The sequence below is a fragment of the Thalia democratica genome, chromosome 5, assembly GCF_965202585.1.
Source record: "Thalia democratica chromosome 5, ktThaDemo2.hap1.1, whole genome shotgun sequence".
Classification (NCBI taxonomy): domain Eukaryota; kingdom Metazoa; phylum Chordata; class Thaliacea; order Salpida; family Salpidae; genus Thalia; species Thalia democratica.
Window position 1 is genome coordinate 69,436,564 of NC_139169.1, and position 72,089 is coordinate 69,508,652.

At 24.6% G+C, this 72,089-nt stretch overlaps 2 protein-coding genes across 5 annotated transcripts; both read left to right on the forward strand.

Annotated features, from left to right (window-relative positions):
* Nucleotides 1–14,128: 14,128 nt before the first annotated feature.
* On the forward strand, nucleotides 14,129–16,863 carry LOC145836806 (protein anon-37Cs-like). Its single transcript, XM_082944578.1, has 6 exons — nucleotides 14,129–14,282; nucleotides 14,590–14,671; nucleotides 14,736–15,305; nucleotides 15,518–15,686; nucleotides 15,764–15,851; nucleotides 16,622–16,863. Exons 1-6 carry the CDS (start codon nucleotides 14,129–14,131, stop codon nucleotides 16,861–16,863), a joined length of 1,305 nt encoding a protein of 434 aa, XP_082800704.1.
* An 8,078-nt stretch (nucleotides 16,864–24,941) lies between these two features.
* LOC145835352 (1-phosphatidylinositol 4,5-bisphosphate phosphodiesterase beta-4-like) lies at nucleotides 24,942–60,710 on the forward strand. 4 transcript variants are annotated; one of them, XM_082942908.1, is made up of 30 exons: nucleotides 24,942–25,022; nucleotides 25,228–25,305; nucleotides 25,398–25,457; nucleotides 25,676–25,795; nucleotides 27,063–27,142; nucleotides 28,272–28,325; nucleotides 28,545–28,626; nucleotides 28,899–28,999; nucleotides 32,030–32,196; nucleotides 35,420–35,566; nucleotides 38,752–38,815; nucleotides 39,292–39,468; nucleotides 40,749–40,833; nucleotides 43,712–43,799; nucleotides 44,105–44,167; nucleotides 45,445–45,530; nucleotides 45,952–46,354; nucleotides 46,798–46,888; nucleotides 54,187–54,311; nucleotides 54,950–55,104; nucleotides 55,540–55,704; nucleotides 56,060–56,267; nucleotides 56,449–56,540; nucleotides 56,976–57,234; nucleotides 57,599–57,708; nucleotides 57,766–57,836; nucleotides 57,989–58,052; nucleotides 58,308–58,417; nucleotides 59,459–59,624; nucleotides 60,247–60,710. In XM_082942908.1, exons 1-30 carry the CDS (start codon nucleotides 24,966–24,968, stop codon nucleotides 60,349–60,351), a joined length of 3,633 nt encoding a protein of 1,210 aa, XP_082799034.1. In that variant the 5' UTR covers nucleotides 24,942–24,965; the 3' UTR covers nucleotides 60,352–60,710. The 4 variants fall into 4 exon arrangements, with proteins under 4 accessions (XP_082799034.1, XP_082799036.1, XP_082799037.1 ...); XM_082942910.1 differs by having other exon boundaries at nucleotides 57,992–58,052; XM_082942911.1 differs by having other exon boundaries at nucleotides 57,775–57,836.
* The last annotated feature ends 11,379 nt before the right edge of the window (nucleotides 60,711–72,089 follow it).

Below are 72,089 nucleotides of genomic sequence, written 5' to 3' on the forward strand. Positions count from 1 at the left end.
TCAATTTTAGTTGAAAATTTTGACAAAAGTTTGTTACCTAATGCTTTAAAATTATGTTATCAAAAAAAAAAGAATAATATTAAAAAGTAAGCTAGGATTACAAAAAAAATCAGTAATAAAAACTTTTAAAATTTAAATTTGTAAGGTACAACTTTATTGCTCCACTTTTTTTCAATAACTTCCCAAATTAGTATGTCGTATTCATTCGGTAAAATTTTTTGCAATTTGATTTTATTTGAAACTCTCCCAGGCAGATATATTAGTAAAATATAAATTACTTAACTTTTAGAAATTTCTTAATTCCGAAAAAAGTTTTAAAATATCAAAGAACACCATCGTTTATAAACAACTAAACTTAGAGTGCATTTTTAATATTTTTCTGTAAGAAGCTCAACTTTACTTGTTTTGCCTAAACTTTTTTTAAAATATATCTACGAAATTAATTCGGGCACAAACCTTGCATTTTAAACAACTTTTTGTTTAAAGTTTGATAGAAAATGAGAATGATTTGTTTAATGTTTTATGAATGTCAGTTAAAGTTTGTAAATATCTGTAAACTTTGAAGTTAATTCATTTAATAATGTAGTTCCTAAAAATATTTCTTGAAACAGAAACAAGCAAGCTTTAAAATTTATATCTTGAGCTCACAAATATCCTGAGTCGTTATATTACATAAAATTTTAGAAAATAAACTTTAAATTGTGTAAATAATTACTACTATAAACCAAAATAACTTTAAAAAAACCATTGTATAAGTTTACAAATTATTGAACTGACATCGTTTACAAATAGTTAGTTTGTATAAGAATAAGTATAAAAATTTTATATTCATAATTCTTTTATAAACAAGTAAAGTTTTATAACTTTTTTGTCAATCAATATCCTCGAAAAATTACATTTCTTTAAATATATTTAGTGATTTTAGGACATAATGTTTATAGTTCTGAAAAAGATAAACTTTGTTAAAAATTAAAATTCAAAACATTTATCAAAATAAAATTGTCCAAGTCATCTGTTAAGTACATGTATGTTTAATCTAGCACAAAAGTCTTACCTTGCAAAGTAAAATAAAAACAAAATATATAAGTAAAAGCAGAATTTCTATTATTTTTAAACTTGCATGTTTATATACCTGCATGTTAACCAAAAAGGAATTTTTGGTGATTTAAACCTAATATGGATACTAGTCTTTAAATTATAAAAAAGATAAAGTTATTACAAATTAAAGTTTTCTTTATTCTTTCAATAATTTAATTTACAAATTAAGCTTCTTTCAAAGACCTTTCAGTGCTTAAATAAATCTTATTCAAATCGAATATATTTGAATACTCTAATATTCCAATATTAAATAGTTTGTAAAATGATTTTTTGAAAGAATCAATTCATTATTTCTCTTCTAATAGTTGAAATCTCTCCATTTGTTTTCTTAAAATCAAAACATGTAATAAAAGTTTTTTTTTTTTAATTTGAATAAGTATGAAGCAGGCACGTAGCTTGGTACTCGTTTCTGAAAAATTCGTTTTTGTTTGAATTATTATTTGAATTTTAGGATATATTTATACTTAGTTTTACTCTCCTGAGAGACAATTTTTACATAAGTATATACTTTTTATCCTTTTTAATTTCGTATAAATTAAACAAATTGAATACATCCAAGTTATATACAATTTAGTCACACCAGACATCCTATATCAAAAAGATTATCAAATATATATTTTTTTCAATCTAAAGCTTCTTCTTTAAATATGAGAGAACTAAAAAAAGTAAAAGTGAGTGAGGTTTTTGTACTATTTAAGTGTTTGTTTTGAAAACTCAATCAGAAATTGATCTTTTTTGAAAATTATAATTTTTTTGTGTCACAAAATAGCAAAAAAAAATGTTTTAGGAATATATGCAAAATGTTGATTTATAAAATAGATCAGATTCAAAATAAACTAAAAAATATTAACTTTTGATTTGTGTCAAGTAGACTCTCTGAGTTGAATGTTGCAAGATTGAATTCCTCTTATTGACAAATATGCAAAAATGACAAACGTTTCAAACAGTGATGATATAAATTTCTAAATTTTTATGAAGAAAATTTGAGTATATAAAATCAAAAAAGAAAAGACACAATAAGACAAATGGCTTGCAAAATAAAAAAATATAATGATAAATTTAATAATATAAAAGTTTTTTTTGAACAAAAAAACAATTAGAGTTTTTTATATGGTATTTGAGAATTCTATAGTTTAGTTTGTAACTTGATTTTAACATTTTATAACTATTTAGATAAAGTGTTTAGTACAGTTTTTAGCTTAGTTAAAAGATTTATATTGTAAATGGTTGCCACAGACTCAAAGTACTCTGGGTAGCTCAAGGATATTTTGAACTTTATTTTTGTACTCAGGTTGGCTCAAAATAGTTTTGTTTTTACTATGAAAATACATCAGGATAGATTTAGGTTAAAAATGATAATCTCAGGGCAATTTTTTTATAGACTTTTTTATAGACCATTTGTGCAACTAACTAACAACAGTTTTTATGAAGATTGAAGACGATTGTACTATACATCACTTAATTTGAAAAGAAAGTTATTTTTCCCATTATATATTGCTATGAAAAACATACTTTTTTATGGCTATTTCTATTTCAAAAAAATTCAAAAACTACATTGTTTGTTTTCATACTAATAAAGTTATACTATAGCGATAAGTAGTAAATATATTGGGTTAGTTAATCTTTTAAAGTAAACATATAAATAGTTAGGCTAGAACTAATACTAAACTAAAACTTAGCGGCCAAAAAGCATATGCAAAACTTTTTTATTAAATAAAGTTTAAAACAAAAATTAAATCACAACATCTGTTTTCTTTTTTAATCTAATACTTAAACTAAAAAAAATTATACAACTGTTTTATAAAATAATTAATAATTTAAAAACAAACAAGCAGTCAATTAAGTTTAAAGTAATGTAAAAACGGTGTCCAGATGTAAATTTATAAATATTTATTAATGTGCTTTAACAAACTATAATGTAAAAAGTTATTTACTTTCAGTTGTTTGTTAGGATTAAACAAATAATATGACAAATTATTTGCGTGTCTTAAACGATAGTTGATTTAACCCAAAAGTATTTGATTAATTCAAAAGTTTGTAAATGTAATTTGTTTGTTAAAAAAATAATTAGCATAGGTTGTTGTTAAAACTTAACTGGTAAAATTTGCCAGTACCAGAAATAATTTTGATAATTTATTTTTTATACTTAAGTAACTAACAAAACTACTTTTCAATTTTTTTCCAGAAACTATAAGTTTTGTAAACTATAAAATATTAAACGATTATGTTTTAAGCGAAACAAACTTATGATAAAGAGTTTGAGTAGTCTGTTTTGGTGCATACATCTAAAACTTGACTAAATTATTATTATAATTTTTTTGTTTTTATCTTAAATAAAGTTAAAGTTTGTTTTGTTTTTAAGAAGTAACAAAACTAATTAAATTCTACTAAGAAAATTCAAAACGACTTGCTCTTTTATAACTTAGAAACTTTAATTTAAAGAAAACGGGGTAGTTTTACTTTAACACGAACAAGTTTACCTTTTCATTAAATAAAATCGTTTTAAAAAAGTCAAACGATCGTTCTGAAAATCTACATAATTTATTGCACAACATACAAGTGTTCATTAAATTAAAGTAAGAACTATGTAAAGACCACCCAAAATCATAACAGAACAAACGTGCAGCTTAAACAAATATAATTAATTGAAGCAACCATGGCTTGTATTTGTTTAAAAAATTTATAAGAGAAAGACTTATATTGCATTAAATTTTCTACCAGTTTGAAATAAAAATGTTTGCTACTAATTAAAGTCGTAAACCAAAAAAGCATGAGCTTTTATGAAAATTCGACCAAAAAATATGTTAAGCTAGGAAAGGTTTCACTATCTCTAGTGATAAAAAAAACCTATTTAAAAATAAGAATTTTGAATTAACAATTTTATTTATTAGTTTCAACTTAAATATCACATGGAAAGAATAATTTCAACGAAACATATTCGTTTTCAAAGCTGGTATAAGCTTTACAATAAAAACTTTTTATCATCATTTTATAATCAAGTTAAACTAGAACATATGTTTTTTAAACATCTTATGAAAAAAAAAATTTTTTTTCTTTATTGAAATAGAAAAAATAGTTGTTTGTTTTTTTAATTAATTTTTTCAACCCTTATAAGTTCAATTTTGTATCAACCTTGAAGTACTGTAACAACTGTATTACAAAAATTATAAGCTGTTTGCATAAAATTAGATTAAAAATTTGTATTTAACAACACTTTTGTGTATAAAAGTAATTTATTATAAGGTTTACAAAAACGTTCATTTAAAACTATGATTTTAATTAATTTACTAGTTCTTTAGTTGTAATTTTTTGATAGACATTGCTTATTATAAAGTCCTTGAAACTTAATCTTGGACATGCCATGGATTACTAGCAAATAGTGTTTATAATTTGCGCTATGTTTTTAGTTAATTCTATAAAATTATGAAAATACAGATTAGATTTCTTCAGTTTTCTAGTCATACAATTACCTACATATGGGTCAACAAATTTTGAACTCACGGGACATTTTACAAACCTTGCTGATAAACTGACATCAAACTTTTCCCGAAAGTTTAAAAAGTGCTTGTAAATATTTTTAAGCTCTAATAAATTAAATAATTTACAATTAGTTTGTTGTTTCATTAAAACAAATCGTGTTGTTTTTACAAAAACTTTTTTTGACAATATAAATAAAACTAAAACAGTAAATTAAGTTAAGAGATGATTTTTGTTAAACTTAAAAACGTTTTTTTAAACAAGGAAAAGAAAAATTTAACTTACAGGAAGCTACCAACACGTAAAATACTGTTAAAAGTTAAAACGGATACCACGGTTTCATGATTCATACTTTTTTTGTTTGATTGCAATGTAGGTTTAGCTTAAAATTAAATTATCACTGCAGTTTTAGTGAAACAAAAAGCATGCTTTCTTTTAACTGAACATCAATAAGTAGTTTTAATGTGCTGTAGCTGTTATAACTTATTCTTTATTACTTATATAACTTATATATTGCACTAGTTATGTCAAATAAAAGGTGTCAATTTTTTTTTATTCTTTACTTTTTTATAATGATCCTATATGCATTAAAAATCGTTTTAAGCACTCGTAAGACTTATAAATATTTTTTTGTATACTTTTTGACATAGTTTTATATCTTTTAGTTTTTTCCGTAAAACTATACATTACATACAAACTAATCGCTGTTTTAAAAAACAAAATGCACAAAAAAAAGGCTAGATTTCATAAATTTAAATGTATTTTCATATGTCCTGTGTATTTTTAAATCTTTTTGTTATTTTTTTAAGTATTAAAGCTTGTAAATAATAAGCTTGTATAAAATTTTTTTTGTTAAGTTTTTAGCTGAAACTACTTTAAAAAAAAAATTAACACAGGATAGTTTATTGTAAGTAAAGCTAGAATTTATTATTCTGGCTTGAATTTTTTTTTAATGGCAACCTTTTAACTGATTGTATGCACAATTTCGTAAAATTTTCTACACGATAGAAAACTCTGATAATATGAAATTTACGAATATTAGATATAAAAAGAAATCACTCTAGTCTCAGGAAAAATTTTGATTTCACGTTACACGAAAAGTAAAAACAATTAGGAAGTACTAAAAGTACAGTTATTTTTTTAATTTAAAATATATAGAAACTTAAACTAAAAGAATAAAGTACAATAAATCATAAAAAACATAAAGTCTTAATTAAAAAAATATTATAAGATAATATTTCAAAATACTTCAAGAGAACACACCTCAATCCCTTAACTTAAGTAGTCAGAACTCAGAACCATTTTTGAAGCATATAAATAAGTTTTCATAGCTCATAAAATGTTGAAATATTTTTAAGAGCGTAGGTATGACATCAATATTATTAATTTTTTACCATTAGTAGTAAAAGATTTAGAAAAAGTTAAGTTTCTTTAAATTTGAGGGGAGTTTATCAAACTATACTGTCTCCTAATTTACTTAAATTAAGTTTCTTTTAAATTAAGAATTAAGTTTAATTTTAAAAATTCAACCCTCTTGCGTGAAAACTGAAAATAATGTGGTAACTTTTTCCATAAAGTTCTTTTTAAAAAATAATTTTGCTATTGGCAAATTTTAAAAATGTGTTTGCATTTTATTTGGTGTTGAGTGTCTAAAACTTTTGAAAATTCAGCAAGTATTTGAAAAAAAAAGTCTGATAATGTTTGTTTAAAATATTTTTCAATGATAAAAGTATAATCAGAGTCTAGTATATTGATTCAAAGTTTTGAATTTTATAACTTGAATACTACTTTTTGTTTTACAACCCTGAAATACTTTTAATATTTATAAAAGCATGATACAAACTTTAAATTTACATTACAAATTTTAACGTCTAATCTTTATGCGTTAATTTGTTTGGAAATTAAATAAATAAATTTACTTGTTATAAGATAGAAACTATAAATTCATTTAATCTTTAAATTAACACAAGAAAATTTTTTAACAAGGGTTTTGTATTTTTACTTTAGTATGCACAAAAATTTGTTATTAAAAAAAACTTAAACAACTGCTTTCATTTTAAAAGTGTGAAAAAGTTTAAGTTTTGTACATACTTAATAGATTTGTATAAACCAGAAGTAAAAACCAGAATTACTTTCATCAGTATAGGGAAACGTTGATATTAAAAATATTAAGTTATAAAACATTGTTTTAACTATAATCAATTTTTTAGTTATATTTTAAGTCGACTAAATTACATCAAAATATAGAAAACATCATAAAAAATAAGCTTCCGACAATTTTTATACACAAAATATCCTTTACTGAACGTTTTGATTAATTTATTAATTCATTTTCAAATACAAATCGGTACGTTTTTTATAAATTCCTATAACTAAAAAGTCTTAACTTGTTTAATTCTTATGTTATCTGGGTCATTCAAGCCATCTAGTTGTTGTTTTAACTTTATTATAAAACTTTAAAGATGCAAGATTTGTTAGTTTATATAGATTTTATTAGAAATCCTTAACAAAAGCATACTAAGTGTAACGTTTATAGGTATAAAAAATAGTACTAAAAGTTTCTAAGTTTTAAAAATCTTAAACTTATATAAAGGTCATTTAAAAAGTTAAAATTCTTTATTTATTTAATTTATGAAGACTTTTTTTTACTTTTATCTTTTTTTTTTATTAACAGTATTAAAAAGATTTGTCAAAATGATATAAATTTAATTAGTGAGACATTAAAACTAACAAAATAGAATATTACCGTATTTATGAAAGACTTAGAACAACATGTTACTTCTTGTCAGTTATCTAGGTTGAATGTTTAAATTTAAAACGGCCTAATTTTATAAATAGTAAATTATTTTTAAATGGAATTCAGTAACAACATACTGCAATTTAGATGTTGATATGAGTTGAATTATTGTTTCTATATGTAAAAAAAATGTTTGTAGTTAATTTTTTTTTGTTTAATTTTTTAAGTTTTACTTGTTTAGATTAAAAAACCAAGTATATATGTTTATTGATCAGAAAAACGAAACAAAAATAATAATTTAAATATTACCGTTAAAAACGTTAAGCTGAGAGTTTGTAAAGTTTTAAGTAGTTTATTTTTTGCTTACTAAACTTATATTATTTGTACGTTAATTCTAAAGTTTTACATATACATTTATTTACAATCTTTTTTTCGGATTAGGTTATTTGATGGATTAAATTTTTATTAAGTAGTTCAAAAAATAACTAGTTTTTCTACATATTTTAATTATTCAATATTTTGTAGGCAGTAACACCTTTCATTTCTTTTTAGCCTAATATAAGTATAAATCTAAAGATTTAATTTACCTGAAAACATAAAACTATTTTTTTTACATATTATGTTATATGAACTAAAGTAAGGTACTATTGCCTTAAAAATTTATAACCAGTGGCGACGCGTAATATCTTTGTTAATTGATGCGGGAAACTTAAAAGTGTTTGTATAATACGTTAACTTTTTTCATTATTTGTAATGATAAAAATACTACAGTAACAAAAAATTGTTTATAATATAGTTTAATTAAAACAGTAGTAGTTTTAGCATTTGTATGATATTATTTTTTTTTTGAAAGAGCACTTTCTCTAATGCTCCACCCATCGTAATACCCCTTATTTTAACCAAGCGATTTAGAGTATAAAAAAAAATTCAATTAGAAATATATTTACAATAGTATATATAAAAAGACCTTTAAGAAACGCAACTTTCTTTAGACTTAGAACAACATGTTACTTCTTGGAAATGCGCCATAAATGATAACTTATTGTAGTTGCTATGACGTACATGCAAATAATTACCTAATTATCTTAAATACTTGCCAAATATTTTCAATAAACATTTTTGCTGCTATGATTATAATGTTTTAAATTCCGAACAATGTCAGTTAATTTGAACTTAATATTTTATTTATGATTTTTTTTTGCACAAATGTATTACAACTAAGTAATTGTTTTTAAACTGCATTGTGCTCTAGAACTTTTAAAGTGTTTCTCAAATTTTAACTTGTGAGAATATATTTAAATTAATGACCAGCAAAGTAAAAAATAAACTTAGTTATAAAGCTATTTACGCTTGTCTTCAAATAATTTTTAAGTTGGTTGCTTTAGGATTACATATATTTTTTCACTTACTTTTTAGCTTCCAGCTTATACTCATATACTTTACCAAGCAGCATTTTTTAATAGTTTTAATTAAATTAACAGATAAGAATCATCTTAATATAATTTAAGTCAATTTTTTTTTTGTATGTATTTTTAAATGGATTAAAAATGTTGTTAAATTTTCAATATATCAACCTGAAAGATAATTATGAAAGCACATTACAAAAGTATAACTTGTTAATTTTACTTTGACATCATAGTAACCTGAAATACGCTTAAAAACACTTATTTTAATTATTTGAAAAATAGTTTTGGGAGCAAAATTTTAAAAACCATCAACAATTTAAAAAAAAAAATTATGTAAGTACTTACAAGTTATCAATGTAAAATGATTTAAAACATTATATTACCGGATTAAAACACTTAGAATTGTTTTATTTTTATAGCAAAGTAATATAAAATTAAAAGTAATAAAATTTGAGCTGGAGTAAACAAAATGATATCTTCAAAAAACTGTAACAAGTTTGAAAATGAATTGATTACAGAAATAATCGTCAAAATAGTTCATTTGAATTATTTAAGAAAAAGTTGTTTATTATGAGTAAAAAAGCTTTGAAAATCATTTTTATGACAATATGCGTTTAAATGCTAACGACTGTGAAAAAACTTTACTTACTTTTGAAAAAAAAATAAATATCGTGAAGTAAGAAAACTTACTGAGCAAAGTATTTTTGGTATTTTGTTTTTTTGGTTTTTGTATACTTGCAAGTTGCAAGTATCGAATATACATTTGCCAACTGATTGCAGTAAATAATTTGCACTGGTTTTAAAATTATTCATCCGATAATTTTCCTGTTCAAATATGTACCAAAAAAAAAGGTAAAATTTGAAAACCATAACTGGTTAGATCAAACTTGGTTTCCAAAAACAAAGGCTTTTGAAAACCATAAATTTCAACATATATTTTTTTTGCATTTAAAATATTTTTAATTTTCACCTCACAGCTAAACACATTTTGCACTCAAATAAAAGAAAAAATGAAGCGAATATAAAAGTACATAAAGTTGTCACCTGAGCTTACAATGCTCCTATCATTCAATTTCAAATTGTTGAGTTGTAAAAACAACTTGCAAGCTTTTCTTTTTTGATTTTTTCAGTATAAACTCATCCGAGAGACGAACATTTTAAGATAAAACTTTCCGAGTTTATTAAACCGACCGATTTTAATCAGGTATGACTTTATATACTTAATAATTAAAGTTAAATGATAATTCTTAATACTACTAAATAATAATTTTAAATTTTACTTACTATATATCTACAGCTATAAAGTCTTTTAGTTCGTAGTTAGTCAATAATAGCCAATTTTTATAATAAATTAGCTTAAATTAAAGAAAAGAAAGAATTTTTGTAAAAATTTTCTTTGAGTTTTTTTATAAATACACTTTTAAGATGTTTAAAGTATATTTTTCAAAACTAAACAAATAAAATGTGGGGAACAAGGCAGATTTAAAGATATTAAACCACAGTGACTTTTCAGAAAACTTAGAGCTGAAGATCTACTTAGCAAAAAGGATATTATGGTTAAGTTTAATACGGTATTAGATAGAAATAAAAGCAAAAAAGTTCAGAAATAAACAAAAACTGACATGGTTTTGATCTTGGTTCAATGAATTTAAAAATAAATGTCTATGCTTAAATTAATTGAATGAAAAAATATGTATGTTAATTTAAATTTTTCCTAAAACTTAACTATTATTACCGTCAGTAGTTTTAAGAAAGTTCTTTTTTAACGGATGTATTATACTATTTTTCGAGTAATCGCACTTATTTATAGTATTAATTTTTTTTCAACTATAAACTTTGAGCACTTAATAGTATTATAAATTTATTAGTTACATGAACCAAGGCAGTTTGTTATTTTTTTATTAAGGCTTTAGGTGATAAACTGAGTATTATAAATTTTAAGTTTTTCAAAGGTTATTTCTAAAAGTATATTACATTGAAATTAACATTTAATATAAGTTGTAAACTACTTTAATACCTTTTGAAATTTTTTCCGAATGTATTTTAAACAATTGTACGTACACAAGTATTTTTTAAGACATTCATGAAGTTTTTATTACTCGAATATACAATCTTATAAGCATTAACAGTTTTCAAGAAATGAATAAGATAATGATTAGTCGTGTGCAATTTTTTTTTTAATTTCTACTTTTCTTGCTACAAGAGCTTATACAAATTCCAAATAACATCACATGTGTTGAACGATTGCGTGCTATAATTTGATTATGTTTTTCAAAATTAATCATCCGTAAAATTTAAATAGTAAATTAACACCATAACTAGATAATGTTGATTGATCTTATCATCAACATTGACATAATGTTGATGATTTAACTAGTGAATATTGTAAAAAAAATAAAAAAAAAACTTTGAGATTTAAAACTCAGTTTAATAACTTTTTATTCATTTTTTTCGCGTAGTTGCAGTTACCCGAATCGTTGATTTATGGTTTAAAAGAAAATTACTTGCTAATTGAAGTTGTCTCGTTATTTAAGTTTTTTTTTGCTAAAGTAGTCTTATTTGCTTTACTTGGTTGATTTTTTAAGATCTTTCAAAATTACCGTTTTTTTTATAAAAAAAGTGCAAACCTATACCCGATGATTAAGTATCGAGTTTGAAAATAAATTTTGAAGCCATAATGATAAAACTTGTTTTATTGCAGATTTTTGTATAATATATTTCACAAAACCGATAAAAAAAATAGTAAAACCGATAGTAAAAAATTTAAAGAGTTATCTTATGATAAACTAATGATTTTTAAATCATGCGATTGTAAAGCATATAAATTATTTTTGTTTATGGAACATTTCAGGGGCGTGTCTAGACTTTTTTCAAAATGGGTTCACATTTTTTTCTTTTGTTCTTAATTTCCCGCTTAAGTACGCATTTCTTCGGTATGCACTGCCAGTTAATTACGCAATATTTAGCCGAAAAACTCTGTGTTTAAAATGCTTTTTTCTGCTTAGAAATAAAAAAAAACATATAAGTAGTAATGGAAAAGTATTATATTTTTTTATTTATTATACTGTATTAAGTTTAGATAAATTAAAACTAAAAGAGCCGGAAAAAAATATATTTATAATAAAAAAATTTTTTCAAGTAATTTAATATATAAAAATTTGAATTTTACTAAAAAAATGAGTAATTACCTAGGATGATGTCGCACCAATATTAAGCTGAAACTATATTTAATTCAATGTTGTTTTTTACCATAACTATTGGCTTAGAAATACATAAATAAAACTTATTTATCATAAAACAATAAAATTTAAATATTTAATTGCTTTTATTTAAAAACAAAGTAAATGATACAATAACTTATATACATTACTATACTGTAAAATAAAATCAATTAAGTATTTTAGTTTATAACAAATGCATTTAATTCTAACTATGTAATTATATAGCTTTTTAAAACGAAGTATAATTTTAGATCATCACACAAGGCTTAAAATATTGATTTTAAGCCTAAAATTATGATTCAAAAAGATATTAAACACAATAAAATTTCAGCTTGATATTGGTGCGACATCATCCTTTGTAATTACCATAAAATTTTTAGACTTTTACAACTAAATTGAAATATCTTTAAATTATAATTAAATGTTTGCCTGATGGTGCAGGAATTCTTATAATGATTTTGAAATCTTTCTGAGTTAAAAATTTCAAAAAATCAAGAATCAACTTTGTGGCTAACAGATATACAAAAATAAAACAACTTATAAAAAAATATTGAAATACCATTGAATGATAAAAGAAAATATTGCCATGTGGTGTAGTTGTCTAAAGATGATTTTGAAAACTCTCTGAATTGAACTTTTCAAGGTTTAAACCCAGTTGGTCTACACATAAACAAATAATATAAATGCTTAAGTGTAAACACAACATTATCATATAACAGCATAACACAAAAGCTTCACACAACATTATTATATACACTAAACTAAGCAAAATAAAACTTTAGTGATTATATTAGATATTTTTTAAGTAAAATTGTACTTATTAGTTCAAAAACAAAACTGTATGAAAAGTAATTTACACTTAGTAACAATTTATAGTGGGAACTAAAGCATCTTAGTAAAAAGTTTTCTAGAAAGAAAATGCTACTTTAAAACTTTTACCTATAGTGACGTCACAATTGAAACTTTATTTGAAATCTATTTTAGCTGGGCAAAAAAGAGCATTTTTTGTTAAGGAAACTTTTTAATTTTTTAGTGTTATAAATTCAACATTCATTATTCAAAGTTTATCAAATAACCAAAACAAAGTCAATAACAACGTTTTTAGTCTCAATCTAAGAATCTTTTTTTCTTTTCTTTTTTTCAGGGGTTCACAGGAAACAGGAAACCAGTCAAAACACGCCCCTGTAGTGTATGAATCGATTACCGAGAACTTTTTTCGAACACTAGGTTATTGGACCAAATATTTTTGAGTCCTTTATTTTTCGTTCATTAAAGTATTAACTTTATTGAAATTTTTATGTTACAATCATTAAAAGTATCATCAAAATGTCCTTAATTTACGTTTCTTTTTCCAAATATCATATTTAATATACGATTTGAATAACTTAGTTTAATTTGTTAAACCTGAAATATACGAAGTTACGATTGAGTCGATAAATTGTGTTTGTTCAAGTTTAAATTGTGATAGAATGGTTTTAATTTAAACAAAAATTTTATTATTACTCAGAAAACTTACTTAGTAAAACCAAATGTAATGGTTAGCGTTAAAAATTAATTAAGGATGTCGGAAATCTTGCATCAGTCTATTTTAAAAATTTAAAATATAGCCTTTTTATAGCAGTTGCGTGACGCTGTACTTATTAAAAAGCACCAATTCATTCTAAAATGAATAAAAAAATGTGCAAAGTCTAATTTTGAGATACCATATTGGAGGTAGGTCACGGCCATTTAATTTTCTTCGATTGGGGCCATCAGAAAAAAAGTTTGGGAAACCTGATTAAGACAAAAAAATATAAGATTTAACTTAAAAACTTTTAAGTGACTATGTTTGTTTTACGTATAGATATGTTTTCTATCAACCGTTCGGTGATACTTTAAGACAAAAGAAATTAAAAGTTAGTAATTAATAATTTCTAATTTTCTAAAAATTATTAAGTACTAAATAAAGTTATAAAACAACAGCAAATTTCAAGTTTGTTTCATGAAACACTGAACCCTTAAATTATAAATTTACAAATTACAACATTAGAACAAGAAACGAAAACTATTCACTTTATTATAGTTTAACTAAACAAATAAAATCGTTTTTATGAGAAATTTACTGGTTTTAGCAAATTAGAATTCGTTGGATAATAAAGGAAGAAACACTTTTACATTACTTGTTTCTTTTTTAGAAATTTGTTAATATCATGACTGAAGTAAAGAAGAAGCCGAAAGTGATAATAATAGGAGCTGGCATCAGTGGTCTCTCGTGCGCGGTAAGCTTGTTAAGTCATTGTGACGTGACAATACTTGAAGCAAGTGACAAAGTGGGCGGGAGAATAAATACTTGTCGGTTTGAAGGTAAACAACTAAAACTTGATAAACTAAAAAAATATTTACCGTAACCAACTTTTTAGTTTTGAAGTTAATTTCGAAGAAATTGTTTTATGAGCCTATAAAAAGCTTGTGAGGTGATGGTTTACGAAATATTTTTTTTTCATTTTAAATTGACCCTATAAATGTTCGTTTAGTAACCGAATTAAAATCGATACATTAATCAGATATAAAAAAACACTAACTCCCAAATTTCTAAAGATAGCTTTATATAATCGCTGAAAAAGAATAACGACTACAAAAAAATTTAATTTTAAACAAAACTATTTACCAGACAACTTTTTCTATGAAAACGGAGCTCGATGGATCCACGGATCAACGCAAAACAGTCTCAAATCGTTTGTTGATAGAAGCAGGTCCGTACAATGAGTGAGTATTTTTGTAACAGTTAGTTTAGATGTTATATGGGAATTTTCACAGAAACGCTCGGTATCTTTTTGAAAGCCACGAAGCAACGGGTGTCGAGCACCAGGTTCTCGATTTCGCGTTCTTGAGATTCAAAGACGTTTTAGAAGATGCCGCGAACGGATTAAACGTTGAAAGTTCGAAAAACTTACTGTCCTACGTTGAAAGAAACTGGCCTTTCAGTAACATCGACTACTTTTCATCACTGTACAACTCGATTTTGCATTTTCAAACCGTAGAAGACGGTTGCGACAGCTTGGAAAAAATAACCGCCAAAGACTACGGCACTTACGAATGGGGGTACATGGACGATAACACCACGGTTGATTTTGGAATGGACGAAGTAACGAACAAACTTGAGAAATTGTTACCAAAAGACACTGTGAAGTGCAACAAAAAAGTCACAAAGGTCAAATGGAACGGAGTTAAGGTTCGCGTATCGGTTGAAGATTTGAAATGTGGTGAGGTGAGAATGGTTTATGCTGATTTTGTCGTCTGCACTCTGCCGCTCGGAGTGCTGAAAGACGTGCACGAAGAGATGTTCGAACCGCGATTGCCGGTGAAAAAAACAAGTGCCATTAAAAGGTGAACACAAATAAAACAACATTTAGAAAATAAATTATATATTAAATTATTATATTTTGGAAAGTTTAGATTGTCACTGTCATAAGTTTAATCTTTATAAAACAGTACGCAGCAAACATTTTTTGACTTTTTTCTACTTTCAGTGCGGGTTGCTTACTTTACGCTAAGCAAGTAAAATAAACTAGTAAAAAAAATTTTAGTCTTTTTTTCAGATTGGGATTTGGGAGCGTAGCAAAGGTTATTCTCAGATTTAAACCCGAAGACTTACTCGAGTGCGAGCAAGACACGATGTTTTTCCTGTTGAGAAACAGCGAGTTCAAGTATGGAAACTATTACGTGAAAGTATCAAGGTGTCCCGGAAACAACGAAAGCTTTATGACGGTATTTTTTATTCAAACATACGGTTCATTTGATTATTAACTTTTTGTTACTTAGTGACAGTTTTTTTAATTTACCAGGCTTGGTTATCAGGAAAAGGAGCTGAAGTAGCAGAAAAAACAGAAACCGATACTCTTATTGAGGAATTCTGGACAGATCTCAAAAAATGTTAGTTGAGCTTTTTTAAATTGCTAGTGCTTATAAAAAAGATGTTAAAACTTTTATTTTCTATTTTATTCTAGCCTAAGTGTGAATACAAAGTACTAAAGTATTTTTAACTTTATTACTATTAGTAGAAGAAGATAAAAAAATAAAAGCATAGAAAAAACTAATATTAAAGAATTATTTTAGCTCACTGTACCTTTCTTTTATACTAAAATCTAAGACAAACTTTTTAAAACATTTTTTTGTTTACATACTAAAAACGCAGCACTAATATAAAGGGTAAAACTGTATTAGACTATAAAATTTTTTTAATAAGTATTTAAAGCTAATAATAACAATAAAAATAAAAATTACGTTTTTTCTAACGAAGTTTAGTTAGCTTTTACAAATAATAGTTTTAAAGCTTTTTAATTCTAAACTTATGCAGTTGAGTCTTGAAATTAAAATGCTTTGAATAACAATTTTATGGTTCAAAAGAATTAATTAAAAACCTAATTTCTTATAATATTAATTTTTTTAGCGTACTTCTAGGTCAAGTTTTGAAAAAAACCTATAATTTTTTAATTTTTATAGTTTAAAATAAATTAAAAGTGTATTTTGACATGGGAAAACGCTAATTTAGATTTTTGTTTTTATTTTATTTACAAAATTTTTGTATACACAAATTATAAAGTATGAAGAAATATAGAAACTAAAACACTTTTTTACATTAAAAACAAAACAAATACTTAATAACATAAGTAATTAAAAATAATTAATCAAAAATTTTCCAGTCATGCCACGCTTACCGCGTCCTGCTTCCGCGCACGCGAGCAATTGGACGCGAGACGAGTTTACCAGAGGCTGCTACGCCTACATATCCAGCCGCAGTTCAGCGGAAGACATAATCAGTCTTGCGGAACCGCTGTACCGGACTTCGGCGAACTCGTGCGATGTGCCGAGATTTTTGTTCGCCGGCGAAGCTACGAACGTAACTCAGCATTCCACGATGAACGGAGCGTTTGAGAGAAGCTGAGAGGATTAAAAGCGTTATTGTAAAGTTATGACCTGAAATCGGAATTAACTTTTTTAGTATTATAACCACACAACACAGCCATATGAGCAATTTTACATGCAAATTAAGTTTCACAATCTTTATCCGTTTTTTATAATTGTAAATTATTTTAAGAGTCGTAAAGTAATGATTTTTAAATCGGTTTTTAAAGCTTTTTTTGTTATTGTGTAACAGTTCAGAATTGTTTTTCTCATTCGAAAGCGGTGTTCTTCTTTATTTCTTTTCTATCAAACTATTCAAACCACTTAAATTCAGTAACGCGCTGTTTTTAGTGGGTTAGTATTTAGCTTCGTAGTTGATAAAACGTCGTTTGCTTGAAAATGTTGTGTTCGCCTCGTACACTAGTACGATGGCGACTGTTTTATATGAACTTTTGAATTAAAGTAGTTTATTTGTACAGTTTGTTATGGTGTTTATCGCATTTTCTATTCATCGTAATACAGCTTTTTGTTCCTAAGACTCAATTTCTTTATGTACAATTAGTTTAAACATTCTAAAAATCTAACTACTTAATTAGGCTAAGCTTAAATTATAATCTAAGTTAGTTCGCATTTCAAGTAATCGATTAGCTAAATAACTTAGCTAAGTCAACTCTTAACATTAAAGTAACCGTCACCGATATTGTTATAACGCGTTGAGTCAGTTAATAGCCAGGTTCGCTAAAACATAAGTAACAATTATAACATCGGTAGATCGACAAAACTGTTTTATTTTTTTTCTATTTTTCAAATTTTGAACTACAATAAAGTTTCATACCTTTATTAAAAAAAAATTCATGTTTGTAAAGCTAAAAACTATGGTTTTACTAGCTTCTTTTATATAGTTATTTGTCTTAACAAAAAAATATTGCTCAATTTACTGTGAAGTAAGGAATTTATTTAAATAGAAAAATAAATGTGCAAACTTACTTTTCTGTTTACTTTTTTAGTGGGAGTAAAAACAAAAAGTTAATGATTTTTATTGTAGTTTCTATTTTTAAAAACAACAAATCTATAAAATAGTGTATAATGACATACAAAAAGCATTTGACTCGGTGTCAAAAGTTTAAAAAATTTAGCTTAATATAAACTGAATGAGTTGTTTACTAATTAGTTTAAAGGTAATTAAATAAAAGAACTAAAAAAGAACTTATTAACAACTTATTATAAACTTTAATATTGTTAAGTTATTTGTCTGTTTTAATTTGGGTTATCAGACAACTTCATTTTACTTCATATTAATGAAATCGCAAGAGAGGTAAATACTCAAAGCGAAATTAATTTATTTGTGTTTGATACAAAATAGACTAAAACTAAATTCTTTACATCCACAAAATCAAACCTAACCATAGTGATCTTCTACTTAATAAATAAGTTTACCCTTACTTACAGTATTTAAAGAATTGGAAATGTGTACCTAAAAATTCAAAATAAAAAGATCGTAATAAATTTCTTTAATATAATCTTATTAAACATCAAAAAGCTTCAAATATAATACAATTACTTTTTTAACCGAGTTGTTTACGTTTTATGTTCATTTAAGCTGTAGTGAAACACTCCCCTTTGGTCCCCTTATCATAAAAAAGACATCAAAAAAATTATAAAATCCAAAGAAACCTCATTCTTCTAATATTTAAAGGCTGTATTATTTTCAACTAGTCATATAAAGAAATATTAACTAAACTCAGCTTAAATTCTGTAGAGTATAGAAGATGGAATTATTATAAATATAAAGTAAAAAAGTGGGGAACCGGTCACTTTTGCACGAGCGTCACTTTTGCACGAGCGTCACTTTAGCACGAGGGGACACTTTTGCACGGCGTCACTTTTACACGCAGGGACACTTTTGCACGGAGGGTCACTTTTGCACGAGGGGACACTTTTGCACGGAGGGTCACTTTTGCACGAGGTGACACTTTTGCACGAGGAGACATTTTTGCACGGTGACATTTTCTTTAAATTAAAAAAAAAATCAACATAAATATTATTCGCTTTCAAACGGAAGTTGTTTTGAATAAAAAAAATGTAGTAGTTTTTTAATGAAATTTTATTGTAAAGTTTATTTGAAGTTTTACGTAGATCAATATAATAACGTACCACAATTAATTAATTTATATTTATTAGCTTAATTTAAATAAACTAGTTGAATACACATTTTTAATTTTAAATAAAAACAAATTTGAATATATTAAATGAAAATAATCTGAACATTGTTACTTTTTAAACTGAAAGATAAACTTAATTTAGTAAGGCTTTAAAACACGAATCTTGAATATTAATTTTTACTTATATTCTCTTGATGTTAAAATTAGCATTATATAGTTGTTAAATAAATATTTTAATTATATTTTAATTTTAAACAGATATCAAATTTAAAAAAAAAATTAGTTAGTTTATGAAGTGTAAAGGTATTTCAGATTTTACCTGATGTTTATTTTATTTTTTACATTAGCGTGAGAATAAAAAAAGCAATAAAATAGCGCATTTTTCATGGTTTAAACTTAGATTATTTCATTTCAATAATGTTGCATGATCATGATAAGCCAATGAGAGAGTAACATTTGGAAGTTTGAGCTTATGTTCACCAAAAGTGATTAAAATCTAGCCTAAGTTACAACAAACTAGCTTGAGTTAACAAAAATTATTTAAAAAAAGTTGTATGAACGAAAACCTAAAAGTGATACTGTTAGATAATCCAAAACACCTGAAATCGCTAAAAAACTAACAAAGAAGACTAAATAAAAACGCAAAACTAATAGAAAGAATTTAATATTTTCAAATCTAGCTTTTGTTTCTACATTTTTTTAATGGTAATGAAATTGTATTTAATATTTATATTAACAAACAACTTGAAACAAAATCAAGGAAATATAATACTACTAAGAACACATATATCTTTACGTTAAAACAGGGGAGTGTCTAGACTTTTTTCAATGGGGGTTCAGAGTTTTTTGTTCTTAATTTGCCGCTTAAGTACGCATTTCTTTTGTATGCACTGCCAGTTAAGTACGCAGTATTTAGCCTAAAAACTCTGTGTTTAATTTTTTTTTTCTGCTTAAATAAAAAAAAAATAGAGGAGTAACAGAAAAATATATATTTATTTATTTATTATACTGTATTAAATTTAGATAAATTAAGACTAAAAGAACCAGAAAAAGTTATGAACTTACAAATTGTATATAAAAATTAAAATCTGTTATTTAAAACAAAAGTATTACAGATTTAACTAACTTACTCTACAAAAATTCTTTTTTTTTTCAGGAAACAATATTATAAAATAATTAAAACTGGATAAATTTTTATAAAGAGAATTTAATTTTGATTTAAATTTTAGTATAAACGGAGTTCTTACAGTTTTTTTTTAATTTTAAACTCCTTACATTTATATATCTATTTATAAAAAGGAATAACTTCGAGTAATTTAATCAGTAAAAATTGAAATTTCACTAAAAAAATTTTTAGACTTATACAATGAAATTAAAATATCTTTAAATCTTATTTAAATATTAGTCTATATATATGGCACAAGACTATAAAGCACGTGATTAAAGCCATTAGTTTATGTAATGATTATATTTCACTAACACAAAAAACAGAACAAATTTCATTTAAAACATTATTTTAGCCTTATTGAACTTTCTCTGTCGAGTTGAATAGTTCACACTACTGTGGACATGTGCACCACGACACTTAATGGTCAAGTACAGCGGTCTACACGGTAATTCAAACAACACTAAACTGTTAAAGTAAAAATATGTGCACCCTAAGCTCAAAACCACTTTTTTTCTTGCTCTTAATTCATGTCTCCAGAATATTTGGTGTAAGTTTCAAAATTTCTTCGAATTTTACCTGAGAATTTTTTTGCTCTTCACCACGAGTTCCGGATAATGTAATGTAAGATTTATAATCAATTCGGTGCGCCCTACTTCTTTCGTGTACCCGAAAATAAACTTTATATACACTAGTGTGGACTAGTATGTACCGTGAACATCACTAATCTAGTGTAATTTTGTTAAGTAAGATTGTTAGTTATTAGTTTGTTTAAATTTAGCTTATTTTTCTTTTTCATTAAATAGTTATAAATCTAGTTTTTATGAAAATATAAGAAGTTAGAATGTTAACTTTTATCTAGAAGGTTTTATTTTTTAACAATCTTTAAATAAAGTTAGCTAAATATTTAATTACTTTTTATAATTTTAACTGCTGACAATTAGTATTTTTTTATTTCTTAAAGGTTAAAATAAGCTTTAATAAATAATTTTATGTAAACATGTCTAACTTTAAAGTATTAAAAACAGTAATGAACAATTATTACCTAGAAAATTTGTTTATACAGTTTACAGATAAAACTTTAATTAACTTTATGAAAAAATTATTTATAGCTTAAGTTGCCGTGAGTCTTTTAAAATATGGTTTAAATTATTTAAAATTACTTTTAATTAGCATGAGGAAGTGGCTATTGCAAGCAAGTTTACTGACATTAATCAAATTAAATTTTACATTGTTTATAAATTTACCGATAACAAAAAAAAACCTTAAAAAAAGTTTGACAGACTATGTTTATAAAAATAAATTACTTTAGTAAACTAAGATTAAATTGTTAAGAAAAAAAAACTTCGTTGACAAATTAGATACCCTTTTTCTATTTTCTAATGATTATTTATTTTAAAACTAAATAGAAAGCTCTCTAAATTTTAATTTTACTTTTTTATACGTTTTTACTTTTAAGCTTTAATTTTTATTCAGATTGTGTCATTTGTTGTAAAAATTAATATATATTTATATTTAGACATATATACAAGAAGTTAAATAACAACAAAGAACTATTAAAAAGTTGTATTGTACTTAATGTAAAAATGGTTCCAGACTAAAAATATAAAACTGTATTAATGTTTAGTAAAACTAGTTAACAAATAGTGATATTGTTTAAATATGATTGTTTTATATCAATGCTTCCGAAGTAAAACTTAAGCTTAAAAATTATAAAATGCAAAAACTAATACTACTAGCAACTAAATAAAATAAACAGTAACTTTTTTATTAACTGTCTTTTATAAATGCAGTAATTGGCAATATTAACTGTATGATTACTTATTTATCAAATTTTCTAAAAATCAAAATTAAATTTTACAGAAACTATACTAAAAAAAATAGTTAGTTTGAAATCTTTATTTAATTATACTTTGATGTCTTTTTAATTGTGGTATACTTATCTAATCAGAAGTGCCTTGGATTCGCTACTCTCAGAAAGTTCTTTTTTTCAGTTTGTTCCAAAGTATTTTAAAGCCATAAAGTTTGTCAACAAGCTTAAATTTTCACATGTGTAAAATGCTACCATTATAGCAAAAAGTGTACATATATAACTTTACTAACATTAAAATGAGAAAAACTTTTGATAGCATAGTTAAATAAATCCTGGAGGATTTTTTTAAAACTGAGACACACTTTTTAAACTTCTTTTGAAAGTTAAACTGTATGTGTGCCTTTAAATTAATGGCCTTTAAATTTAATTAACTATGTAGTTTTATAAATTGTTTGTTAAATATCATATTTTACAGAAATTTATTTTTCAAATATCTATTATTATATTGTAAAAAACCCTATTAACTCAAAGAATTATTTTTAGGCCAGGTTTCTCTAAATTTATAAATAAAAAGAAAATAAATATTAAGTTGAAACAAATGTATAAAACACTTTTAGTAAATAAGTTTATTATTTATAATGTGGCCTTAAGAAGAAGGTGTCCTAATGAGGCTTTGAAATCTCATATGTTCCAAGATCAAATAACATAAATATATATATGTATATACATAAACTTAAAGAAAATTAAAGTTATACCATAAATTGAATTTCTAATTAAATATTAATTTACAGAAAAAAGTATTAATTATTAATTTTAGAGAAATCGTCAGTTGTGTAAAATGTTTCCACAATACAAACATGTGGACGTAAATTTTTTATTGACAATTTTTTTATAATTTTGAAAAGTTTGCTAACACTCTATTCTATCCTTAATTTTTTGGGCAATTAACCTTAAATCTTTAGGAAATGTTCCTTGCATTAATAGAAAACATTCTTTTGTAAGACTTTTAGAAACTATGAAATTTTAGAATTTATGAGTAAAATAAAGATACTAATCAGTTACTCTTTTTTTTAACAAAATAAATTGTAAAATATAAATTTTTATTATTTAGTTCAGTTTAAACTAAGAAAGTTTGAAAAAGATTGCCTACAAACTGTATGAAAAAATCAATTTTTATCTAAATAGTCTAGTTTTTCCTTTTTACTTTGGTCCTTCCATAAGGAAACTATTGAGTTTTTGACTTTGTGCCCTCATAGCTCAAAAACTAATTTTTAATTTTACAAAAAAGTAAATTTTATTAAAATTAAAGATCTTCAAACTAGAATTAATATAAAAAAATTGTCCTACTCCTCTATGCCCTTAAGTTCTTTTTTTATAGAATATAGGTGTTAGATCTATTTTCGAAGATAAGGACCATGAATTAAGGTGTGAGAAAAACATAACTTTTTGACATTTTTTTATTAGGTTCTTATTAACTTATTCTTTAGTAAATTTTAAATAATTGCTAAGTATTTTTTAAAGTTTGGTTGTGAACTAATAAGTGCTTTTTTTCCATCAACTTTTTGACAACTAATAGTATGAGATTTTGTTGATCAATATTGAGTTATTTACGCATCAATAAAAAGTTAACCAAAAATTAATACTTTTAAATTTTCACACTCACAATTAGCACATATAATAAGTATATATGAGCACTACTTAAAAGCATACTCCATTCTATGTTTATACTAATCATAATTTTTGTAGAGACTTTACAAATTCTACTTTCCTGTTTCAAATGATTAAACAATTAAACTTAAGAGAGGAGATAGTGTAGTGCCCTTGGTAGACCATGGTTTCATAGTCGATATTGGTCGTAGTGGGTTTAAATAAGTGCACTTACAATTTTTTCTTTAACTTAAATTCTTTTTTTTTTGTAATTTTAAACAATTTATTAATTTTATTTTTTAGTTTTATTTACTAAATTATGCTAGTTTAATAATACATCAAATAACTTATTTATAAAACATTATTTTGTATACCATTTTTTGAAACGTCAAATTCAAATGATCTTATAACAACAATCTGTCTAGCTATGCAGCAGAGTCTTTTAAATCAACATGTATAATAAAATCTGTAATAATAGAAGAATGTTATGTTTTACAATTGAATTCTTCAGCCATATTTTTTGCAAAAAAAAAACTTGTGTTTACCAAAAGTGTTTTAAAACCCATAAAAGCAACCCCAAAAGTATATACTAGAATAGTTGGGTGGGTGCCAAGTATGAACTAAGGGACATTTTTGCATGGAGTCAATATTGCACTAGTGGTCAGTATTGCACAAAGGACATTTTTCTACAAACACTTTTTTGCACAGGTTGAAAATTTTTTAATTTATCTAATCTATTTTTTCAATTTTTTTTTTTTTTTCATTTTTACTATCTCTGTTACCCCTAACCCTTACCCTTGGTCAGTAACTTTTTTTTTGTATTCTTATTAATTAATTTTTTTTTGTCTTAATTTTATCAATAATTTTTATTAGATTTTTTTTTATTTAGTTATAATTTTTACTGACACTGTTACCACTGCACCCTTAACTTTTTTCTTTTTTGTTTATTTGTGAATTTTTATTAGTTATTTTTTTTTATTTATTCTTTTTTATTTTTAATATCACCTTTACCATCGGTTGGTAACTTTTTTTTTATGTTTTTTTATTAATTTGTTTTTTTTTTGTTTTTTTTTTGTTTTATTTATTTGTTAATTTTTTATTTGATTTAATACTTTACTTTCAAGCAAAAAAAGACACCTCGTGCAAAATTTGTGCAAAAGTGTGTTTGTGCATATTTGACTCATTCCCATGATAGTTAAAGGTTGCAACAAATGTTTTGTAATGAAAGACTTATAAGTTTTCTTAACACTAAATAAGTGTATTTTTGTGAAACCTACAAACTAGTCACAACTTACCACATAGTTTACACTCCTTGATTTATCTTTAGATGTTTTTTGTCTAAATTAAAACTAACAATGGGAGAAGAAAAGTTTTCTGTCTTTGAAAGTGTCTCTGTGATCAAAAAGATAGATGTGAGTTTAATATGTGTTTATATATTCTTATAGTTTATCTTAGGCTCAAAATGAAACAAAGTTGTTATAATTTAAAACCTATACAGATTTGAAAATATTTAAAAATTAAACATGCTGTAATGTAATAGTAAAAAGTTATTGAATTCACATGCTTTAAAAAATAAAGTTTCTACACTAACAATGATTACAAGTTGATTTTTTACAGGCAAATGTATCCCTTCCTTGTCAAATAAACATTGATGAAGACTCATTTTTCCTTCTCATAAACTTTCAATCTAAAAAGGTATGTTTTCAATTATTTTCAATTAATTTATTTTTTTTATTAGTTAAAATTTATTTTTCTTAAATTAACTAACTGAATAAAACATTTTTCAGAAAATAGAGTTTATAGAACTGTCTCAAATAAAAGAAGTTTATGTCAACAAAAGTCCACAAGTAATTTTAATATATTTAACGACTTTTTACAAATATTATGAAATAAAAATTAATTTACTAATTCTCTTATTTTTAAGTATACCTTTTTAGTTTTTAAAAAAATAAAAATATTTTAGTAGATGTACTGATTAAATTGTTTGATTATGATAAAGCTTGTCTTCTCATTACACATAAGTAAATAACATATTGAATCAGTTTGAAGTTTTTGTGTTAAACAGGAAGCGAAGAACCAGTCGTCCCCTCAGCTGAGCAGCAAACTTGTTTGTGTGAGTTACGGGTGCGAACTGACAAATGTTTCCAACGCTCACTTTTCCTTTCACACACCTGAAGTTGCAAAGGTATGCCTTCTTCGTATTCAATTTAGTCACAAAAAAAATAATGAAATCAGAAAGTAAATGAAATAACAAAAAGTTATTTTTGACTTATAGTTTTCACATACTTAAATTTGTAATAGTATTTGTTTATAAAACAGAAACATAGTTTTTAATTAAGCTAGTTTTTTAAAATAATAACTTTTTAGTACTTTTACATATTTTTTCGAATTATATTTTTAATTTAGTACTTGTTTGATTACTTTTCTAGTTTTTGTTGTTTTGTAGAGTTTTAAGCACAAAACTTATTTAGTATTTAAATTTGGAAATGTTTTAAGATTTTTTTAGTTTTTGTTTGTTAGTATTGTTATATTTTTTATTTTAATTTTTTAACTACATTAACCTCTCGCATCTTTACGCACTTGTGACGTTACGCACTCTTGTTTAGTTATGCATTTTAGAATTCTAAAAATTCAAAAAAATAAAATTCTTTTTTTTTTTTTAATATCACACAATTAGGTTTATTGTATATTTCTAATTTAAAAAATATTTTTAAATGCTAATCCACCTCTCTATATCTTTAGACTTTGTATCATAAGTTCCTTGACTAATCGATAAACATTTAGTTATACCTCAGTATATCAGAAATTTTGTTAACAATAGGAGATTAAATTAAAATTGAATGAAATATGACTGTGTTAAATAATGTAAGTATAATGAAATAATGAGAGTTTAAAACACAAATAAATAATACAGCACTCTTGCCCACACCATTTCTAAATTGTAAACAAATGATTAAATTAATTATAAATTTAATTTGCTAAGTAGAATAAAATATAAATGTTAAGTATAAAAAAGTGACATATAAATAAAGATAAAGATAAAATTTACTTAAAATTAAAATTATTAAAATTTTTCTACAAGTGTTATTATGTTTTATAAATTTAAATCCTTTTTTTAATATATGTATAGGTTTATCTTTTGTTATCATATTTATAAATTAAGTAATAAAAATATCAAAAAACAGCCACCAAAGTAAGTATATTTGGTACCTCTCGTATCTTTACGCACTTTTTCTGTGGACACAATGTGCGTAAATAAGTGAGAGGTTACTGTAGTAATAAATGAATCTTTGCAAAATATAATAATTATTAATTATTACTGTTGTGTTGTTAACATTTTTTAAAACTAATTTTTAAAATATAAATGATTTAAGTCTTCTTCTTTGTTTAAGTTTTCTTTTAGTACCAGATGCAATTAACTTATACAAATACAAATTTTTCATATCATTTAGAAATGGAAAATTGAAGTAACAAAACTGCTACACAAATCGAATGTTAAGCAACTTTCATTTCAAGATGTTTTAAGAAAACAGTGAGATTTTTATGTTTATTTCTTATCTATAAGTTTTTTAGATTAGTGCCTTTACATACTTATATCGCTCAAGTTACTCCACAAGTTCATAGTTGAAGTCATAGTTAAACACACAAAATAAAAAATGTCTCTACATTTATAGTAGTAAAAAAATAAGAATTTTCTTTTGGTATCCTTGAACGTGGCACTAACACTCGTTTCGAAATATAAAACACGTAAACTTTTTGGAATAATTTGGCCTGTACAATAAGTAAATGACAGTTTATTGTGAAAGAGTTCAAAATATTTTATTAACTTTAGCAAATTTACCTTTTAACTTATGTACAACTGAAGTTTTATTAGTAACTTTGAACAATAAATAATGTTGGTTATAATGTTTTTACTTAGTGCTTAATTAAATTGGACAATTGTGTTTAGTAATTTATATTAAATGTTTACACTAGTAATAGATTAGTTATAACATTTATTTTTAAACTTAGCACTGAATTTGTTATGTTGAGGGTATAGGGGGTGGGGATCAATCACCTTTTTCACAATTTAGTCCTATTTTGTTGAGTAGTAACTAAGCTTTTTGCAGATTTTTAAAGCTCAAAATATTTTTGAGATAAAGCTGATTGAAGTCAGAGACTACAATAGTACTAATCAAGACCCTCCAATACCTAAAATTACTTCTAAAGGGGGTTTTCCTTACTTTGAAAAAATGTCAGGCTAAATTGGTCTCAGTCAGGCTAAATGAAAAAAAAACTCGCGCACGAACCCTGTGTTAATTTTCATAAAATTAATTTACCTTTCATATGCAGTAAGATTAGTGCCATTTGTTACAAAATAAACTTTATTCAATCAGAAAGTTATTTATTGTATATACTGAAGAAAAGCTTTTTGTTTTCAGATACTTAATTAACAATGAAAAATCTGAAATGAAAGTAAGTATGAATATGAACACACGTACCTAATATAAACATTAATATATAGTTAAATGAGCTACAGTTTAGTTATTCTACATGTACAGTTATTAAGCCTTTTGCAAATGTTTGAAAAAAAATTATTTTTACTGTTCAAAGAATAAAGATGTAATTGTTGATCAATCATTTTTGTTTTAAACATGAAAATGTTTAGGTATTTTTTTCAGGTGGAAAAGAGTTTTTTATTCAACCAACTTACGAGGAAAGATTCCAATAAAAAAGTAAAAAAAATATTAATGTTCATAAACTAAAATAAGTTCTTCTTTTTTTTTCATAATCAATATTTATAGTCTATTTTATTTATTATCAATGTACAAAACTGTGTCTAACAATTTACTATTAAGGTATTGAATGAAAATAATCTTACAACTTATTTAACTAGTGTTTCTATTTTAATAATATAAATTTAATATTTAAAATTTAATCTAAAAATTTTTCAGAATAGTCAAAGTTTTTGGCCATGACAAAAGTGAAAAACTATTTTTTCAAAAAGCAAACAATGCCGGATTTGTACTACAAAAAGTAAATTTATTTTTATAATTTTATTAGTTTAATTTTAAATATATAATAAACTGTTGTGACACAAAGCTTTAAGAAGATGTTTTTATAGTAAAACTGTTAGTGCTCAAAATTTATAAAAAATACCATAAAGTTAACATTGGTATGAAGTACTTTTCGTTTAGTTGCTAATATAAATCCTTATATAAATAAAATTAATGTGTGTAAGTATTATATATTTAGTTTTTCTTTAAAAAAATATAATCAAAAATATTATATGTAATTTTTTTTTCCAGAATGATGAAATAGATCCCTCTGAATTTAGTTGGGAATTTTTCAATGAACTGTTTTCAAACATTTGCCCAAGAAATGATGTAGCAACTATATTCAATAAAATGTTAGTTTATTTTGTTGTAACTAGATTCAGTAAAATGCTGGTTTATTTTGTTTTAACAATAAACAATAAAATGTTAGTTTATATTGTGGTAAGTGTTGCAACTATATTAAATGAAATGTTATTTTATTATCAATGGATATTTTATCTATTTGAAGAAATTCAATGAAATATTTTGTTTATAAATCACCACAACTTAGTTGTACACTTTTGTAATGGTAATGGTAATACCAGTGTAAAAACCACTGGACTTTTGGCCGATTCATTTTTTTTGATGAATAGATAGTGCATACTTAACCATCAGTATCATTGAAAGATAAAATTATTGTTGTTTGTATGAACGAATACTTACTACAGTATTTTTAAAGAACTCAAAAAAAAAAACAGTTCAACAATTTGTTTTTGTTAAAGTTTTTTTTATACTTTTTTGGTTTAGTTTTGAGGGTTAAGATTTAATCATACTACTTTAATTGCTTGTTTTAACAAACAAAAAGTTCTTTTGCTAGTTATATAAAATGCATTAACATGTTCTGTTTATTTAAAATAACAAATTTGTATAAAAATGTTGTTATTTGTCAGGTTTTACAATGTCCTTTTTTTATTTCGTGGCTGTCTCAGTTCACAACGTTTATAAGTTCATCTCATGAAAAAAATAAGTGTTGTAGGAACTTTTGTACTCAAGAAAAAAATTATTCAATGAGTAATAAGTCTATTTAGTTTGTTTCTTTTAAAATTGTGTTTTGTAAAAACCATGATCATTTTAATCTTTTATGTAGAAAGGCAATTTATCATATTATAACTTTTACCTTATTGTTGTGTTAAATTGTAATACTCCTTTTAACTTTACATAGAAAAACATTTGTGATGGAAAAACAAAGTTATCTTTAATAAATTAATTAAGCATTTCTGAAGTTTAATATTTAAAATAATGTTAAATTTAAGAAGTAGTGAGTTTGAATAAAGTTAAACACAGTTGTTTTAAAAAACCATAATTTGTTTGTAAATCTTAAAGACAAGTAGTTTTACTCCAAAAAATTTCAGCAACTTTTATTAAATATTAATCGAAAGCAAAGTAAGAAGTAGTTAAAAATTATTGTTTTTAAAAAGAACTTTTAAGCCAAAAATAAATCTGCTTAAGACTTGTTTCACAGCGTTACAGGTCATTTAAACCTGCATAATTAATGAACTGAATATTAAATTATGTTTTTCGGCTCCTACTTGCATTTAGCACTGAATTATTAATTACTTGTCAGTTTTTATATTAATCAGTAAATAAATTAGCGGGTTTTAAAAACACATTAACTTTGTAGTGTAAAAATCATTTTGCAATTGCGTTTACCAAAAATCTATGCTTTAAAGTTTTTCTTTGAGTCCATTAATATTTAATTTTAAACTCAGTTTTAAAAACACATTCCGAAAATGATTTTTTCTTATAATGAAGTTGTTGAAACATTTTAAGGCTATAGGGGGGGTCCACTTTGTTTTTTACAACTTGATCTTATTTTGTAGAATTTAATCTGAGCTATCAGACACTTTTAACCGCTTAAAAAAACTCAAAGTAACTTTTGAGATATAAGCGATCAAAGAAAGGGCGTTCAATAGGTTCCTAATGGAAGGCAAAAACTAAAAATGCGAAAAAAGACTATTTCACTAAAAATCTATCTCCTCCTTCATTTTTTAAGTAATCTTTCTCAAATTTTTACAGAATATGTATCATTAAACTTTAAAGAGATCTATTGTAGGAATTTTTTTAATTTTGAGTAAAAAAAAATTATTTTCAAAAGACTACCCTTTCTTTTAGTTTTTTGTGGATAAAATTTTTATTTTTCAAAATTTCAAAAATTCCAACATTCAGATTCTTAAAAATATTAAAAGGAACATTTCCTAAAAATTTGAAGTCTCTAGGTCAAAAAATGAAGGAGGAGATAGGTTTTTAGTGAATTTTAAAATTTCCGAGAAAATTGACCCCAAAAAATTTGCGGTCCATATGTTTATATTGGAAAATTTTTACAAAAAGTTAAATATCTCAAAAGTTAAACAATATTTTTGAACTCTATAAAAACTGGCTTATACTTTGTACTTTAAGCTTTCATATAAAAGCCAAAGTTAATTTTAGTAAAAAAAAATGTTGGACCCCCCCCTATGGCCTTAATTTTCTACTTACTATTGTTTTATAAACATTTTAGTATTAAAAAGAAAAAAATAAAGTTTCAACAAAGCATGGTTTTCTGAGTTTTCAGATTTTAATTAAAAGTTTTAGTTCTAATAAACTATAGGTGTACATTTTAAAAATTGAATTATCATTTTATCATAAAGCTTTTATTTAAACAAAATTCTCAAGCTAGTATAAACATTGTAAGTTTTCCAGCAGTTATTGAATCCAATTTGATAACTTTTAACCATATTTAAATAAAAATTGATAACTTTCTACACACTTATGTAAAATCAAAAATGTGCTTTGATTTATCTAGTATAAAATTTAAACAAATAGTTGAAATTAACTTCATAAATAATAATATAGAATTGAAAATGTAAAAAACTTTAAGGAGCCAACGAAATAATCTAGTTAGGCAAGTACATGTATATTTCAATTGGAATTATTTTAAATATGATGTTTTAGTTCAAAAAACTTTTGTTTAGAGTTTGCCAAAAATAAAAGTTATTTTTATATCTAACATTTTTTTGTAACCACCAGTTGCACCTTAATAAATTACCCAAGTTAAATTAATTATTATTAGTTGCTAAAACTATTCCTACTTACATGTGGAAGCGCATATAATTTGTAAAAGTTTATAAAAGTTTTGTTTTTGTTAAATTGTAATACTTTTCTTATAAATTAAACAAAGCGAAATAATTTGTATTTTATATTTAAAATATTCAATTTTTTTTTCCAATCTTATAAATTTAACATTAACAGTTGGAATTTAGTTAATGGAGCAATGTTTTAGATAACCAACTGTAACTCTTTTTTTATTCAAAGTTATGTCCTTCCAATAGTTGCCCACCAATAAACATATTAATTTTTTTCATCAGCTGCAAGAAAGGAAATGCGACGACCTCATTGGACGACTTGGTCACGTGGCTCAATTCCAACCAACGGGATCCCAGATCCAACGAAATACTGGTTCCTTTCTTCGACCAGAAATTTGCCGCTTCGCTGGTTTCCACGCACGAGCAGAACGAACAGTTTCGCGCCAAAAGTTTGTTGTAAATTTGTGCTAATTGTTTAGTAAAATGTAAATTTTTTTCTTAGGTTATCTTGCGATAAGTTTGCCCTGCCTAAGATGTTTTAGGTTTTGAGAAATTTGTGGACATTATTGATTTGAGACAGCAAATTATTTTATAAATCTTCTAAAAAAAAAGTAAGCTACTGAATATTTAAAAAACTGTTGTTTTCTCCATCTAATTACAAAATACCAAAGGTCTTGTGAGTTGTTTCTACGTTGATGTAAAGTATATTCATCTGGTTAGTCATCATTTCAATTGATTGGTTAGCGCAAAAGCTTTGTTTTGATTTTTGAAGAGCTGTGTTGTAAGTCTCAAGTAGTTTAAAAGTAAAAATAATTAAACAACATAATGCTGTAAGACAACTTCTTTAACACTTACAGTATAAGCTGTATTGGTTGCTTTGATACTTGTGTGGTAGTAAACAAGCTTTAAATATCGAAAAAAAAAACATAAATATGTTAGTTTGAAAAGATTAAAGCAGCTTCGTTCTGATTGGCTTAAAGAAAAAAAATCGAGTTTTCAGTATAACCCAAAACAACTGCACATCACAATGTTACTGTAATTAATATAAAAAGTCAATAGTAATTAAAGTAAATATTAAATATGCTACAGTATAATATAATTTGTACTTTTATGTTATTAAGCATACCTAATCGTAATGTGTAAAAGGCTTTAACATTTTTTACTTTTTATAAAAAATACAAAATTCAATTCTATATGACAAATGTTGATGAAACACGTTTTTTGCGTATATTCAAATCCACATAGACTTAAAATTTTCTGCATTGAAAGGTTATTAAGAGTAAGTTAAATGCAAAGTTTTTGTTATTCAAGATGACATAGTCAGTCTGAAAGTTTCGCTAAGCATATGAATATTTAATGCAAGGAAGTTTTGTTTTTTCAAGATAAATTATATTCGCTTCCGTTTGAATGCGTAAAGTTGTTGAATAGTTCTGATGAAGTAAGTTAAAATTTAATGTGAATTTTTTTTAATTTGAATTTCTTAAAACAGTTTCGATTAAAGTAAAGTTCTATCCTATAGTTGTATTTTATTATAGTTTCTATCTAGCTAAATATGTCTTATATACAAAAAATAAGAAAACTATTAAAAAAATTATGATGAGTTTATTGCTAGTTCCAAAACCTTGTACAGCAATATAATTACTTGTAGTACTTTTTTACTCATGAATTAATGTTAAACTTTATATTATTGTTATTTTCGATTTCAATAAAATATGTTTTTCATGTGTATATAGTTCATAACTTTGTTATTATAGTTTTTAAAGTTTAACATAATTTTAGAGTATTTTATACTTTTAGCCAACATTATAACTTCGTCCCTTCGTTAATTCACATAAAAAGCAAATAAATCATAATAAAAATGCATTAAAAATTTGTCTAAAACTGTTTTATTACATCAAAATACTATTAAAGGTTTTTTATATGTATGTATGTAATAAGCTATTGCATTTGCTTTTTTAAATTGACAAATTGCATTAATGGCTTTTTGAAATTTTTATGTTTAATGTAACACGTTGATTGATTGCTTCGACCCTTTTTAACATATAAGTAGTCCACATAATAGTCGAGTTCATTTGCTAAATTATTTGTTAAATAAATAATTCTTTATACTCCAAGAGTAAAAAATAAAGTTGAACCGAAATGACTATTAAATTAAAATGCATATAAAAAATAAATACAAATTGCAGTTTTTTTTTTACCTGTAAATTATTTTTTTAAGAAGTAAGTTTTAAATTAGTAGATAACAATAAACTCCTCTAACTTGAAGTTTTTTATTGATAACAAAAAAAAAACCTTACTTAGTTTACTTAAGTTTTCTTCAAATAGAGTATTTGTAATTAGGTTTTAATTATTACAACGTTGATTTTAATATTGGTTCTTATAAAAATTTGAAGAGACCTTTAAATATTATTTTTTGTACAAAAATGATATGTATTGTTTAGATTGTCAAATATTTTAGTTTTTTTTTTGCTAAAAATAACTTCAGTTGTTTAAAAATAATTATTAAGTAAAACTATGCTTGTACTTTGTATCAAAAATATTTTATTAAAATAAGAGTACATAATACACATTAATTAAAAAAAAGTATTATAATCAAGCTTCACTTTATATTTTAAAAGCTATAAAATTATATACTTACCCATGTTAATTTTATTGTCAGTAAAACTATTTTAGATAATCCAACATTCGTATAATTAGAAAAAAAGTTTTAGTTGTTGAGCTTTTCGTTATAAAAAATTCTAACTAGTCACTCCAATTTACTGGCTATAAATATTGTACTGAAAAATATTTTTAAGCAATTAATAATTAGTATCATAAACATGATAAATAAAATAAACTATTACTGACAAATTATCATTTACATTTTCAGTAAATATTTTATTTAAGAATGTAGTTTATTACAATATAATTAATCTAATAAATTTAATCTTTAAAGACTAGATTTTGCAAACTAAGTTTCGGTCGAAAACCTCGTCAGTGCTTAAATAAAAAATATAAAAAGATATGTAACGGAAAATAGTATTTAAACAATTAAATAAAAATAAATAATTTTTTACAATTTTTACTTCAACACAATACATATAAAATTTTAATATCAAGACTGAATTTAGAGTAAAGTTTAAATTTTAGATAAGTTTGAAAATATAATAACAAAAATAATAATAAGAAGCTGTATGTAGCTTTCTATTTTTTTTTAGTAAATTTTCAAAGTAAACATTGCTTAAATAAAAATGCAGTTAATATATTAAACATATAAAATTATTAATATTAAATTATTTATTTATTTATATTAATTATAGATTATTAAATAATATATAAAAGTTAATTAAATATAAATATATTATAATAGTAGTAAGTGAGCTTGAAGTTGAGATGCATTTGAATGTAGCTAATTTTAATTGTGGTGTAACTATCGAAAATTTAAACAATTTTATACCTGTATTATATATGAAATATTAAAAATTTGCTAAGAGCATACATAAAACCTATATTACGAACAACTTAAAAATAAGTTTTGAAATGGAGTTTTTTGAAGTGCGGGCAGGATTAAAAGAGTTTGTACCGTTTATTTAAGTAATCATATATAATTACTGTATTTTAATCAATTGAAATCTGTATTAAGATATGAATATTTTTTAAGCAATTAATTAGATTAATATCAATCATTCACAGATGAATTATCATTACAAGGATTTACTTCCTACCTACAAAGCAGTGACAACCACATTTTGTATTATGGTCATTTAGACGTTTATATGGACATGACTAAACCACTGAGTCACTATTTCATCAACTCATCTCATAACACTTATTTAACTGGTATGTTTAAATACTTAAAAAAAAGTTATAGTGTTTTTATTTTCATTAATCAATCTCATTAAACATATTTAACTAGTTTAACTAAATTTTTGTCATTTAATTAGTTTAATGCTATAGTACTCATTATTTTTCTATTAATATGCATATTATAAAGTTAGTTAATCTGTCTCCTAAAACTTGAATCAAAATTTAAACTTTTATGTTTAAAAATAAAAAATAAAGTTCTAATGAATTATAGTAAATGTTTTAAAAGTATTTTTCTCTACCGATTTTCTTTAATTAGCATAACAAACTTTCAAAATATATGGCAGTTTTAATAAAATTGAGTTTAATCAAAAAACTTAAGTTCAGTTTAGTTTGAAAAGTGTTTTGCTTAAGCTTAAGCTTCGATTTCATCCAATTGAATTCGTTATGCAAGAATTTTGTAAACTTGAGTTATAATTAAGTTCTTTAAAGGAGTATTAAATACACTTTAGGATTACTTTTTGAATTTAGTTGGTAAAAGTACAAGTTGTTTTCATACATCTAAAATTAGCTATTTTTAAGTAAAAAGTTTTTCATATTTTTCCTCATAAGATATTTATAGAAGTTGCGCAAGTTATATTTCGTCCTTGGCAAAGCAAAAGTAAGAAAACTATTGATTTTTAAAGTGCAGTATAAGAAAAACTTCTTTTTGTGAACCTGCGAATGTAAAATAGTTGGAATTAAAATATCTGTACTTTATAAACTAGTTTAATTTCGTGCAAAGTTAGAATTAATAAGATTACATCTTGCTAAAACGATGGTTTCTAAGTAATGTGTTTAAAAACTGTTTTGTTACAATTATAATTTTGTACAACTAGTCTGTAAAAATATCTTTCTTAGATTGTTTTTAGAGTTCTACAATTTTCAAAATTTTAATGTTTAAGGTAATTTGTCAAATTTTATTTTTTCTTACTTAAATGATATAATTTAGTATTTAATTTTACAATATTACATAAATAATTAAAGTATTTTTCTAATTTATCAACAAAAAAAATCTTATCTAAAATTAGTGTCGAAAAGTTTTAAAGTTTAGTTATATGTATATATAATTTTTAAAGGTAGAATAAAACAAACAGTGATTTTAAATATATTTTAGATTTGATGTTTATGCTTTTTTATTGTGTTCAGAAATAAATACTTTTTGAAATACATAAAATAATTAAGAACAACTTTTTTTTCTTATGCATATTTGTTTGCTCATGTTTTTTGTACTGAGTAAGAATTTTTTTGTTGTATAATATGATTTTAAGTTTGAAATAAACTATTTACTGTTTAATAGTATTTAGTATGTTTTACAATAAAAGTTTTATTGTTAGTTATGTTTTCTGGAAATAAGTAAAAACTTATGTATCGTCTGCGATAGCATAAACAGTTTCAATAATACACAAAGGAAATCTATATACTTTAGTTTAAAATAGTTGTTATATTTACATTCAATAAATTTTACCAAAGTACTAGAACTTATATTTCAGATATTTTAAAGGTTGTAAAATTTTTGGCGAATTTTCAAATTATTTGACAGTTGCAAGTTTATTGATCAAATCCTTTTTTGTAAAGTTAAATAAAAAAAGTTGGAAGTACACCAATAGTAATTTGATTTTTGAAAATATTAGGTAAATTTACCTTTGATTAACTCCTACGAACTCATACAAACTCCTATATTATCTTTGTTAGGTACTTAAAATTTTTATGTTTATTGTTATTTTAATTAAAATCAGTTTAAGTATTATAAAATAAATTTAAAAATAAAATCCAAATATTTTAAATGAAATACCTAAAGGCAATTTAAACTAGAAGATTAAAACTTAAATGCATAAACTTAATTTTTAATTCAAAAATATAATTGAACATTATACAAAGGTAAAATATGTGATGTGTTCAAAAATACAAAAAAAACTCTCATAACGTTTCTTGTATTGTTAATAAATGTTTGCATGCATTATAAACAGTTCCTTTAAAGGTATTAATTTTTACGTAAAACTTACCATAATGTAATATATGATGCTTTGAAAACTATATATTTTTAATTTAATAAGTGTGCCAATAACACAGTATTTTGTTTACAAAAGTGTTTAAAAAAGCAAGATAAATTACTTCATAGCCTTTAAAGATAATCTAAGTTTAATCTTTTAAGTAACTGATAAGTCACGTTTGAAAACCAAATTCTAAGTTCAAGACAACAGTTTTTTTTTTCAGTAAATGTTTTTGTTTTGTTTTGCTAAAGTTAAATTTGATTAAACATATAGGCTTGTTTATAAATACAGTTTTTGGAGTATGCCTTTAAGGCCATAGGGGGGGGGGGGGGGTCCACTTTGTTTTTTACAAATTGATCTTATTTTGTAGAATTTAATCTGAGCTATCAGACACTTTTAACCGCATAAAAAAACTCAAAGTAACTTTTGAGATATAAGCGATCAAAGAAAGGGCGTTCAATAGGTTCCTTATGGAAGGCAAAAACTAAAAATGCGAAAAAAGACTATTTCACTAAAAATCTATCTCCTCCTTCATTTTTTGAGTAATCTTTCTCAAATTTTTACAGAATGTGTATCATTAAACTTTAAAGAGATCTATTGTAGGATTTTTTTGATTTTGAGTAAAAAAAAAAATTATTGTCAAAAAACTACCCTTTTTTTTAGTTTTTTGTGGATAAAATTTTTATTTTTCAAAATTTCAAAAATTCCAACATTCAGATTCTTCAAAATATTAAAAGGAACATTTCCTGAAAATTTGAAGTCTCTAGGTCAAAAAATGAAGGAGGAGATAGGTTTTTAGTGAATTTTAAAATTTCCGAGAAAATTGACCCCAAAAATTTTTCGGTCCATACGTTTATATTGGAAAATTTTTATAAAAAATTAAATATCTCAAAAGATAATTGATATTTTTGAATTCTATAAAAACTGGCTTATAGTTTGTACTTTAAGCTTTCATATAAAAGCCAAAGTTAATTTTAGTAAAAAATAAATGTTGGATCCCCCCCCCCTATGGCCTTAATAACAAGTTATCATAAAAAGTTTTTATAGTGCTAACATTTACGTTTTAGTAAAAAGAAAAGTCAGTTAAAGAGTTTCTGCATTATATTTCAGTTATGTGTTTTGTTTTGTAAAGAAGTTACCTAATGTCTAATTTTATTAACAAATATTCAAATATATGAATTTCAACAGGTAGCCAGTTTGGCGGCAAATCGTCAGTGGATATTTACAGAAGCGTACTGCTGAGCGGTTGTCGGTAAGTTTGAAATATTTCAATATTTAATTAGTCGCTACAGGTAAAACCTAGTGAATGTAACAAAAAGAAACGGCCAGTTAATCAAACTTATTTGAGTTTTTTTTTTACTAGAAGTCGTTTCAACGTTGTTTTGTAAACTGGTTGCTTATATACTAAAATTAGTTAAAGGAAAATCAGATTTTTTTATCAATAAAAATTGCAAGTTACAATATATAAATAGTTCTAATTTTAAAAGCGTTGTAGTCTAACTTACAATGATTATTTTTGTTTAAAACTTGAATTTTTCAACTTTATTAATTTAGAAAATACTTTTCACAATTTTGTGAACAACTTACAGTTTTTAACACTTTGAACTATCAAGTCTATATATAATGTTATTGTTTTTTTTTTCAGTTTTTTATAATAATTTAATTTAACCAACAGTTGTGTTAAAAGGGTTTTCATTATTTTGTTATTTTTCATTTTTATTTAATAAGCTGCGTGGAACTGGACTGTTGGGACGGGAAGGGCGACTTTAGCGGCGAGCCCATAATTACCCACGGCAAGGCCATGTGCACTCACGTGCTGTTCAGTGACGTCATAGCGGCCATAAAAGAAACAGCTTTTGTTACGTCACAATACCCGGTCATACTAAGCTTCGAAACTCATTGCTCGTTAGTTTAGTTTGTTTTTATTTCTATTTATTCATCTTATTAAATTTGTTCCGGCAAATTATCTAGTTATTCTCATTTCGAAACTCATTGCTCGTTGGTTTAATTATTTATTATTTTTCAATATAAAACTTAATCCAGTTATACTTAATTTCTAGTATAAGTATATTTAAACTAGTGATGCTTTTTTTATTAGTATATCAAATATTTGATTTAGATATTTTGTATGTATTTGTTATAAAATCTAACAAATAAATATAACCTACTAAAACAATTGTTTTATTTTTTTTAAATAAAATCAGATTGTCAGTCACTTTATTAAAAAACGTAAATCAAACCGTATAAACTTTGAATATTAAGTTTAAATTTTGTATTTTGTGTAAACTATATACAAAGAGCGACAATAAGCCTCTCTTTTTCACAAAAAACAGTAAAATTATTTAAGATGATAAGGAAAATTGTAGTATTTAAATAAAGTTAGTTTTAAATACCATAAGTCATAATTAAAACTTGTTTTGTTTTAGTGTAATGCGGCCTTTTAAGGTAGGCAATATCGCCCACTTAGTTTGAAAAGTGCTGGTTTATAGTTTAATTTTATTACTATTTATAAAGTTACACTTGTTTTAATTATTATAATTGTTACTTTAATCTTTAGGTTTTCCTTTTTCAAATTTAACCTAGTAGTTTGGAAAAGCAAGTTTTAAAAGTTTCACACAACCACTAGGAAAATTACTACTTTAAACTTTGAATGTTTAAATAAAGTTTTTAAATGTTTTCACAATAAAAACATTTAAAATCTTAATTTCTAGTCTTTTTAGTTTTCTACAAAGCTGATGTAATTTGAGTAAAACGAACGGTTTTATTTTGTTTATTTAGTTTTCTTTGTACCTAACCTGACTTGACAGCAAATAAAAGCTTTTATCCTCAAACCAACAATAAATAAAATACTGTTTTGTCTGTAGAATTTTACATGAAAATCTTACACACCAATAGTTGTAAATTTTCAAAACCTGAATGCGTTCATTCGTGAAACGTTACACCCAGTCATTTTTAATATTTTAAAGAAATTTACTGTAATTTTCAAAATTAAACCTTAATTGTATGTAATTAATACTAAAACTTCGATAAAAAGGTTCTAAACTAGTTTAAAATTTCTTAATCTAGCTTATTTTAAGTAACAACATAATAAAAGTTCTGATAACAATTTTTTGATTTTTACGCATACTTTTTAAGTATTTTATACCATAAACACCTATTTTAGATAAACTTTTATTATTTTTCAGAAAACCCCTGCAAAAAAAGATGGCAGAATATTGCATAGAAATATTTGGAGATTTGCTCCTCAGTAAGCAACTAGATTCTCATCCGGTAAGCAATTGTTAATATTGCACTTTTATATTATAAAAGCAATTAAGTTAATTTTAGTTCTTGTTAACTAAAGTACTAGCAACTATTTGTTTTGCAAGTGATTTTTTTGTAATTTATATAGTTTTTTATATTAAATATTTTACTAAAATTTGTCTAAACTTTTTTTTTCAATATTTTTAAAATTGTTTTTAAATAAAACTTTTTGGTACTTTAAAAAAATAGTTTAATAAAAAAAGCTTTTATCATTACAAAACTAAACTCCTTAAAATTATTTAGGTATAATATTTTCAATCGTATTTCTATGAATAAATAGTTATGATTTCAATAAGAATAATAAACAAACTTTTAAATTATATTATGAAGTCAAATACAGAAAAACATTTCAAAGTAATGCTTTTATAATTATTTTAGACTTTAATTAATTTAGTTTTAGTACTTCAACAATATTTAGAACTTTTCGTAGCAAATTGATTCATGTGAAATAAAATAAAAATTGTTATAAAATAACATAAAATTAAAGGCACAATAAATTCAAAACTTATTAGTTTTACAAATACTCTTAGATATTAAAAAAATTTACGTAGTTAAAATTGAAAAAAAAACAACTAGATGATCAAAACTTTTATACATTTTCCATAATTCGTTAAAGTAAACCCTGTATATTTGATAGCTTTCTGAGTTTTGACAGTTATACTTCAAACTAACATTTAAGTGAAAGAATGTACGTCAATGATTGTTTTTTCCAAACTGTTTTTTCTAAATAAAGTATTAACTTTGTTTTCTATTACCAAGCTTTGACTGTTCTACCATTGGTTTATAGTGTGATGCAGTCTTTTAAAATTGTTAATTTCATAAATTATGTTTATATTGTTGTATATATCTATAATTATCAGATAGCTTTAAAATTGTCAAATAGTTTGACTAAGAGAAATCCATTATTTTTTTTATGTTAAAAAAGATGTTTTAAGCTATTGAAATACATTGTACGTAACTTATATTAAGTTTTTTCTAGTAATTTAGTTATGTTATAAAAGCATATAAGTTTAATAACAATTATTTATAAAGGCTAAAAAAAAATCTCTAAACGATGTTGTTAAAAATTAACTACTTCTAATTATACTTTTGTTTTTTTGTTATAAAACCGGATTATTAATATTACTGAAAAAATAGTATATTTTTTTCTTTATATTTATATTAAAAGTATAAAAAGTGTTTTTAATTTTTGTAAAACAACTATTTTTAATTTTAGTATGATTAGTTCAGTTATTTATGTAAGTTTGCTTATCGAAATATTACGTTCAATGCACAATTTTATCAATACTATTTTTAGATCGATAAAATCTTATTTGGCTCGAGTTAAAAGTATCTTTTTAAATAAACCTCTATTAAATATTGATTTAGTTATGTAAGCCGTGGAAAAGTATGTTTTTTATTTAAAACAAACTAACTCAAAAATTTAAGGACTACTGATGACTTTAAGTATTTTATTAATATTTGATTTTAAAATATTCTGATATTTTCTAGATAGCTTAGACCATTTGAAAAAAAATTAACTCAAGTTTACTAATTCAAATCTTGTTTTAAAAAGCTTACGTAAGGCTAATGAAAGGTGCATTTCATAAGTACTTTTAAAACTCAATTAAACTGCAAACTTGTTTAATATTTCACTAAGTCTTACAAAAAGCAAACAGGTAATTTATCATTTGTATTTAATAATTTATGAAGTTTTTATTGAAATCTTTTGTTAAATATTTATAATTTTTGTATGCATTAGCTGTAGTTGTTTAATATAAGAACATTAACAAAAAATAATTCGAAAATTGTTAACTAGGGTATATAAGCTGTAAAATGTTTAATGTATAAATGAGTAAAATTTCGAATTTTTACTTATATATTTTAATCATTTTATAATATATTTTTCTATGTAAAGTTTACTGTACTTTAATATTAATTTATAATTTAATAACTCATATCTTTAGACATAATAATCACAACAAATAATTTAACAAATACTAAAAAGTTGTTAGCGGATTGTAACAATTATCTTTTATTTTTTCAAAACTTAAGAAAGTGTTGATTTAGTTAACAATAGTTTTAAAATTTACTTAATATGATTATTGTTAAAGAGTTAAGATGTGATATCTAAAATTTATTTGAACTTAACTTAACAATTTTATGGTTTTTAACTACAAAATTGCTTTATTTATATTTTAGCATGGTAATTAAGATTCAAAGTTTTATAAGCTTGTTATATAAAAATATATGAGTTTGGGTTTTGAAATTTTTATTTTAGTCTTTCTATTTAAAATTAAATAATTCAATCAATTTTAAAATAATTACTTAAAAAAATTATTGGAAATAAAAGCTTAATGCTTTATATTTAAAGATAAAAGTAAAGTTAATTTTAAACTTTTATCTAATATTAAAAAAGATGAAAATAAGCTCACTAAAACTAATTAAAGATACAACATTTAAATAAAGTAAAATGATTACCTTAATGTAGTAAAGATATGAAAATTCTTCTAAAGTTCAGTTTTATATGATCTGTAGACTACTAGTAAAAACATTAAAATTGTGCTACTACTGAACAGTATTTAATGGTCGTCTTCTATAACTCACCTTGAATTCTTTCACTTAATAAGTTGTGTTATTTTTGTAGCACATTATTTTATTTCAAATTAATTTCATACCAAATTTAAACTTTACCCAGTCAAAATAAAAAAGTATATAAATTAGAATAAATCTAATTCATTTTTATACTCAGTATCAAAAGTTAAACTTCTTTGCTGTAGTAGTACAACATTTTATGAGCCTTAAGCCATTTGTAATCAAAATTATAGCATTGAAATGAACTAATAATATTTTTATATTGTTCCAGCTAGAAAACGGTGTGGAGCTACCTTCACCAACCGATCTAATGAACAAAATACTCATCAAAAATAAAAGACTAACAAACGACTCGTCAAGTGTGTTTTGTTTACATATAGGCGTCAATTCGGCACAATGCCAGCCTTTTTGGCTTTCTGGCGGAAAATATAAGTCTGACTCTGCCGTTAAAGTATTGAAATATAAGAACATTTATATAACAGTCTGGAACAATTGATTTTTTTAATGTGTTAACTTATTAAGCGTAAACGGTTTTACAATCCAATGGTTTTTTACCTGTCAAGAAACTAATTCTTAAACATAAAATTATAACTTAGATTTTAAACATAAATTAATGAATATTTATTCTTAAACAACAACCATTTATTTTAAAATGTTCTTGCAGTCATTACTGAAAGTGGAAAGGAGAAAATTTCTGATCAGAAACCGAAAACTAATGATAGCGAAGGTTTGATATTTCTTATTAAAGATTTAAATGTTTCTTGCAAAATACACATGCAATCTTTAATGCCATACAATCAATATTTTTATATGAAGCTGTTATCATGTGAATAGCTAATAAATATTAATGAAGTTGTGTTTACTTAGTGCTTGATTTTAATTGAATAAGGAATAGATGGTTACATAAAAAATATTATATTGTTAGTTTGAGCTGTATTGATTTTGTCAAAAAGCTAAAAAAATATGTTATACAGCAAATACAGTAGCAACAGTTAAAAAACTTTAATGCAAATTACTACAGTGGCCTAGATTGCGAATCTCCTTTATATAGTAAAAATTTCAATTATACAGATAAAATTTTAATTATTAAAAACTCAATATTTCGTCGTTTGTAATTTATGACTTTAACCTATAATATATTTCGTTCCCAAAATTAGTTATTTGAAATTTTGTACTTTTTAAAATAAACATTTAGCTTGTGGGTTATTTTGCAAAATTTTCGTTAAAAATTCATTTATTCAAATTGTGTTTACATTACCAAACATAAGGTGAAATTCCAGAAAAAAATAAATTGAATTAGGTAATTTTTACAATTCAGCTACGAAGGGATATTTAAAGCTAGTGTATAAAGTATCAGTATTTGTATTGTATTCTAGTATTTAAGATATTGTCTTCAGCTGTGTTGTTTGTGTACAATATATATTTTCGTGATTTTTGTTGAAATTTTATCATAATTATTAGAATAGTTTTCTGGTTTAAACTATAAGCTTTCAAAATGAAGAATGATAATTTTATATATATTTTTACACTTGTTAAAGTTCTTTTTTAAATTGTTAAAATTGTTTTTAACTTTTAAGTGTAAGTTTTCAAGATAAACAACGCAACACCTCATTTAAAAAAAAATTTAAACTAGTTCTTATTTATTTCAGCTTTGATCTGTAACAATACAATAAACTTTTTCTAATTTAATCTAACTTTTACTGTGATAAAATAAAGTATTGAAAACTTTAGAATGTTATTCTTTACTTTTTCGACTCTTTAAAACAAACAAACGGTTAACTAGAATTTTGATTTTCAAGTTTTTCTTAAGCTTTATGTAATAAAAAAACAAACAAAATTTATCCTTAAAGTATTGCTTAAACAACAAAGTAATTTATGATAAAAGTATAATAAAAGCAATGGTTGTCAACATTTTTTTAATTTTTAATTGTTCCTTTAAAAATCAGTACTTTTATTATTTTTCAATGTTTTGCATAAATGTTCTAATTGTGTTTATACCATTAGCAGTTTTGAAAGATACAACAGAAGAAATTGAACCAAGTATAAAAGAAATTAAAGCAACTGAACAACTAACTACTTCAACAGAAGAAGTGATTGAAATTTATTTTTTGTTGTTTAACTGATAATTGTTTAGAAGTTGTTAATAAAAACTAAATTGATTCAATAAAAAACTTTCTTTTAACTGCTACAAAACCAGTTAAAAATATAATTATTTTTTTAATATTAAAAATTAACTTCAAGTGCGTACAATACTTGTATATATTTAATATAGTTAGTAACGTTATTAGCTTCTAAAAGTTTTTATGGTAGAACATTTGTAATATTGTTATTAACTATTATAGCTACTGAAAGTTTGCATTTAATTTTTTTCAGAAATTTTATTTTGCATTTGTTCAATATTATTCTTGCAAAGCGAATATATCGAGTAAATCTACTTAACTCTTTATTAATAAATAAGTTTGAATTGTTTAGAAGTAAAAAGTTTTAAAAGCCATTATTACCTCAAATCAGGAAATTAATGACGATGAAACAAGCAACTTATTGAAAAATGACGCCGAAGAACCCTTAGCAACAGAAGAACCTTGCAAGCAAGTCTGTGGTGACGCAACAGATGGTATCCAAGCAACCGTTGCTAATGAAAGTAGCAACAAGTTGAATAATGTCTTGATAAATGGTAACCAAGAAGCGGTTAACCTAACAAATAGTAGCCAAGTAAATGGTGACCAAGTAAATGGTAACCAAGTAAATGGTAACCAAGTAAATGGTAACCAAGTAAATGGTAACCAAGTGAATGGTAACCAAGTAAATTATGAGCACCAGAAAACTTCTTATACGAATATTCACCCCAAACTGTCTTCAATTGTAAATTATTGTCAACCAATTAAATTTCCTGGGTTCAGCAAAAATAAAAAAGGTTAATTTTGTATATAAAAATTAGTATTTATTTATATAAATATGTTCGTGTTGTTATATCGAATAATTTTAATGTTTGAATTTATCAGAATTTATTTTTTATATAATTTCATATAACTTTACAAAAAATTAAATTAAATTAAAATTGTTGAAAAGATGAAAAATAAAAATAAAATAACTTGGAAAATTATGCTAGCCATTTTTAATTAGTCTATGCAATTATAAATTAAAGGCTAAAAATATTTCATGTACTAATTTTAAAAATTTGTAGATATATTTATCTTTTTTAATAGCTACGTATTATAACTTTAAAAATACAAGTAGTCCATGGACTTAAGTAAAATAAAATATACAGATTATTGACTGCTTTTCACAAATAAATTAGTTTATGTTATGTATGACTTAAAGTATAAAAGTTAGGTTTAAAGTTATAAACGTTTACAGAAAGTTCTGAATGTAAAAAATTTCACATGAGTTCTTTCAATGAAACAACTGGTTTAACACATCTGAAAAACAATTCCGTTGAATTTGTTGAGTTAGTTGTTTTTTTTAAAGTACGTTTAAAGTATTATTAATGAAATCATTAGAAAACAACTCAGTTGAAGTTATTCTATATAATTAGTTATTTATTTAGTTTTTACCAAAACTTTGTGAAAAATGATATTTTTCCAGAGAACACTAGCGCACATATTATTACTAGTGATGTACCGGACTCACTATCCGGGTCCGGGTCCGGCCGGATATTGCCATTTTTGTCTGATATCCGGATCCGGCCGGATTCTAATTTGAAAAAAAAGTCCGGTTCCGGTTCCGGCCGGATTCTAATTTGAAAAAAAAGTTCGGGTCCGGTTCCGGCCGGATTCTAATTTGAAAAAAAAGTCCGGATCCGGGTCTGGCCGGATCCTAACAGAGATCCGGCCGGACCCGGATCTAGTTAGTAAAAAAGAGCATACTGAAAAGTATTTTTTCAAAAACAAACCCTGTGTAAATTAATAAGAGTCATTTTCGTCTGTTAAAATTAAACACCTACCGTGATTCGCTCATTTTGTACACCTGACTAATTTACATTTGTTTACATTTAAACTATGAAATAAACATTTCATGAAATACAACTCTTTATTTATGTTGTAAAATTGAAAACTTTGGAATGAATACTTGCATTATTTAATGTTTAAAGTTGAGCTGAGAGAATATTTAGAGTTAATTCGGTTGAATGTACGAGCCAATGAGAGTCATATGACGAAATGTTTCAAACTAAATACTGATGCAACAAAACATCAGAACATGACAGGCAGTTTATATATAAGCAGTTAGTTAGTTTGGTGTGTAGTTTGAAGCAACAAAATATCTTGAACGTTTTTGTGAATGCTTATTGTAAGTAGTGTTTTGTTTTAAAAGTGAATATTTCAACAGGTGTTTAATTGTTTAAATATTTAAGCCAGGTTTATAGTTTAAAAGTTTATTAAAAATCTTACTGTTTCTTGTTTACTAAAAGTTTTATTTAATTTTTAGTTTTTTTTAAAGTCTTTTGATATAGATTTAAATAACTTTCAGTTTTTAAAGTGTTACCAAAGTAATTAATAATTTTGTATATGCTAGTATTTCTTGTTGTATTTTATATAAAATATTCATAACACAACTGTCGTGTCTGATTATAGAAAGTAGTCTCAGTCAGAATTTAGTATTTGTTAGATATTAATTAAATAAGGTAGGATTTAATTATGATCGGTAGTACTAACAAGTTAAGTGTACCACAATCAGTCCACAAATTTACTAACAAATTGTCAACCTTTGCTAGCTGTTCTACTGATTATTAGATTAAAGCAATTTTTTTCAGTTTTTAAAAACTTATTCTGAGTCAGGCTTGTTTGTACTCACTTTAGCTAGATTTATTGACTTAAACAGTGGCAACCCTGCTAGTTTGAAAATTTTTAAGAATTTTAGAAAATCTTGGACTGCCTCAGGCTAGTTTAGTTTTTTATAAAAACTCAGGCTAGTTTTCTTTTAGATTTTGAATGAGTTTCAGCTGATCCAGTTTTCAATATATTGTAATTTTCTAGTGTATTTTGTCAAGAACTTGATTTCAGATTTTTAATTGTAAATAACACCTAAATTTGTACACCTTGTTGCTAGCTGTTCTACTTATTATTAGATTAAAGTTCTTTTTTTTCAGTTTAAAAAAAAACTCGTTCTGACTCAGGCTAGTTTATTCTAGTGATGTACGGGACTCACTATCCGGGTCCGGGTCCGGCCGGATATTGCCATTTTTGTCTGATATCCGGATCCGGCCGGATTCTAATTTAAAAAAAAAGTCCGGATCCGGTTCCGGCCGGACTCTAATTTGAAAAAAAAGTCCGGATCCGGTTCCGGCCGGATTCTAATTTGAAAAAAAAGTCCGGATCCGGGTCCGGCCGGACCCGAAATTGTGGGTCCGGTACATCACTAATTATTACTAACTTCTATAATTTCGCACCTTTAAAAAACTTGCAAAAATTCGGAAGCTTAGGCAAATTAAAATAAATAAATAAAATTTCATGCCTATTTTAATGTTTTTGCCTTAAACCATTCAAAAAATAATTTTCAAGTTACAAAGCTGTGTAATAGAGAAGCGTAAACTAATTATAAACATTTATGAATACAAATGTTTTTCAACTAAACATGCATGAAAAAAAAACACAACAAAAAATTAAATTTTTAATGAAATTTATGAAATTTTTCATAAGAAAACTGCATATTTTAATTTATAAAAATGTGAATACTGAATAACCGCGTTATAAATTTCCTTGTTAACGTAATATATTGATTATTATGTTGTATAGGGGAAAATTATATTTCTAATTTGGAGTTATACTCAGGTTAAAGAAATAAAATTAGCCTAGCTCTTTAGTCATTTGTTTAATTAAATTAGATTTAGCGATCATACAATTGCCATATTGACTAAATTAACGAAGATGATTTTATTACAGTTTATTGAAAAATTACTAAATAATAAACAAATTAAACGGAAATTATCATATACTTATATTTTTAAATTTTACATACAAAATAATAAAGAAAAATTATTAGAAGTAAATTGTTATTGAGTGTTGCTCATTTTGTTTTATGAAAATTTGAGAATAATTAATTTTGACATTATATTTTAATGTTAGGACTTTCACTGTCTCTTTTGGGATTGCAGTTTTTCTTTTTTAGTTATTCTTTTATTTTTTCTTACCTAACAAAAGTTCGATAATGCGTTCAGATGATCTAAAATCATTAAATTTAGGCTGTTGTTTAGCTCTTTTCAAAGTTTGATAGTTTAAGCAACTTTTATATCCGATGTTTAAATGTTTCAAAGAAAAGCTGCATAAAGTTATTTTTATTTCACCTTAAAAGTAAAATTATATAACAATTTTCTTTAATTTTTAAAATAATACTAGTTAATAACAGCATTTATGTAAATCTCATACAAACAAAATCCATAAAATACGCAAGTGTATGGTGATTATATTATTTGTATAAGTTGTATAATGATAAATGAAAACTGCGTTTGATCATTTTATTAACATCCTGTTCTTAAATACCATGAGTTTGCTTAGTAAGTAAAACTAATTGATTGTTTTCTACTTTTTTGATTTGAATATTTTTATTTTCTTCAGCCCCTAACAAACTAATGTTTATTGATTTTATAAAAGGTAATTTTATGTCATAGATTTTTACCATTTTTATTTATTTTGAATTTGTTATTTTTTTATAAATAAGAAAGTATAAGTCTGGTTGTTTTTAGTATATTATTTAATTAGTATTATACAGAATAAAGCATAGTTTAGTTTAAAAAAGTTTTTTCAATTTTTTCTCGTCGATTTTTTAATCAACTAGTAATTGCTTTAAATTAAGAAAACATTGAAACTTGACTGAAAAAAAAAATATCACACTGAAGTAAAAAAAATTAAAACAGTTAATACGATATTTATATGTCGTACTGTTTTAAATATTTTCTATAAAAAATCTCTGTTGAGTTCAAAAGAACTCAATCTTTAAAAACAAAACTCGTGAGTGAAATTTTACATGAGTCAGTTGAATAATGATTTTTGCAAATGTTTATATTTTTTGATGAAAATTAGTCGTAAAATTAAGTTGTGCTCTTAAAACATTAAAATGAATTTTCAACTAAATAAGGTTCACATGTCTTCCATATATTCTTAGTTTTTTGTTCAGTCTAAAGGAATTAGTAAATTTTTTATCTACGTAAATGAATAAAAATTTCCCAAACATTATAAACAACCTTTATAATAAATTTATTTTTTTCAGCTATCGTAGAATTTAGTTATTACGTAAAAAATTCTTTTATTTAATTTAAAGGATTCTTACTACACGATAAGAAATGATTGAAAAATTATTGCTAGACCTTGTAGACTTTACTGACGTCAATAGTAGTTCTATATAAAAAATACAGTTGTAATAATTACTTTGATAAATAAATTTTAATTATTTTTAACGTAAACAGTTGTTAATTTTTTGTCTTTGTGTTTTGTAATTTTATTGATAATGTTCTTTATGTGATTTTAAAATTAAAGCATATTTTTCGATTACCCTAGCTGTTATTCAAGCGAGTTCTTAGTTTACAATTTTTTTTTCTAATTGTAGAAACTTCACGTTTTTCTTGCAAAAAATAAAATTAAATTACATTTAATGACTCAACCGGGTGATAGTTTTCATTAACCACGTGATTTTTAACTGAATTATGTTAAAAGTCCTTTCTTAAATGTTTTTATTATAAGCTATTATGTAGATTACAACTTAAATACCTTTATAAATACTGCAATAAAACTTTTTTTTTTAAAGTAGTAAGTCTTTTCAACAAACTTTAATAAACTCTAAGTCAAAAATAACTTCGAAATTTTACTGCACTTAAATATAATTTATATTACGAAAAAGGTTTAATAACTTAACTAAGGTCCCATTTCAAAAACCTCTCTAAGCTCTTTGTGATGTCATTTAAAACTTTATATGACGTCACAAAAAGTTTTCCGGCGCTAAGGTTTTATTGATTTAAAGGATTTTATTTGGTATGAGCTTTCTGGCACAACTTATGTTAAATTTCTACGGTCATTAGTAACTATTAACTAAAACTTTTATCAACTGAGTAGTTTTAAAAATATTTAGTTTCATAAATTTCAAATCATATAATTTTATAGAAAACAAAAAAATCTGCGTTAGTTTTCAATAAAACAAAATTATTATGGTAATGTACTATTTTATATTTTCTAGGTAAGATTTTTCCGTATATTTTGTTATACGCAAAAACTAATTTTGCATTTAAGCGAAACTAATGTACAACTTTTCATGGTAGTTTTGACCGTTTCAAAATATTTTTAAGTATTGGCATGTTCTGATTTCATCCTTTAGAAAGCATAAGTTGTATAAGTTTTCTGTTCTAAGTTTAACTCTGTTGTGTAATGTTTTGACACAAAACAACAAAGGCTTATGACAACCAATTTTACATTTTTTTAGTTTGACTGTGCAATGTTTTACTTGATTTGCAGTATAGTTAGACATAGGTAGTTATTTTAAGTTTAAAACTAGTGAATATAAACATTTATTTTAAAATTGTCCTAAAACGCTTAATGTTTTTAAACAGTTGCTTTTAAATTAAATTATGTATTATTAAACTTTAAAGTTTTTGATACTTATTTTACTTAACTGTAGAATTTAAATGTTGTTTAAATACAACATAACTTAAAAAAATTAGAATTGATATTTGTTTTATTACTTTTTAAAGTAGTTTTAATTATCAAAGCTATTTATCTTGTTATACCAATCTTCTTTTTTTAGTTTGATTTAAAGTTCTCTTTTGTGAAAACAAAGATAGTTAAACTTTAAAGTTAACGAAAATGTGTTCAAATGTAAACTAAAATAATTTTATACCCTTCATAAAACTTGAATTGTTTTTGTTTTTAGTTTTGCAGTCCAAAGACAATCGTTTTAAATCGATTTGATAATTTTGTACTAGTATAAGTATATTTTGTTTTAAAGAAAAGCATGCAAAAAAGTGTATGAACTCATATTTGGTATGTTTATTGAACTATTTTGTTCTTTTAAAGGTAAGAAATTAAATAGTAAGCCGTCGCAAAATGATTATAAAGCTTTACAAAACAAATAATATATAAATTAGAAAAGTACTTATCATACAAAATAGTCAACTCATATGATCTAGTTTGTTAGATGGTTTGTCAATTTTTAAACTTAGAAAATACTGTAGTATAAGGTCTTATATACAATTGAATTCGTTCAAACTCATATTTTTGTATACATAAACCACTTTAAAACAAACATACAAAGTAATTCTTTTGAACAAAACACGTTTTAAAATTTGAGGAAATACTTTAATTTTTTTATATTAATTACAAACTACCAGTATTTATATATTATTAATTTTTAAACACAATGCTTGCTGACTATTAAAATTAAAATCATAAAATGATTAAAAAAAAACTAAAAATTTAATCTCATTCAGAGGCTGTTTGAAATTCAAAAACTTGCAGATTTTATATTTCAAAATTATAAAATGCATAAATAAATTGTGTGTATCTTGAGTCACATAAAATCTGTCTACAGCTTATATAAATCGCACACAAATTAAATTAAAATGTTTAATTATTTGTTACATAAATATTGTTTTCCCTTGAATCTATTTTATGTTTACGAAACGCATTTAAGAAATAAATTGATGAAAAAGTACAATTACCATGTAGAAAAGTGTTTAGTTATTATATTAAAAGTACTTTACGAAGTTTCATTATCTTATGGAAACATTAGGAAGGTTAAGCGTAGATTATTACATTATGTATTGGATTTTTATCTTTAAAATTTCAGCCAGATTAAATTTTAAAATCTTATACTGTTTTTAAAACTTGTCTAAATATTATTTTGACGCAAGTTAATATTGATTTAAGACTGAAATTTAATAAACATTATAAAAGAACAAATGGTTATGAAACATTATTTTCGAAAGTAAATTTTCGATTAAAAATTTTTCGCTCAGTTTTAATGAAAGTAATTTTATTAACTCTTCGCATCAGACTATTACTGGGCGGATTTTGCTTTCGACCAAAGAAAACGTCATGCTCTTCTTAATGGGTTGATTTCGCTCTTGTAAACTGTTTACATATTTAGTTGAACATATTTTCATTGGTTATATAACTTTTCATTTTCAGTTAACTGAATGTCTAACTTGTTTAAACTTCATAGTTTTTGAGAACGTTGAAAAATTGTTTGATAACTGTTTTTAAAGTGTAGATAATAATTTTCAAAAGTCGTTGTTAAAGTTGCATTATGATATTTGTTTAATTTTGTCAAATACAATTGACTTCTACAGCAAATCTACAATGATGCTATTAATTTCTACATTATATCTATAATAATGTAATTAATTTCTACATTATATCTACAATAAGCAATAAATTAAATATAAATAAATTTTTTACTAAGTTAATAACAAATAAATCAAAAACATCACAGTTTTACAAGTAATACTGCAGTTATGTAAATGTTACATTAAGTAAATAAAAATTGGTTATGAATTTTAGATATAAATAATAAAAACAAACTATCTCATGTACATTACCTCAAAAATGAAGAATAAGTTGTACTAACTTTAAACAATAAATAATATATTTAAGTTACAACAACCACCAATTAAGTAATATATATCCGATTGGTTCTCGAATAAATTCTTGTAGTTAAAACAAAAAAATAAATTTTTCAGTTACAACAAACACCAGTTAAGTAGAATATATCCGAACGGATATCGAATAAATTCTTGTAGTTAAAATAGTGTAATAAATATTTCAGTTACAACAAACACCAGTTAAGTAGAATATATCCGAATGGTTCTCGAGTTAGTTCTTCTAATTTCACTCCCCAGCCTTTTTGGGATGCCGGTTGTCAAATGGTGTCTCTCAACTTTCAAACTTCAGGTTAATTTTGTTTAGTTTTTAATGTTTTTTATTTTATTCTAAATTCATGTTTTATTTAATTTTAAAGAATTTATAGATTTAGAGCAGGGTTTCCTAAACTTTTTTTTTTCAAATTGCCCCCTTTGAAGAAATTAAAAAGGATATTGCCCCCTCCAACAGAACTACCATTTAAAACGCCTAACACCTTTTTTTTGCTCTTCATCTGCAACTCAAGAATATCTAGTATAAGTTTAAACATTTTAAAGTCGCCCTCTTTCCCCCCTTTACTAATTATTGCCCCCAACTTACTAAAAACGCCTTTAGAGGGGCTGTGACGCCCACTATTTGAAACCCTGATTTAGAGATTAGAAAAAACAAAAACCTAGCAAAAACGTTATTTACAGTATTGTAAATAGAAATATGAAATCAATTTTTACATAGATACAGATAAACAATTGAAAAACAAAATATTTTTACCAATCTCTCTTTTTTTTTAAATTTGTGACGTTAATGTTTATAAATTCTATGTTATGCTCACACTATAAGAAATATTTTATTTTAAGCGAATTTCGCCCTTTATATTGAATTCATATATACAATTTACTAAAATCAATGAACAAAAGTACTTTATAGATCATTTAAAACTCGTTCAAACACAGACGTGGGCATGCAGTTGAACGCGGGAAAGTTCCAGCTGAACGGCAACTGCGGGTACTTGCTGAAACCGGCCATAATGACCGCTGACAACAGGGTGTTCGATCCGTTCGCCGAAAGCACGGTGGACGGCGTGATAGCTGCCAGCTGCAAAATACAAGTTTGTTGATAATCATTTGATACAGAGTTTTTTATTCGGCAAGTCAAATGTTGAAAAGTTTAGTCCTTGGAGAGTCAGGGCATTTCAAGTTCTTACGTTTGACAAAAGTTATTACTTCAGCACAGGGATCATTAGGCATTTGGCAGTGACGAGCCAATTTTCAATATTAAGTTATTTGCGGGTTTTAGTTTTAGTTTTGGTGACAGCATGGTAGTTATCACTCCGAAGGCCAGGTCGCAGGCCGTATGTAGCCCAACTTTAGTTTAGTAGCGCTTAAAGTTGTAAAATATGAGTAATTAGGTTGATAGTTCTAATTTTAATCTAAATAAAGTTTTAGCTAATATCAGGACTGTTTATATGTGAAAAACCTTTATCAAAATATGTAAAAGTAGATATTAGAATTATTAATAGAAATAACTGAAATTCAATTTCTAGGTTATTTCGGGATTATTCATATGCGAGAAACCGTCGTCGACGTATGTAGAAGTTGATTTGTACGGTCTGCCCGAGGACACCATCAGAAAAGATTTCAAAACACAAACAGTCGTCAACAACAGTCTCAACCCAAAGTATGAGCATCAGGAATTCAATATTAGGAAGGTTAGAATGATATTTTGTATAAATATTAAAATAAAGTTAAGCTGTAAAGGATTTTAAAAAAAGATAGTCTTAATGCATGCATCTTATAAGGGTTTCATTAAAGTTTTTGGAGTTAAAATAACTTAGGTAAAATGATGTTGGTGCATTCGTGTTTATAATTAAATATCTTTACTTACATTATAATCTTACTAAAAATTAAATTCTTTCAGATATGTTACAAGTATGTTAAATTAAAAATAAACAAACATTTAAAATTTTTATATCACTTTAAAAAAAATCAGATAATGTGCCCAAACACCATTAAAAAAGCAAGCTAACATAACTGATTTAAAAAAATAATCCAAATAAATTACAGGTGATATGTCCAGACATGGCCTTGTTGAGGTTCGCAGTGGTGGATGCGACCAGCAAGCAAACATTGGGCCAGAAAGTCGTCAATTTCAATTCATTGCAGCAAGGATACCACCACATACTGCTGCAATCTGTAAATTCGCACAATTTGCACAACATCGCCATATTTGTTAAAATAACACTGGCAAGCTACGTGCCCGACACCTATATAAGTTTGTTATTTTAATTATTATTACTAAGTTGGTATTTTGAAATATTCTTAATTTTGTTAGCACAAGACACTCTTTAAAATTTTATAATTGACCAGTAAAAAATATATCTGTAGCTGCATTGGGAGTTCCAATTTATTTAAGCATGATAACAAAATAATGAGATATTTTTTTGTTTGTGTAGACGTAGTAGCTGCCTTAGAAAACCCATTTGCTTATCAGACTTCGTTGAAACTGCAAAGGGAAAAAGCTCTTCAAAAGTTACTCGATGATGAGGTAAAATTTTAAATTAATTTAAAAAGTTAAATAAAAAAATTTAAAGTTCTAAAACTATTAGTACATTTGGGTAGTGGTGACGCGTTAATACGTCCTAGAGTCAACTTTAACAACCTCAAACCATCTTGCACTCTCAAAAGTTCAATCAAAGCAGTTCAATTTTATTATACAATCTTAACATATTTGAATACAAGTTCAAAAATGTTCCAGTTGCTCCTATGACGTCGCCACTATGAGTATCAGATTCGCAGAAGTATCAAGTTCCAAATATTTCACGCTTAACTCTTAAACCATTATTTCCTAAAATTAATTTTATAGGCTTTGTTCTAAAATAATTTGAAAGCAAAATTTACGTTGTCTTTTGAATCTTTCCCAATTAACAAGTTTTTTAAGGATCGTGTATAACAGTTTTACAAAACAATTGTTAAACTTCAGTTCGACGACCCAGCAGCGCAAGGAGAACCTGCGCATTGTGACGTCAAAAGCAACATTTTATCCAATCACGAGCCAGAGAATCCCAAGTTTGAGGAAAAGCCAGCCAAAGCAGCCAATCAGAGATCGAGCAGGAAATCAGTGACGCGTAACGAAGTGACGTCATCGAGCAAGTTGCCTGTCAACAAGGTCCCTGGTAACAAAAAGCAGAGTTCGGATTACGGGTCAGCCGCGACTCCTGGCGGCAAAAGCGCTTCAGATGGTTTCTGTTTGTTATAAATCGTTGATATGTTTATAATTATGAGTTTTTTTATAAAAATGAATTTCAAATTAATATGCTTTTACCTATATATACATATCTACTAAACTATGTCGATTGGTGTATTTATTTCGTTTTATCTAACTTCAGATATTTATCCTTCAAGTGATATTTGTATACAGACCACACTTTAGAAAAATGTTTACTCACGACAAGTTTTCAAACAGCGTTTGATTTGTAAATAAACTTTAAGATTTTTCTAAAAACTTATTCTTTACTAAAATAATTCATGTACAATTCAAATTAGGTTTTTAATAGATGTTAATTGTTAAATCTTAAAGAGTTAAAAGTACTTATATTTTAACAGAGCTAATTGAAAACTTAGAAGAAAATCCAGTAAAATTGAGCGAGTTGAAAATACATTCTATGTATCTGAAAATGATCAACAAAAAACAATCAACTACCAGAATCAAGCAGGTATGTTTTGTATAATTTTTATTTTTTACTGTGTGATTTATTTTAATATTTTTTAAGAAAAAGCAGCAAAACGGTTTGAAAGATTCAACAGATCAATTGGTGCCAACAAAATTCTGCCACAATTTATCGTTAGTTTTGTGTTATGTCTCTGCCTTATTTATCATGCAGTATAAAAACTAATACTAATAACTAAAAATGTGAAAAGTTAAAACACAAGTTTCTGAAGAATTTCGACAATTTTAATGAATTTAATTTTAATTTAACAACATTATATACACAGCAGGTTTCTTTTATGCAAAAGACATACCTCATCGGAAGATAAAAATGAAGAAACAATTGTTTTTGTTAGTTTTCATTTCAATAGTTAAACATGGATCTTTTAGTATAAAAAATTTGTTTGAATACATTATACAGTCAATAAAAACGATTTAATATTTTATTTTATTATCACTATGTCTTATTAGTAACCCTATAAATAAGTAATCAATAAAAGTTCCTAACTTGTGCACATTTTAAAATTTATATGTTTTAAATGTAAGTTTTGAACTTTTCAAATGATTACAAACTAGTGTTTTTCAAGTTTGCATGGTACTTTACAGCAACCTTTGGATGGAATAAGTGAAAATAGTCAATATAAGAGAGCTCTCATGTCAGCATTCGATGTTATTCATGAACAAAAAAGAAAACAAATCGTCAAATTACATCAAAAGTTTGTTATATTATATTAGTATTAACTGTTTTTAAGATTTAAATTCAAAATATATCAAATAACATTACAGGTTTGTTTTGATTATGACAAAATTTGTCTGCAATTTAGAAAAAGTCTTGATCTGACAGATTTACAGTATTTATGTTTTTTATACCTTATATAGCTGTTACAATCAAAAGTAAGCATTTTAGTAAGACAAGTTTTAAATAAACAAAAAAGTTAAAGGGTTTGGTATAAGCTGTCTTAATTGCACGAGCGTACAAAATTGCACGAGCATATAAAATTGCACGAGGGGACAAAATTGCACGAAGGGTCTCTTTTGCACGAGCAGACAATTTTGCACGGATACAATTTTGCGCAATTTAATTTATTTATTTTTTTTTTTTTTTACTATCTTTGTTACCCCTTACCCTCGGTCGTCAGCTTTTTTTTTATAAATTAATTTTTATTTTTTTTTTTGTTTATTTTTTGTTTTATTTTGTTCTCGTGCGAAAATGTAACTCGTGCAAAATTGACCCTTGGTGCAAAATCGTCTTCCTGCAATTTTGTGCCCTCGTGCAAATTTGGCTTCGAGAAATTTTGTGCACTCGTACAATTTTGTTTTAGTGCAATTTAATCCCGTTCCCAAGTTATAGCTAGTTTTTTTCAAACACAGAGTTTATTAAAAAATTCTTTATACATGGCAATGAAATAATTTATATCATAATAAATGTTTAAAGTTTTGACTTGATAATTTTTTGTTTTCGGTGTAGTACTACCGTCATATTATTTTTTAAGCTAATTTTTAACAAAAAAACTGCGTTATAGGTAAAGTTAGTTCGTATATGTTTTGTTTTAATTTCAAATCGCATATTCCACATAATTAAACAAGTGTTATATGTTTTGATATTTCTAAGCAATATACAGATATTTGTATTACAGTTTTTTTTATTAATCAAACATATTCATGAAATTTCACATTTGTTTTCTTTTCAAAGAAACAAAACATTTTAACATATTAAGACTAAATAATTATTAAAATAATAAAATATTTTTTCACAGAGAAACAAAAGAGTTGAACACCGGGCAGACAAAATGCTGGATGCAAATAAAAAAGTCCCTGATGAGCGACCATCAGTTCAGGGAAATTCCCAAAAATGAAAGTTTGAGGAGGGTGAAGGAGCTGCAGGGAGAAGAAGTTAAAAAGTTTTTGGAGGAAAGGCAACAGGTTCGATTAACTTTATTTGCAATTGTTAATTATTATATTAATAAGGTTAGTAGTTCAAAATAACAGAGTTGCCAAAAAACCTGGAAAGACCTGGAATTTTACAGTTTAGATAGAAACAAAACTTGAATTTCTTATAAAATCTCTAAATACCCTGGAAAAACCTAGATTTTTGTATAAATTTTACATGTACATATTACATATAATTTATAATACATATAAAAAATTAAAAAATGATGATTTTTGAGTTATTTATTTTAAAAAACATATTTAAAGTAACATTGCAGCACCTGGTGTTTTACAATTTTAGACAGTTTTTTACCTTAAAACAGTTGTATACTCGAAATTGACCAAAAAGTATATTCTTTAAACAACAAATTATAAAGCCTGGAAAAATTTTTTTAAAATCTTAGGCAACCCAAAAATAAACATGTCTATTAGAAATTTATTGTTAAGTTAATACTATTTACATGAATGTTATTTGTTATTTTCTAGGTTTTTTTTTTGTAGAGGTTTGTTAATTTTTTGCTTAGTTAAGTTACTCCTTATAAGTATAAATATTCAATAGAAAAAAAGAAAAACTTTTAAGTATATTTTACCTTAAAATATGTTTATTTTATTTTAGTTGGAAATGAAACAAATGAAGCAATTGAATCGATTCGAAGAAATTAAAAATGAAAAAACAAACGAACTTTTGAACCTCATTGTAAATGAGGAGGATTACAATTAGAAAATATACTTTTTTCTTTTTTAAGTTTTTACTTAATGCTATTATGACCAATAGTTTTTTTTTTTTGTTTTATATCATACCACACTTTAAATTACTTAAAAGAAAAACCTAGTAGTCATTTTAAACTTACTGTTTCTTGATGAAGTCGCTCCTATGTTTTCATTTATTTTTGTAAAATAGTTGTTTAATAGATACTATTACAAAAAAATATTATGTAGTCGTAGAGCTCAAGTTTTTTATTTTTGTTATTTTTTACTGTGGTAAACTCAGTTTTTCAAATTGATTTTTTAACATTCCTAAACCAAAAATCTTTAAATAATTAATACTTATTTATTTTACAGTAGTCGATACGATTAATTTTGCCCATCACTGCATTTAAAAAAGACAATTAATCAAAAAATACTATTTTGAATATATTTTTTTTGTAGTAATATTAGTTGTTGTATTATTGTGTTTTTTAAGTGTTTAACTTTCATTTTACTTCAAAACTTTTAACAAAAAACAATCATGTTTATACAAAATTATTGTTTTCTATTAAAACCGATTCTACTAAACACAAACACAATTTTATATTTAATTTTTTCAAAAGTTATTTTATGACACTTAGTACTTTATAGCTCTTTAATAAACTTTTTGTGCTATTTTGTTTGTGTTATATTTTTATAACTTAAAAGAATGTATAGACTTTCGAAATAGTTAAGGTAACTTCTGTAAATTTCAACTTAAATGCAAAAACCATCAAATACTTGTATTAGATATTAATCGAAAGCAAAGTAATAAGTAGTTGAAAATATTGTTTTTAAAAACAACATGTAAGCCAAAAATAAATCTGCTTAAGACTTGTTTCACTACAAAGCGTTATAGGTCATTTAAACCTGAATAATTAATGAACTGAATATTAAATTATGTTTTTAGGCTCCTACTTGCATTTAGCACTAAATTATTAATTACTTGTCAGTTTTTATAATAATCAGTAACTTTAACGGGTTTTAAAAACACAGTAGCTTTATATATATTTTTTTAATGCGTTAACCATATTTCATTAATTCAAAAAAATTTCAATAAGTTCATAAAATCTAATTTTATAAATTCATTTTAAAAGTTCGACCGGTTTGGTTTATTAGTTTTTGTTAAGTAAATAGTTTTATCTCAAAATAAGTTGTTGAAAATTTTAAGTTTCTTACTTTCTATAGTTTTACATACTTAAATACTTGAAATTAAAGAAAATAATTTGATAAGTTACAACAAAGCATGATTTTATGAATTCTAAGTTAAAGAGTTTTTATTTGAAATTTTAACTCTAGTAAAGCTTGGATGCACGTTTATAATACTTAATTATGATTTAAATCAGAAGCTATTTTTATTTTAAATATAAATATTTAAGTTTTCAATCAATTAGTAAAGTAGAGTTGATGTTTTTACTCATGTTTATATTACATTGTACGTACTTATGCAAAGGCGAAGTGTGTTTAAGTTTAACAAGATAAAAATTTATAAAAATCTTTATAGATAAGTTTATACTTTATGATTTAGAAGTAAAGCAGTAAACAAACATTAAATATTCAAAAAGTGATAAAGTGGCGAATATAAATATATTTCTGTAAAAATTATTTCCATACATTTGAAACTTTTGTTCAGAGTTTAAAAATAATTGTTCTTCTGCTTAACTTTTTTTCACAACTGGCAGTTGCAGTTTATTTAATATTATCAACTTAAAGAACTATTACATAAGTAAATAATTTAATATAAAAAAGATTGTAAATATTTAGAACTTCTTACCTCGGAATACAACAGAATATTTTTTGTTAGTTAAGTACAGGGAAAAAATTTGTTTTTTTATTATTAAATTCAAATTCAAACTTTTTAGTTTTATCTTATAAATTTGTTTTCAACAGTGGCAAGTTAGTTAATAGAGTAATGTTTTTACAAATTAAAACTCTTTTATTCAAAATTATGTCCTTCCTATAGTTGCACACCAATAAAAGTATTAATTTTTTTCATCAGCTGCAAGGAAGGAAATGCGACGATCTCATTGGACGACTTGGTCACGTGGCTCAATTCCAACCATCGGGATCCAAGATCCAACGAAATACTGGTTCCTTTCTTCGACCAGAAATTTGCCGCTTCGCTGGTTTCAACGCACGAGCAGAACGAACAGTTTCGCGCCAAAAGTTTGTTGTAAATTTGTTGTGCTAATTATTTAGTAAAATGTAAATGATTTTCTCAGATTATGTTGTGATAAGTTTGCCCTGCCTAAGATAATCTAAGTGTTAAGAAATTTGTGGGTATTAATGATTTAAGACAGCAAATTATTTAATATATCTTCTAAAAAAGTTAAAGTAAGCTACTGAATGTTTAAAATGCAGTTGTTTTCTCCCCGTAATTATAAAATACCAAATGCCTTGTGAGTTGTTTCTATGTTGATGTAAAGTGTAATCATCTGGTTAGCCATCACTTCAGCTTGGCGTGAAATCTTTTTATTGATTTTTGAAGAACTGTGTTCTCACTGTAAGTCTCAAATATTTTATGAATATCATAATTATTTAGTGGAAATATCAGAAATTAATTTAATTTTAGCAAACATTTTTTTAAATGTTGTTTTGCGTTGGTTTTAAGTACTCTTGATAAGAAGTTTTGCTGCTCCAAAAGTATTTAACTCTAAATACTAAGCAAAATTTATCTTTTTGCTGTTTTGAAAGTCTTTTAAATCTTCAATTTAAAAATATAAAACTTTAAGCAGAAGTAAACTTTGATTAAAAAAAAATATGAACTATATGCCAATTTAGGTATAAAGATTACAACGTCTGTTATAAATGTCATATATTTATTAAAAAATAATAGTTATTAAGAAGTATTGTTTTTCACTTTCAAATCAAGTAATACTTTTTGTTACCTTTATAACTTGGTTACTTTTTTGAGCCAAAGTTCTTAGTATTCATCAGATACAAACTATAAGCTGAATTTAAACCTATGTTTGACAAAATATATGAGTTTATTAAGTAGCTAGTTGGACAATAATAAATTTGCTATGACCACGACTTTTATATTAGTAAGTTAAAAAAGTGTTAGGAAATAAAAAACAATATAACATGTTGTTACTAAAACAACTTCACATCACAATGTTACTGTAATTAAGATGAAACATCAATGATAATTAAAGTAAGTAATATACATGCTACTGTATGATATCATTTGTACTTTTATGTTATTAAGCATTACTAATCATAATGTGTAAAATGCTTTAATTTTTTTTTTTTTTTTAAATACAAAATAATACTTCAGATGACAAATGTTGATGAAACAGTTTTTTGCGTATATTCAAATCCACACAGACTTAAAATTTTCTGCATTGAAAGGTTATTAAGAGTAATTTAAATGTTACCTTATTTAAAACTGAAAACTAAATGCGAACTTTTTTTTTTCAAGATGACTTAATCAGTCTGAAAGTTTCGCTAAACATATGAATATTTAATGCAAGTAAGTTTTGTTTTTTTTAAGAAAAATTATATTCGCTTTCGTTTGAATGCGTAAAGTCGTTGAATAATTTTGCTTAATTAAGTTAAAAATTAATGTTAAGTTTTTTTAATTTGAATTTTTAAAGCAGTTTGGATTAAAGTAAATTTTTATTCTTTAGTTGTATTTTTTTATAGTTTTTAGCTAAATATGTCTTATATACAAAAAATCATAAAACTATTGAAAAAATTTATGATGAATTTATTGCTAGTTCCAAAACCTTGTACAGCAATATAATTGCTTGCTGTATTTTTTACTCATAAATTAATGTTAAACTTTATATTATTGTTATTTTCGATTTAAAAAACTTTTTTTTTATGTAGATATTATTTATAACTATGGGTAGCTCTTTAAATTTTAACATAACTTTAGAGTTTATTGTAACTGACTTCAATTCGAATAAGAAATAATTAAATTATAACAAAATGCAGTAAAAAAATTTCAATAATTGTTTTATTACATCAAAATACCATTAACGGGTTTTTATGTCTATGTATGTAATAAGCTATTGCATTTCATTTTTGAAATTAACAAATTGCATTAATGGCTTTTTGACATTTTTGTATTTAAAGTAATACGTTGATTGATTGCTTCGACCCTTTTTAACATATAAATAGTCCAATTCATTTGCTAAATTATTTGTTAAATAAATAATATTTTATAGGCCAGGAGAAAAAAATAAAATTGAACCGAAATGCCTATTAAATTAAAATTTATATCAAAAATATAAATTGAAATCTTTTTTACCTGTAAATTAATTTTTTAAAGCTAAATTTTAAAATAATAGACAACAATAAACTCCTCTAACTTGAAGTTTTTTATTGATTACAAAAAAAACTAGTTAACTTAAGTACTTTTAAACGGAGTTTTTGTAATTAGATTGATCATTAGAACGTTTCTTTTAATATTGTTTCTTAAAAAACGTTGAACTGAAGAGGCTTTTAAAAGTTATTTATTGTCCAAAAGTAATATATATCATATGAGATGTCAAATATTTTAGTCTTGTTTTGCTAAACATAACTTCAGTTGTTCAAAAAAAGTTATTAGGTAAATTATGCTTGCATACATTATATCAAAAATATTTTGTTAAAATAAAAGTAGTACACTTTAATTCAAAAAAAAAATATTTATTGTCAAACTTAGTTTTATACTTTTGAAACTATTAAATTATATATCTACTTACATTATTTCTTTTGTCAGTAAAACTATTCTTGATAATCCAACATTCAAATAATTAAACAAAAAACGCTTTGGTTGTTTTGCTTTTGTAATAAACTATTTAAACTAGTTACCCTAATTAAAGTAGCTATCAATACTGTGTACAAATATATTATACTATAAAATTTTCAATAAAAACCATCTAATTAATTTTACAAAAATTAAGAATAAAATAAACTGTTACTGACAAATTATCACTTACATTTTCAGTATATATTTTTATTTAAAAGTATAATGTATTACAATATAATTAATCTTTTTTGATCAATTTAAATCTGTATTAAGCAGCTGAATATTTTTTAAGCAATTAATTAGATTAATATCAATCATTCACAGATGAATTATCATTACAAGGATTTACTTCCTACCTACAAAGCAGTGACAACCACATTTTGTATAATGGTCATTTAGACGTTTATATGGACATGACTAAACCACTGAGTCACTATTTCATCAACTCATCTCATAACACTTATTTAATTTGTATGTTTAAATGTTTGAAATTTTATTGCCTTGTTTGTTATAATATTTATTAGTTCATTTACTCATTTAATTTTGCTTATGTAAGTGGCTTCTTTAAATATTTATAATTTTAATAGTTTATTGGTATAGTATCTTTTATTTTTCAACTCAACACATAGCAATTATTTAATTGGTTTGTTTAAACATTTACAAACTAGTTTTTAGTTATAACATTTATAGTTTTTTTTGATTTATATCATAAAACTAGTCAATTTATTGTTTGTTTAATTGTTTTTTTTTAAGATTTATTATTTGATTATTTTTTATTACACTTGTTATTTTATTGCTTCGTTTACTTTGATGCATACTTTATAAAACAAACATAAAGTTAATTATTCCATCTCATAAAACTTATTTTACTGGTTTACTTACTCGTTTAGTAGAAATATTTATTTTTCTCATTATACTTCTTACGTTCACAGATTTTAATCATCTAACAACAGTATAATAACAGATAAAAAAACACAAAAAGATCTAATAGCAAAGTATAAATTCGCAAAGTGATGCTTTTTTACTATTTGAATGAAAAGTTCAAATACTTAAGATTGTAAAAATTTTTAAATTGTAGGTTAAAAAACTATGAAAAAAGTTGTAAGTAAACTAAGGTAAAGTTTTAACAGTATCTCTTTTGATTTTATTTAAATAGCATAACGAACTTTTGACAGAATAGAAAATTTGGCAGTTTTGATAAGTTCAAATTTATCAAAAAACTCTCATAATCAGCTTAGTTTGTAAAGTTTTTTTTGTGAATTCATATGTTACGTTTTACAAAAATGTTTTGAAATCAAGTTAAATTTAAGTTCTGAAAAAAATTTAATATTTATGGAATTACTTTTTAAATTTAGTTGGTAAAAATACAGGCTGTTTTTATTTATCGAAAAAAAGCTATTTCTAAGTAAGCTTTATAACAATACTAAAGTTTATATATTTTTCCTTTTAAGATATTTATAGAAGTTGCGCAAGTTATATTTCGTCCTTGGCGAAACAAAAGTAAGAAAACTATTGATTTTTAAAGTGCAGAAAAACTTATTTAACCTACGAATGTAAAGTAGTTGGAGTTTAAATATCTGTATTTTCAAACTAGTTTTATTTCGTTTTAAAAGACATCTAATAAGCTTATAACTTTTTATACTATTTTTTTAAGTAATGCGTAAAAGAACTGTTTTGTTACAATTATAATAACTAACTTTGTACAACTAGTCTGTAAAAATTTCTTTCTTAGCTTACTTTTAGAGTTGTATAACTTTTAAAGTTTTAATCTCCAAGGCATTTTACTATAAGTTTTGTTTTCTAACTTTAATGTTATAATTTATTTTTACAACATTACATAATTATTATAAAGTTATTTTTCTGGTTAAAAAATTGTTTGAGAAAAACAACCTTATTCAAAAGATTAATTTTGAAAAGGTTTTAAAGCTTAGTTTTAAATATATATCCTTTATATAGAATAAAACAAACAGTGATATTAAATATTTTTTAAATTTGATCTTTATTTAATTTACCTGGGTGATACAAGTAAAATATTGTTGTAAAAATTAGATCATCAGAATAAGTTTATTAAAATGGATAGGGTAAAGTGGACAGTTAGCGAGTACAATTTAATTGGGTGCTACCGAATTATTAAAAAAAACGATTAAAAGTGTTTACATATTATTAAACACTAGCGGAGCTAAAGAATGTAAAATTTGGGTGCACAGAACTTTAATTTTGTGATTTAGGGTTCACGGATTCGAAGTAGCGTGCCGACCGCTGCTACAGCCCATAGAAAAGGGTAGCTGTCAATTTTGCACGAGCGTACAAAATTTTACGAGGGGAGAAAATTGCACGAAGGTAAAATTGATTATTTTTTGTATTTTCCTTATTTTATTTTACCCTCGTGCAAGTTTGGCTTCGTGCAATTTTTGCTTCGTCAATTTTATGCACTCTTGCAATTTTGTACTCGTGCAATTAAAACCCGTTCCCCATAGAAAAAGTGGTACTTTTTGTCAATTTTTCTATAAATATAACAAGTCAGACAGTAAACAAAGTGATTTTACTTCTTAACTCTTTTGCAAGTACAATATAACAAGTTAACCATTTGAACAAAAAAATAACTACTGCTATTTACATGTCATTCCTATGAATTCACAATTTTTAAGTTTAGATAAAAACACAAAAAAATTATTATTTTTAGGAGAACTAGAAACTTGAATTTTTATTTACTCTCTATTATACTGTTTACATACTACATATTTAAATAAAAACAGTTAAAAACATATTTTGATATTTCATATTTACATATTACCAGGTGCAAATTTCTACTTTATGCTTTTTATAATGTGAAGACATAAAAAAGGTACGCAATAAAACACAAAAAGAGTAAAATCAATCAATAAAAACAATAGTCTATTTATTAATTAATTTAAAAGTTTACTTGTTATATTTTTCAAGTGTTGAAAGTATAAATAAATTAAAACTACAAAGATATATAACATATAGTTAATTAAATTATTTTTATTACAAAACACACTTTAAACAACGTAAACCGGACTTAAGTTCATATAATATAATAGAAAACTTGATAAAAATATTTTTTAAAACTATAAAGTACAAATTTTACTCAAAATATAACTCTAGCTTAAAATTACGATATTACCTTAAGTGAGCTCTTCAAGTATATAGCTTATTATAAAAGAAAACATTGTCGACAGTTTAATAAATCCAAACCCTGGACTTTTGTTTGCTAAGAAACAAACTTACATTAATGTAAATATTTGACTATACTACTTCGATTACCAGACGACAAGCTTTGGGTAGACTGAGACCTGTGTTTCATTTTATTAAAACTAGTCACTTGGTGTTAAAAAAAACTTGCCGTTTCGAAACTTAACATGTTTAAAACTTAACATTTTTTAAACGTTGATGAAAAGTTTAAATGTTTTTGCATTCAAATTTAAGCAAAAAAATATAATAAACTAATGGTTTTGACTTGTTAAGTGTCTAATTTTTTATTACTTTTTAAAATTGTATTAACAAATATTTAGGTTATGCATTTAGTTTTCACTTATAGATTAATTTAAAAAAATTATGATTTTTTTCGCCGATGTGTTTTAATACTATACATATTAATTACATACTTAAAAAGCTCAGTAAAGAGATTTTCGTAATTTTAGGCAATAATGTAAACTATGTACTTCAATTAGTTTATAAACATTATTTGTTCTAAAACTTTCTATCATTCTATAAAAGTAAGTACCTTACCGTTTTTTTTAAGTTCATTGTATAACTTTAGACCTGGTAGTAAAAATATGTTGAACAAAAGTTGGAAAAAATTCCTGCGAATAATGTTGAATATGGTGTGCCCCGACTCGTGCGTATACTCCTAAAACTTATTTGTGTTTTTATCTTATCTTAAAAGTCTTGAATTAGTATGAAAGAAGTAGAAATTACTGTTCAGTTGAATTGTTAGATCTTGTCATAGTGTACTTGCAAAAATGTTTTCCTGGACAAGACGTTGAAAAGTATTCGTGAGGTACAACTTGATAAACGAAAGGTTTTTCGTGCACCAGGTCCTGAGACACAAATTATGAGCGTTTTTTTGTCGTTTAATAAAATAATAAACAATAGATAAAAAGTTTTTATTTTTTGTCAGACTTTTTATTTACTCAGATTAGTTTTTGTCGGGCTAATAATTGATAAGTTGCACGTTGCCAGATCAAAACCCAGTGGTTTAAAACTGAAACATAAAAAAACAATTGTCAACTAAATATTTTTATGGTTTTCTATTATGAACTCCATTTTACTATCGTTTTTTAAACTTTTATAAAAGTATAACAAAACAAATTACTTTTTTTATTAACAACTTTCAGGTTAGTAGTAATAATGAATTCTTTAAATCAGTTTTAACAAATTAATTAAAACAATACAAACAAATTCGAGTTCTGATTTCATTAAGTGTAGATTCTCCTGAATTAGGTAGATTTCATATTAAGGAAGGTTTTATAAAAGTAAATTAGAAAACTACCAAATTGTTTTAAAGACAAAAATTGATTATTTATGAAAGGATTCTTGAATAAATATTTTTTAGTATAGTCGATATAGTTTTCTTATAAAAAAGATCAAATAACTCTAGTTTGCGAAATTACATAACTTAGCATAGACTGTTGTGTCATTTTAATCAGTTAATGGTTAATACTAGGTAACTTTTTGTTGAAAGTAGTTTACGATAGGTGCACAACAATTCAAATTCGGAGAACTCAAGTTCCGACAATTCAAATTCTAAAGAAAAACTTCTAATAACCTTAACTCAAAAAGTAGTGTATATTTAAAAAAAATAAAATTTTTGTATACAGGTCTTGTTAATATCTACGAGCCTTTCTTTTAATTTTGCAAAGTTTTAGATATTTATTAAGATATGACTGAAATAAGCTTAAAGTATAATTATTTTAATATCAATCAGTAGCAAGACCTACAAACATATTTAAAAAAAATTTATAACTAAACATATTTTTGAGATATGGTGTCTAAATTTTTTTTTTTTTTAGTTAATTAAAAGTTTGAATTGTTCGAATTCGGATTGTCTAAACTTGAATTGTCATGTAACTATTTACTATAAAATGACCTTTTTGTTGTAATTTTGTTTTAATAAACTAAATAAAAAGTACTAAGGAACAATTTCAAAACAAAAGAGTAAGAGAAATGTGTTCATACTGTTTTTGAAAATTAATTATGACTCTCTGTATTCAAATTTTCCGATATTTTAATTTTATAAGGTAATTGTTTTGTTTTTTGCTTTAAAAATTTAAATTTAATATGATACTAGAATCTTAGTAAAATAACTTTAAATGTTAGATCATTAACGTTTTTAGACCAAGTATATTTTTTTGTTAAACAGTTTTCCTAGACACTTTGGTTTTTTGGTACTATGTTTATAAACAAATAAATAAATTTGAAGTATTTCAAAGTGATTTAAAACTTTTATATTAAACCTAAAGTGTAAAAAAACTAGGTACTAGTATTTATAGTTCTTTTTCAAAATGATCTTTTGAACAAGAAAATATTCAGTAAAATCGTTTTTATCACTCGCTTAGTACTACACTACAATTCTGCATCTTTGAAAAAAAGATAATTTTAATGGGACACGCTCAGGTTTAAAATGAGATTAGTTCCCACCTGATAAATCATCACCTGAATCAACTTCCACCCGATCAGTTATCATCAGTATAAATTTCCAACCAGATGAATTACAACCCGTAGCAACTACCACTCGTATCATGTTTATTCCCACCAGATTAGTTTCCACCCAAATGTGTTCCACCAAAATCATTACCATACCGTTTAATTACCACAGACAAAATACCACCACTAGTTGTATCAAAATAAAACTTGTAAAAAAAAGTTTGAACTTAAATTTATAACTACTTTAAGTAACTTAGTTAATATTTGAGGGTTTAATTATAACACTAATTTTTTTTAAAGATTTTTCTGTAACGCGTGTTTTATTAATATTTCGGTAGCCGTTTTTCGTGACTAAAAATTTTGGTAGAGAAACTTTTTTGCATCTATTATTTTTGTTATAAAGAAAAAAATCTTTATTATTTGAAATCTAATACTAAATTAAGCTTCATGATGTGTTAATGAAAACTTAATTTTGTTTTAATTTATGTGTCTAGTTTCATTTATGGTGCACTATACTAAATTAAGTTTAGTTTATTTTATAATCCACACTAAACTGATGTAAACATAATAAATTTTTGGTTTAAGCTAGTATGTTTTTATAAAACAACGATGTATTATTTTAGTTAATAAATTTCTGACAAACAATTATCTTTTGTTTCATTTAATTCTAAATAGCATAAAACATAAACTACAAAATTTAGCGATTGGATACAGCAATTTTTTTGCAAAGCGATTATTAAAAGTTGTATCTATTTAAAAGTTGTCTTATTCTATTTGAAAAACTCGTTTGCTTAAATGAAAGTGTCAATAAATGATGAAAGCATTGTGAGTTAATGGTTTGGTTAGTATTTCCATAGACTGTTTATTTCTGAGCCATTTAGCTTTTTCTGATTGTCTATCAAATTACTTTATGATCATCAGTATTTAGTTTGTTTTCTCTTTTTCGTTTGCTCTCCAATCTGTTATTATTTTCCACTTTCATATCTGATTCTTTCCGATCGAACAACTGCTTTTGCTCATCTGAGCATTTGGAAAGCCAAAATGTTTTGACTTCTTTCAAATGCTTGCAGGCTTCGCTGAAAATCAAACAGTTGGAGTTTAAAAGGAGCTCATTTAACTTTTTCAACAGAATATTTTCAAGTTTGTTGTGATCTCTGCTTATCAATACTTGACAAACTGAAATAAACATTTTGATGGCTTCGACTTGAAATGGTTTTGCAGTCGGCCAGTATCTGATAAAGTTGTTCACTAAATACCCATTATCGTTTTCAAAAACTGTCATGGAAAGTTCAAGCGCTTGAAGAATAAGTTTGAAAGCAGTAATGTCC

Bases quoted from the DNA above. Each gene is read 5' to 3' on its own strand.
- LOC145835352 (XM_082942908.1), top strand. From the start codon at position 24,966: ATGGGAGAAGAAAAGTTTTCTGTCTTTGAAAGTGTCTCTGTGATCAAA. The intron at 27,143-28,271 runs GTGAGATTTTTA...TATTTTTTTCAG, and splicing joins CAAGATGTTTTAAGAAAACA to GTGGAAAAGAGTTTTTTATT. The intron at 58,053-58,307 runs GTTAGTTTTCAT...GGTACTTTACAG, and splicing joins ATGAAGAAACAATTGTTTTT to CAACCTTTGGATGGAATAAG.
- LOC145836806 (XM_082944578.1), top strand. From the start codon at position 14,129: ATGACTGAAGTAAAGAAGAAGCCGAAAGTGATAATAATAGGAGCTGGC. The intron at 14,672-14,735 runs GTCCGTACAATG...GAATTTTCACAG, and splicing joins TCGTTTGTTGATAGAAGCAG to AAACGCTCGGTATCTTTTTG. The intron at 15,852-16,621 runs GTTAGTTGAGCT...AAAATTTTCCAG, and splicing joins CTGGACAGATCTCAAAAAAT to TCATGCCACGCTTACCGCGT.